We start from the raw sequence: 72,089 nt of genomic DNA, 5'->3' as shown, positions 1-72,089 counted from the left end.
GGCCTCTTCCCTGGCTACACAGCCCAGCTGAGGACCAACGCAGACTGGTTAGTTCAGAAAAAAAACTAAACGAGACTAACATTCCTTCTCCATGAGATTTTTCTCTCTTCCATTCAATCTAGAGAAGGAAATTTAATCTCAAGGCTAGGAGAGCTGTGAGGAATGACCCAATATAGTCATTTTCAAATCATTTCTAGCAAGAGAACACTTTTGTCCAATGAAATTTTATCCAAAACCATAATGCAGAAAATGGGTAAAGTAGTATTTTTTATATAAATGTATTATTTTATGTTTTTCTTCCAGTTTTATTGAGATATAATTGACATTCCGCATGGTATAAGTTTAAGGTGTACAGCATAATGACTTGACTTATATACAACAGGAAATGATCAACACAGTACGTTTAGCAAACATCCATCTCATGTAGATACAAAATTAAAGAAATAGAAAAAAAATTTTTCTCCTTGTGATGAGAACTCGAGGATTTGCTCTCTTAACTTTCGAATATAACACACGGCAGTGTGAATTATATTTATCATGTTGTTAAAGGTATCATTTTAATTTCAAGTTATCTGCCATTGAATTTGATTGAGGTTCTTTGGATGAATCCAACAAATTATACTGTGGGATTCTGCATAATGTAGGAGAGTTCGGTCCTATATTAGCTTCAGCATCTAAGTTGTGTTATTGCTGTTGCACAGTTCCAAGAAGACCTTGATTTTCACAGTTAGGCAATGTGCCAGTAATTATAATTACAGTTCGCCATCTTTACGTTGCACATGAGAGAAACTCAGTTCAACTCAGATTAAGGAAAACAAAATAGAGGGAGCATTTATCAGTTCCCATAAGAAAGAGTCAAGGACTTAAAGAGCTTCAGCCCTGGCAATCTTTTCATCTCCCCCTCTCCCCACCTCTCAACCCTGCTCTCCCTCAAGGTGGCTTTATTCTCAGAGAGCATCCCTGTATTGGAAGGAAAGGTGGCCTCAATAGCGGTTGGCTTACATTATAGTTAAAGCTATGATCATAAAGGGAAAAAATTTTCCCTAAAGTTCTGGAGAAAATTTCAGGGCAGATGCACATTCTCTTCTCAGAAGGGATGACTACAGATAATGACAATAGGGAACTCTTCTTGACCAGGTTAGGGTCACATTGTCATCTCGGGATGAGGGAGGGTGTGAGGTCAGCCCTTCCCATCCATGAAGAATTGGTTTCCAAGGGGGAGGAGGGCTTCTGTTAGCAGAACAAGGGGAAAAGGACAGTGTGCTAGACAGACAAAACCCATAGTACCACGGCTCACTTCATTTACATAAGTAGCTACACAGGTAAAAGCTTTCATAGCTCACCTTCCAACCTCAGTTTACTGGAACAGACTCAGAGCTTGAGAGATAGTAGGAATTAATTGGTCTAACAATGAATCACTAACATTAACAATTATTCACGTTCCTTAACTACTAACTGTTGTCTTAGGAGGGATGTGACGAGCAAGTCTTCAGCCAATTTTGATTTTCCTTGTTTTGAAAAACCAGAACGCTTTTCAAACATACCTTGAAACATTCGATGACAACATTTTTAATTACTAGAAATCTCAATTTCTGTTCTGTCAGATTGTTACAGAATACTTCACAACTGGGCTTCCCTGGTGGCGCAGTGGTTGAGAGTTCGCCTGCCGATGCAGGGGACGCGGGTTCGTGCCCCGGTCCGGGAAGATCCCACATGCCGCGGAGCGGCTGGGCCTGTGAGCCGTGGCCGCTGAGCCTGCGCGTCCAGAGCCTGTGCTCCACAACGGGAGAGGCCACAACAGTGAGAGGCCTGCGTACCGCAAAAAAAAATAATAAGAATAAGAATCCTTCACAACTAATTTATTTTGTTTTGAATGTTCAGTCCACAATTGTGTTACAAGAATTTATCCACTAGCAGTTTCAGGCAAGTAGATGAGTGCTGGCCTAAATTGTTTCTAAATTTTAGTGTAACACTCCAGCCCCATCAGTTAGTGAGACTTCCACCAGAATTTTAAATATGTGCAGAGCTCTGGTCCAAAGTTGCATAAACCATGCAACATATGTTAAAAAGAAAAATGGTGGTGACCCGCCCCCCCCCCCAGCTTTGCTACATGGTAGGATATGATACATTTGAGTCTTACTGTTCTTTTTAATCAATTTTATTGAGGGATAGTTAACATGCAATAAAATGAACCCATTTCAAGAGTATATTTCAATGAGTTTCCTAGATAATTAAAATTAACTTTAATAATGGTATTCTAGATTATAATCTTTAGCATTTACATGAGATCTAAACTTTCCCATCTTAAAAATAAGATCCCTGGGATTAACATGACCAGATATTTTTAAATATTATAAAGCTATAATAATCAAAACAGTTTGAGACATTGAAGCACTGTATTAGCTTGCTAGGGCTGCTATAACAAAGTACCACAAACTAGGAGAAATGTATTGTCTCAGAGTCCTGGAAGCTGGAAGTCCAAAATCAAGGTGTTGGCAGGGCCAGCTCCCTCTGAGACATGGGGAAGGATCCTCACCTCTTACTGACTTCTGGTGGTTCACAGGTACTCTTTGGCATTCCTTGGCTTATAGGTACATCAACCCGGTTCTTCTTCTTCCTATGACTGCCTTCCCTCTGTGAAGGGGGACATCTATCTCTGTGTCCAAACGTCCCCTTTTTATAAGGACAGAAATTATATTGGATTAAGGTCCACCCTAATGAACTCACGTTAACTTGATTACCTCTGTAAAGACCCACTTTCCAAATAAGGCCACATTCTGAGGTCCTGGGGGTTAGGACTTCCACATGTCTCTTTCATGGGATACAGTTCAACCCATAATAACCAGGAATAGCAGATGAAGTAGAATTTTACCAGAATTGACCCAAACACCAAAAAAGTGATAAAGGTGCCATTTCAAACCTGTTGAGAAAAGATGGATTATTCAATACATGATGCTTGAACAACCAGGCAGCCGTCCAGCTGTATCAACAACTAAGTTGTATACTTTGCACTGTGTACCTGAGCACTTCCCAGTTCCTGGTTCTAGTCCCTGGGGAAGCCTCACTGGCTTTGGGTTCTATGAAATACTCCATTATCCCTCCAAATAAATTCACGTTTTTACAAGGACTGGCTTGAGTTGGTTTCTGTAGCTTGCAACCATTTCAGAGGCTGATGGCCTCCTAACTGGGCCTTCCTTCTCACAAGGAAAAGTTTATATGTCCTTCATTAAAAAAAACAAAAAAAAAAACACCAAAAAACCTTTCCTCTCTGTCACCCTGCCTCCTTCCCAATTCATCTGGCTTCTCGCCTCCACCTGGAAGTAGGCTATTTGAAGTCAGTTGGTTCCTTCTGTGTCTTCCATCATTCCAGGCCTCCCAGGAGAAGTGATCAGTCCGAGCAGAAGCTGTCCTTTGAGGGCCACTAGGAAGTCTGCAAAGCCAGCTAAGATCACAACTATTTTAAAACCCAGACATCAAAGTATTTGGATGGGATCCAGAGTTTCCTGCCTCCCCAAGACCTCCTTCCAGAAGAGAATCAAACTGTCGAGGAGGGGGAAAAATCCACCTTAATTGGACCTCTGATTCCCAAAACTGCTATTGGACTTCTTACTACAGAAAGGAGCTCCTTGGTAGCTGGCTTATTAAAATATTTTTCTGAAAATTGGTGAGATGGAGGGCAGCCCTAAAACCAGACAAAGCACACTTCATGCCAGAGGCTTTCTCTCTGTGAGGTTTCCTCTTACAATGTCCAGTTTGGCTTTTCAAACAGCAGCAAGAGCCCCCGTCAATTGAGCACTTACGATGTGTCTGGTGTGCGTAAGACTCACATGATTATATTCTTGAATCCTCTCCATGGCCGCATAAGGTAGGTTCTATTTTTATTCCCATTTTACATATGAGGAAACTGAGGCTCAAGGAGGTGAAGTAGATTTTCCCAAGCCCACACATTTAGGAAGTAAGGAGCACAAATTTGAACCCAGGGTTTGTCTGACTTGAGTCTGCTCTCAACCACTAATCTGAGAATCCTAAGTCAAAACGTCTAAAGGTGCCAAGTGGGAGCAGAGAGGATGGTGTGGACCAGGGGTAAGACATGGGGAATGGCAGGCAGAACGGGGAGCCCGAGGGCCCCCATCTGAAGAAGGCACCAACTGGCGGCAGCAGCCAGTCCTAGCCCTGTGGGGAAGTGGCCCAGTGTGGCCAGATTTTCCATTTTCCAAGAGAAGCTTGAAATCTGGATTTTATATGAAATCTCCCAACTTTTATGGGAACTGATTCAAATATTTTTAGAAAAAAACACGGTGCAGCCTGGAAAACTGGCATCCGCAGTCCACTGTTAGGCAGGAACTCTTATTCCCCACTCCTCGTGTTTCCTGTGGGAAGAACTTTACCTGGACTACTCCCATCCTTCCCCTCTGATTGGTCAGTTTCCAGGAAGGAACTGGGCTTGCTCAGCTAATCTCCATCCTCCTCCTGAGCCAACCTGCCCTGGGGTAAAGCTTCAAAGAAAGGCTGGGTGGGAAAGTCCATCTATAGAGGGATGCGGCACTCACAAACCCACTTCCTTGTGAGCAGAAAGTCGTGTTCTCCAAACTGCTTTTGTGGTGTTTTAATTTCCTGTGGATGCCATAATGAAGTACTGCAGAATGTAGTCTCTCACAGTTCTGGAGGCCAGAAATCCAAATCTAAGGTGTCAGCAGGGCCATACATCCTCTGAAGATTTTAGGGAAGAATCTTTTCTTGCCCTTGCTAGCTTCTGGTGCCTCCTGGTAATCCTTGGCATTCCGTGGCTTACAACTGCATCACTCCCACCTCTGTCTTCATCTTCATATGACATGCTCCCTTTGTTTTTCCTTCTTGTAAGACACCAGACATGTTGGATTTAAGGCCCATTTAAGCCGGTATGAACTCATCTTAACTAATTACATCTGCAAGGACCCTATTTCCAAATCAGGTCACATTCTGAGGTGCTGAGTGGACATGAATTTTGGAGGGGGATGCTATTCAACTCAACAGATTTTTTTTAAGAGTGATATTTTAATCTCCACCTGTCTGATTCCTGTGTCTATCTCTACACTGGTTCCAACTGGGAGAGGAAGAAAAGACTGTTGTTTCTTTATCTCCTAAAAGTCCAGCTGTCGTATCTAACACGAATGTTGCCTATTTGCAATCTCTAAACCAGCGGTCCCCAACCTTTTTGGCACCAGGGACCGGTTTCATGGAAGACAATTTTTCCACGGATGGGGGGGATAGGGGGGATGGCTCAGGCAGTAACGTGAGCGATGGGGAGCGATGGGGAGCGGCTGATGAAGCTTCGGCTGCTGCTCACCTCCTGCTGTGCGGCCCGGTTCCTAACAGGCCGCGGATCGGTGCCAGTCCGTGGCCTGGGGGTTGGGGACCCCTGCTCTAAACCACACAGTAATGAGGTCATCTCTCTCCTGCATACTTTTTTCTTTTCTTCCCTGTCATTTCCTCTTATCTCTCTTTCTTTTTGCTTTTTAACCACTCTTTTGTTAGTTAAGTCTGTGACAAATATTACTATGCTGTAGTAGAAAGTCTTTGAGGTTGTACAAACCTAGACTCAAGCCCCACCTTGCCATCTACCAGCCTTTGGGCCTGATTCCTCGTGGAGTCAGGGAAGGCTTCCTGGAAGAGGTGGCTGAAGATGGGCAGCAGTGGCAGGACTTCTGGTAACCAGTCACAACAGCATGAATGTCCGGTTCCATCACCATCAGTGTCTGCACTGAGCGGCAGCAGCAGCAGTGGGATCTTCACTGGGGCAGCCCCCATGGGATGGCCTGGGTGTTGCTTCCGGCTGAAATAGCCTCAGAGCCTGACACTCTCTGCCTTCCTTCTTCTCCCGCACCCCAGATTCTTGCACTCCTAATATCCTTTCATTGATTCATTTTATGCTAAAATTAGTTAAGGCAGACTCTGCTGTTTCAACAAAAGCCCTGACTGTTATAGTAAATAGTGTCAGGGGTTGTCACTGGCAGTGGACACTCGAGGACAAGGGCATCAAGGATGGATTTCTGGCTCGACTCGCTCTGAAGTTGGGAGATTACAGCTAAAATTGTAAGATGGGACTCTAGTAGTGCATGGCATTTCATGGGTAAATCCAGCAATTATATTATCACCTGGGATCTCTGGAAACAAAATGTCCTTGAAAAGTGAAGCTTAAGCGGGGGGCCAGGGGTCACATGGCCATTATCCTGAGCAGTGCGATGGGCTTGAGGGATTCAAGGACTGTGGGTGGTAGGACGGATCATGGTCTGCACTTCTGCGTTCCTGTCTAAAAGGATTCCCCATCCTGGCAACAATAAGAAAGAAAGGATGGAGGGATGAAGGGCGGGAGGGAGGGAGGAAGGAAGGAAGGAGGAAAGAAAGAGAAAGAAAGAAAGGGGGAGAGAGAGAGAGAAATGAAGGGGGGAGGGAGGGGGAAGGAATGAAGGAAGGGAAGGAAGGAAGAAAGGGAGCGAGGGAGGAAAGGAGCGGGGAGGGAGGCAGAGGGGGAAGAAGGAAGGAAAGAAGAAGGGACTTAGATTCTAAAGTCTTCAGGTTAAGTTGAAAGACCATGGATGAGACTTCACTCTGTGCTGGGTAGGAAGCTGGACAGATTCAGTATGTACTTGCACAGCAACAGTATTGGTAAGAACCGGCAGTTTCAGGTAACAGGCATTGCAGAGCAGCTGCCTGTTTCCCATGAAGCAGCCATGCTGTCATTATACCACTCATCTTCAAAGTGAAATGGGCACCAAGCCCATCTTTCCCTGGAACGTCCTATGTGCTGGTCATTCCCTAGCACATTCTCTTAATACTCCCTCAGCTTTCTATGTGCTGTCCTCTAGTGCTCTATTTGTTTTTTTTAAAAAATCAAGTTCCAAAATGTACTCCCTCCCACCTTCGATTATCGGCCTCCATTAATATTGGACTTGATTATTTAAATTGTCAGAAGTTCAATTTTTAATTTTGCATGAGCAGCACTTCGATCAAGATTCAAATGTGGGACTTCCCTGGTGGTCCATTGGCTAAGACTTCACACGCCCAATGCAGGGGGCCCAGGTTCGATCCCTGGTCAGGGAACTAGATCCCACATGCCACAACTAAAGATCCCTCATGCGGCAACTAAAAAGATCCCGCAAGCGGCAGCGAAGATCCCACACGCCGCAACTAAGACCTGGTGCAGTCAAATAAATAAATAAAATAGTTTTTAAAAAAAGAATCAAATGTAATGTCAGTTGTTGAACGTTCAAATGTTCACAGTACATATATTGAATTTCTTTACACAATACCTATTTTTTCTTTTTAAGATGCAATGTAAAAAAATTTGTCTGGAATTTCCCTGGTGGCACAGTGGTTAAGAATCCGCCTGCCAATGCAGAGGGCACGGGTTTGATCCCTGGTCCGGGAAGATTCCACATGCCGCGGAGCAACTAAGCCTATCAGCCCGTGTGCCACAACTGCTGAGCCTGTGCTCTAGAGCCTGTGAGCCACAACTATTGAGCCCACACGCCACAACTACTGAAGCCCGCGCGCCCTAGGGCCCCCATGCCGCAACTACTGAGCCCATGTGCTGTGACTACTGAAGGCCACGTACCTAGAGCCCGTGCTCCACAACAAGAGAAGCCACTGCAGTGAGAAGCCCACGCACCACAATGAAGAGAAATCCTCACTCGCCGCAACTGGAAAAAGCCAGGGCGCAGCAACGAAGACCCAATGCAGCCAAATATATATATAAAAATAAATAAAACTTTAAAAAAAATTTGTCTATGAGAAAATCCATATGTTAGCTGTGTTCTCAACTTGATCTGTGTCCCCAGTTCTTTAATTTCTGTTGGTATCAGCAGCATGATGAATTTCGTAAAGGAGAATTGAGGGAGAGGCCAGTGCTTAGAATAATACAAGACATGAGGGGACTCAGTACATATTTTTTGAGTAGATGAATAAAGCAATGGGCAGCATAATGAGGTACATGAATAGCTTTGGGCACCATCCTGGTTCCCTCATTCACACTCCCCATTCTCAGACCTGGGAAAATATTTGGAGATCCCATTTACCAGCAGACAATCACAAACTAATATAAATACTACATCTGCCCTTTTATCCTTTCTTCCCCTCCCCTGAATTTCCCAGGGCAGTCAGCAGTGAAATAGGCTGACCTAACATCAGCCCCTGGAGAAATGAGAAGGAGTTATGTCCTGACTTAAGAAAAGTGTCTAGAAGAATACATATAAATAAAAACAGTTTACTCTTTGATATAGTGTATGTTTCATTATGCAAGTAATTGGCATGTGTTACAAGTGGGAGGAATCCAAACATAAATAAGGATCCATGTGGTCCACGGCAATGTCTTTGGCACAGATTCAGTCTTGTAATCCTCATAATATTGATGACGTTACTGAACACTTACTCCAGTCAGGCCATCTTCAAATCACTTTACATATATTAACTCACTTGATTCTCACACCTCTGAGAAGTAGAAACTATTTTTCTCTGGGTCTTTGGTTTCCTTGTTTTGTAAAATGGAAATAACATTTGTTCCTATTATGATAGGATTATTGTGGAAATTCAATGAGTTAATGCATGGCATGTAGGAAACACTTGATACCTATTGCTTTTTTGATATTTTATTGTAGTTACTTGTCTCCATTTTACAGATTAGGAAACTGAGACACAGAGAAGTTAAGTAAATTGCCCAAGATACATAGCTAGTAAGTGGCAAGGCCAGGATATAAACTCTTGGCCATTATGAAGAAACTGATGAATCCTTGTATGCATGAATATATTAAGGAAAGTAAGATAAGGATTACTTCCCACCAGCAATAAAGGGGGAAAAAATTAAGCTGCTATTAGATTTGATTCCACCAGAGGGCAGTAAATGTATGCATTACACAGGCATGACCCTAGCCCACGGAGTTTGTCTTTTTTTTAAGACGTTAAAGTCTGAAAGTTTTCGCAGATTTTATGCCGATTGTTAAGGAAGAAATCAATTCAAACTTTTTCCTATCACCTTAAAGTGTAGAAGATTGTTGTGAGGGTTAAATATAATATAGTTTAAAATGTCTTATAAACTGTCAAGATCTGGTAAACTGATGAAAGGACTTCATCCATCAATATTCACTTCATTTTTTATTCACGCCTGTGAGCCTCACTTCATTTTTTATTCACGCCTGTGAGCCTAACACTTCACTAGTGCTAGGGGTCAGGGTGTACCAGGCATGAAGGTCATTGAACAGTGAGAGACAAGGACCCTCCCCACCACTGCACTACCCCCCACTCACCCTTATTCTGTGTGTACACACACACACACACACACACACACACACACGGGATAATTCTGTATATAATTTTTATCTCTGCTTTCTGAAATATACTATGCATATTTTCCCATTGAATTACATATTCTTCAAAAGCATGATTTTTCTGACTATGTAATATTCCTGTGCAGCTGACTCATAATTTTTAAGTATTCCTTTATTGTTGAACACAGCAAAGGAAACAACTGAGTGAAGAGAAACTTATGAAATGGGTGGAAATATTGTGAACCATATATCTTTCTGATAAGGGGTTAATATCCAAAAAATATAAACTCAACTCAAGAGCAAGAAAACAAATAACCCAATTAAAAAATGGGTAAAGAACCTGAATAGACATTTCTCAAAAGGAGAAATAGAAACAGCCAAGTACATGAAAAGTGTTCAACGCGACTCATCATCAGGAAAATGTAAATCAAACCCACAATGAAGTATCACCTCACACCTGTTAGAATGGTCATCATCAAAAAGACAAACAGTAAGTCCTGGAGAGGATGTGGGGAAAAGGAAATCCTTGTACTCTGTTGATGGGAATGTAAATTGGTGCAGTCACTATGGAAAACAGTAAAGAAGTTCCTCAAAAACTTAAAAATAGAACTACTATAGGATCCAGCAATTCTCCTTCTGGGTATATAGCTGAAAGAAATGAAATCACTATCTCAAAGAGGTATCTGCACCCCCATATTTACTGCAGTATTATTCACAATAGTCAAGACATGGAAACAATCTCGGTGTCTGTTGATGGAGGAATGGATAAAGAAATGTGGTGTACATATACAATGGAATATGACTCAGCCATAAAAAGAAGGAAATCCTGCCATTTGCAACAACATAGATGAACCTGGAGGACATTATGCTAAGTAAAATAAACCAAAGAGAAATACTGTCTGATCTCACTTGTAAGTGGAATCTTACAACAACAAAAAAATGAACTCATAAAAACAGAGAGTAGGGCTTCCCTGGTGGTGCAGTGGTTGAGAATCTGCCTGCCAATGCAGGGGACACGGGTTCGAGCCCTGGTCTGGGAAGATCTCACATGCCGCGGAGCAACTAGGCCCGTGAGCCATGGCCACTGAGCCTGCGCGTCCGGAGCCTGTGCTCCACAACAAGAGAGGCCGCAACAGTGAGAGGCCCGCGCACCGCGATGAAGAGTGGCCCCCGCTTGCCGCAACTAGAGAGAGCCCTCTCACAGAAACGAAGCCCCAACACAGCCAAAAATAAATATAAATAAATAAAAATTTAAAAAACAAACAAACAGAGTAGAACAGTGGGTACCAGGGTCTGGGAGAGCGGGGGAAATGGGGAGATGTTGGTTAAAGGGTAAAAAGTTGCCATTATGGCGGATGAATAAGTCTAGACATCTCATGTACAGCATGATGACTATAGTTAATAATACTGTGTTGAATACCTGAAATACGTTACGAAAGTAGATTTCAAGTGATCTCATCACACACAAAAAAATGTATGGGAGATAATGTGTTAGTTTGACAGTAGCACTCATTTCACTATGTATATCAAATCATGTTGAACACCATAAATATATACAAATTTTATTTTAAAATACATTTTAAAAAATTAAAAAGCAAATGGTCTGTAATAGTCCTGATCTTCCTCCAAAATCCCCCTTTGCAGCAGCCCTCTAACCTCTACTATGACTCTCCCATTTGCCATCCTTTTCCAGCCACACTGAGTTCTTTACTCTTCTTCAAATATTCCAGACACACTTTTGCATGGGGCATTTTAACTTGCCAATTCTCCTTAAAATGTCCTTCTGCTGGAACCCACACGGGTAGTTACTTCTCCGTCAGTTCTTTGCCTTCAAACGTCATCTTTTCGGTGAGTAATTCCCTGATTGTCCTATTTAAGATTAAAATTGCAATACCCACCTTTCCAACTAGCTCTTTATTCCCCCTTCTCTAGTTTAGTTTTCCCCATAGAACTTATTACTCTGACAACTACATATATAATATTTATTCACTTAGTGCATCTCCCCTCTGTAAAACCTAAAACACATGATATCAGGGACCTTTGTCTGATTTGTTCACCACGGCATCTCCAATACCTAAAACAATGCCAGGCCTAGAGTAGACACTCAGAAAATAATAGTTTGATGAATGAATCAATGAATGAATTAATTCTGCTAATAATCCTAGAGGAAAATTAGAATAGATTTTGTCCCATTCATTGAAAATTTCCAAGGCACAGAAAAGCCAAATGATTTACCAAAGGCCTTAAATCTGTTCCAAAGATACTACTGCTCTAGAGAAGACACCACAGTCTGTCCCTGTCTGAGAGTCACAAATTATCTTGCTTTCACACCAACCCAAGGTCATTTCTTCATAATACGTTCCTGGGACCCAATTCTAAGAAGAATGGAAAAGAATATACAAGGCACCTGCATTCTAGGGAGTCTGCAATACTCTTCTATTAAATATTCAGAGGATAAGCAAAATAGGTAATCAAGTGCTAAATTATCTAAGTGTTACAGACTCTACTGGTGGAGAAAGAAGTTTGTCTTCATTTAAGGGATTGCTTTAGTGGAGAGAGAAGTGGGAGAGCAATATGATGGCTTCAACATTATCAAAAACCCAATTACTAAGCACCTGGTTATACCTGCTGCTAGGGTAGGCATTGCCCTGCCCTATGGAATGTTTCTGACCTTCCTAATGGAATGTTTTGTTTGGAATATACACTTCTGTTTCTTCATTTTCCTTGACCCTCTGTGTTGGTTTCTATGCATTAGATTAAACAGCCAGCCACCTCTCCAGTCTGAAAGGAGTGTCTCGTATAGGAGACGGACCTTATTGTTTGTCTAACAAATGTTTCTACAAATTGCACTGTGTCTGAAAACTCCAAGTCTTTTGTATTATGGATTAAATGGGAAAGGCCCACCTTCACAAACACAACTGCAAGTATTGATCATGCTTCCTACAGAGAGAGACTCACAAACCAGGAGTTGGAACAGACCATAAGACAAAGCCTTCTGATGGCCCCCAGGTGAATGGAGGGACCCAGCAGGTAAACCTCACAATTGCTTCTGTCCACAGTGGTTTCGCACAGGCTTCAGGAGAAGCTCCAGCGCGGCCCACGATGCTCTCCGCAGATCACCTCGCCCACCTCTCCGACCCCATTCCCACCTCCTCCCACCCACCCAGGATGCACTCCCAGCAGTTCCCAGACCACGCCGAGGGTCCTCAGGGCTCTGCGCCTTTGCACCTATGGCTCTCTGCCCAAACTTCTCTTCTTCTCCTGCCTATAGTTGGCTACCTGGTGCTCTCCCTTGTGGCTCTGCAGGGGACTGCTCTCTGGGGAGTCTTCCCTAAGCCATGAGTCTGACATGGGTGCCCCTACGCTGTGCTCCCAAAGTCATCATGGTCCCCTGGGCGTTGCTCTGTGTTTATTACAGGTTAACCAGTGTAACCCCACTATTCTAAAGAGCCCCGAATGTAGGGGGTGGGTCTTCCAGCAGTACCCTTGGTAACTAGTGTGCCCCAAGTGGGGCACAGCAAGAACTCAAGTGGTGATGATTGATAAACAACTAAAAATCAGAATGGGGTATCAGAACCCAATCTATGGAAAAGCACATCATTTTGTACTGCTGGGATTTATCATGTGCATTAAGTAAAAGTAATGTAAAGAAAATGGAAGAAAATGTAAACTATCTTCCTGCGAATGAGTTCCTTACATAACTTTTCCCTCCTGAAATTCTTCACAACTTTGGGCATAGATATGACATGACTACATAAAGCTCCCATTTGCAAAACGGAACCTGTTTTCTTCTCCTCTTCAAGCTCTTCTCAATTCAAAAGCCCAGAGAGATAACTTCCCAGTTGTACTAACTTAGCCCCTTCTGTCATTCTGTTCCTCTCCCCAAAGCCTAGTCCAGCTCACTTTTTTTTTTTTTTTTTTTTTTTTTTTTGCGGTACGCGGGCCTCTCACTGCTGTGGCCTCTCCCGTTGCAGAGCACAGGCTCTGGACGCGCAGGCCCAGCGGCCATGGCTCACGGGCCCAGCCGCTCTGCGGCATGTGGGATCTTCCCGGACCGGGACGCGAACCCATGTCCCCTGCATTGGCAGGCGGACTCTCAACCACTGCACCACCAGGGAAGCCCTCCATATCACTTTTGAGAACTCAGTTCATCAAGCCAGCCACTTTTCCATAAAATCCCAGAAGTTAGCTGTACTTGCCAAACCAGATTTCTACATTCCAGAGACTGAAACAGTTCTTCCAAAACTAAATTCTAGCAGTCTCCTTTAACCAAGTCCAGGAATAAATGTCTCCTGACCTAGAAGGTTTCTTAAGAAAACCTTTTCTAATCTAAACAAACAATTTTATTAATCAGAAATTCTCTGAAACTCCTCTCTCCAGTACACATACATTTCAATAAAAATCTTACAAAGAAGCAGAATATAGTTTGAAAAGCTATTAACTCTTAAATTTCAGGCATTTTAAAGGCTTCTCTAATCTCTCACTTTTCTTTTGAAAGCTCCTAATGTTAGTAATTATTCTTCTCTAAGACTTTCACTCAAGATCTTTGCAATACCTAATAAAAATTATAATCATTAACCTTAAGACATAGGTAAGTGGGTGGTAAGTATTATTAACTGGTAAGAATCATGAGGTTCTAAATTTAAATAATGTCTAGTTGAAGGAAAATGGTAAGACTTGTCATAATATGGAAAACACTGTTCATTTATAATTAAATTTGATGAAGTTTTAGGAATGCGTTTTAACTAACTTTTGAATTGGATTTTTATTCTGCTTGCTATTAAAAGTCAACCTAAGAAGAAAAAAAGGATGGGGTTTGTCAAGAACCAACATGAAAACACTACCAATGGGCAAAGCTTGAACAATTTGAGCAATAAAATAGTGACTATAGTGTTGGATTATAACCTAAAGAAATTAATATCTATGAGTCCATATGGATATAAATAAATGATTGAATAAAAAGTAGATTTGGGAGATAAGACAAAATATTCCTTAGAGAAGAATTCCAAGTAACACATGTGAAGGAACAAGGGGAGTAGAAAATCAGCATTGGAACACCACAGTGTATGCTACAGGCAAGGTCCAAAGGTGAATGCTAAAATTAGCGGATAAATCTTTAAGGAGAAACAGGACATGTGCAGAGTCTCAAAGTATCTCCCCCAAAATAATTAATAATTACTGTGGTGTTTGGTTTTTCCCCTTTCCCTCTTGATCTGAAGTATAATTGACCTACAACATTTTGTTAATTCCAGGAGCACAACAGAGTGACTTGATATTTCTATACATTTCGAAATGATCACGAGTCTAGTTACCATCTGTCACCATACAAAGATGCTACATTATTATTGACTATATTCCCCACAATGTACATTTCATCCCTGCGACTCCTTTTTTTGTAACTGGAAGTTTGTACTTCTTAATCTCCTTCAGCGATTTCACTCTTCCCCCCAGCCCCTCCCCTCTGGCAAACAGCTGTTTATGTCTATGACTCTGTTTCTGTTTTGTAATGTTTGTTCCTTTGTTTTGTTTTTTCGATTCCACATATAAGTGAAATCATACAGTATTTGTCTTTCTTTGTCTGACTTATTTCATTAAGTATAATACCCTCTAAGTCCATCCATGTTGTCACAAATGGCAAGATTTTCATTCCTTTTATGGCTGAATAATATTTCATTATATACATAATATATAATGCTTATATATAAAAGTGCATGCACACATACACACACACACATATATTAAAAATGCTTTTAACAAATTCCAGGGACTTCCCTGGTGGCACAGTGGTTAAGAATCTGCCTGCCAATGCAGGGAACATGGGTTCGAGCCCTGGTCCGGGACAATCCCACATGACACAGAGCAACTAAGCCCGTGCGCCACAACTACGGAGCCTGCGCCCTAGAGCCCACAAGCCACAACTATTGAGCCCGTGTGTCACAACTACTGAAGCCCGCTCGCCTAGAGCCCGTGCTCCGCGACAAGAGAAGCCACCGCAATGAGAAGCCCGTGCAACGAAGAGTAGCTCCCACTCGCCACAACTAGAGAACGCCCGCGCACAGCAACGAAGACTCAACGCAGCCAAAAATAAATAAATAAATATTTTTTTAAATGGCTAAGATAGTAAATTAAAAAAAAAAATTCCAGAAATTTCTTGATACTCTTTCCTCCAGGAGGTTGAGCTTAATTCCCCTCTCCTTTGAGTGTGGTCTAAACTTATGATTCACTTATAAGGAACAGAGGATGGAAACAGTAAACAAGAAACCTTACAGTGGAGAAACCTGACAGACGCCCCTATCCAAGTGATCATGGTAAATATCACCAATAACAAGTTATGTTGAAATCATGAGATATTATGATATGATGTGATGAGAGGGGCGCTTCACCTCTGTGGTGAAAAACAAAGAAAGACTGAGAAAAATGCCAGGGAGAGGAGACTCAGGAGACAGGATGACTAAATGCGGCAGAATGCAATGCAATCTTGGGTTGGATCCCGGAACAGAAAAAGGATAGTAATAGAAAAACTAATGGAATCCAATGAGAGGCTGCAGTTTAGTTTATAGCATTGTACCAAAGTTCAATTTCTCAGTTTTGACAAATGTGCTACGTTTTGTAAGATGTTATTTAACATTAGGGGAAGCTGGTCAGACATAGAAAGACAAGGAAGGACAAATATCATATGATATTGCTTATACGTGGAATCTAAAAAAAAATGGTACAAATGAACCTATTTACAAAACAGAAATAGAGTCACAGACGTAGAAAACAAACTTATGGATACCACGGGGGAAGGAGAGGGATAAATTGGGAAATTGGGGTTGACATATACACACGACTATATATAAAATAGATAACTAATAAGAACCTGCTGTATAGCACAGGGAACTCTACTCAATACTCTGTAATGACCTATATGGGAACAGAATCTAAAAACGAGTGGATATACATGTATACGTATAACTGATTCACCTTGCTGTACAGCAGAAACTAACACAACATTGCAAATCAACTATACTCCAATAAAAATTAATGTTTTTAAAAATGAAGGCATATAGGAACTCTCTGTACCATCCTCATACTCCTCTGTAAATCTAAAGTTATTTCAAAATTAAAAGTTTTCAAAAAGTGCATCTGTTATCTCTAATGGGATAAACTGCTGATGTTTCACCTAAATTCCATCATGGACATGTGGATATGGGACAGGAGTAGGTGTATCGTAATCATTTCTCAGTGAATCTAATCTTCAGCTTTATTTTTCGGATCAATCGGATGTCCCTCTAGAGGGGTGGGAGAGGGAGGGTGGGAGGGAGGCTCAAGAGGGAGGGGCTATGGGGATATATGTATACATATAGCTGATTCACTTTGTTGTACAGCAGAAACAAACCCAACATTGTAAAGCAATTATACTCCAGTAAAGATATAAAAAAAAAATTTGATGTTCCTATGATAGTTGTATGGACCAAATATACAAGATAATGCTTTTCTTCTTGTGAAAAATTTTGGTTTTTCATAGTAATCTATTTATACATTTTTATTTTTATACTGATATATCTATACATCACAATGTGTGACTTATTTGAAAGTGCTCTTTTGAAAAATAATGAAGAAATCCAGGTAAAGAGGGATAAAAATGTTTTAATTGTTGAAATACACTGGTAAATTGAGGGACTTACATTTCAGTACTAAGTGGATACACACGATCACTATTGAATTAAGAACTTTCCAAATATCCGACTAACATCAGTGACAAGTCCTTGAAAACAGTGTAGAACTAACATGATGAGATGCTCTGATCACACACAGGTAGAATGGGAGACTCAATGGCTAGGACGTATTTGTAGTTACCTAAGCCTTTGACTAAAGAAAATAGGAAATTAATCAAAATGTACATACGGCATGCAAACCTCAACAGTTTAAGTACTGCCACGTAGTACACTGTTCTCAATAAAGAAACTCCTCTGATATTTAAATAAAGCTGAAAACCAAATAGTAAAAAAGGAAAGAGATAACAGTAAGAATCAATGTAACAATTTTACAGCTAAAAATTAACATGAAGTAGAAATAGTGAAAGATAACAGACAAATATATTACTTTGGGTAATTCATCGATAGTGCCTTATTATTGTGAGTTATAAATAGATGAAGGATTTTGTTATATAAAAACTATCAAAAACGTATCAGTGAAAAGACATGATCTTCATGAGCTGTGGGGATGGCCAGGGTGAGAACGCAGCTGGGACACAGCAGCCAGCTGGGCAAGAACCCTTTGTAAGCTTGTCTTCCGCAGGTGGATCAAATATAGTTCCATATACGTGTGTTGTTTAACCAATTGCTTTCTAGTACCACAACATTCAATATGTACCATGGCTTTAACTATAAACTAAGAATTTGGGGCGGTGGGGGGCGACTGCTTAGAATTTCCTTGGAGATGTCTGTGCACGTTACAAAATCCCACAAAGCAAAAATTCCATCCAGATCTTGATGAGCAGGCTATGAAGGCAACAAACAAAAAAGGGAAAAGAGTTAGCAAGCGCGAAAAGGCACCACTTAGATAAAAACGTATCAGCGTTAAGCCTGCAAATTATTTACTGATTTTCTTTTCAGTAAAACGCATGTTCAACATCTGTCCAGTACTGATTTGAGACTGAATATGTGGCCAGCACAGTGCGAAGCACTGATGACACTTATATGAAGAGACCAAGTCAGGTGGAGAGAGAGACTTCTGAACTTATAACCAAAATACAGCAGGAGGATGCCCGAACCAAGCTGCACGGCAACCTCACAGAGATACCAACTGCTCAGCCGCAGTCTATCCCTTCCTTGTTTGGTCAGACCCTCTCGGGAAGAGGGGCGAGCCATCCACTTCACCTCGAGCTCCCCCAGGGGATCTGATGCAGCGAGCCCATCCACTGGCATTTGAGAAGCATCACTGTGCTGGCAGCACTCCGTATACCTAAATGGGCATAACTTTCAGCCTTGGGTCATCTAGGGAAGAAACTACACATTTGTATCGTGATATAAGTAACTTTGATTCTGAAATCATTCCTCAATTTGCTTCAAAAAGTAACCAAATCAGGGCTTCCCTGGTGGCGCAGTGGTTAAGAGTCCACCTGCCGATGCAGCGGACACGGGTTCGTGCCCCGGTCCGGGAGGATCCCACATGCCACAGAGTGGCTGGGCCCGTGAGCCATGGCCGCTGAGCCTGTGCATCCGGAGCCTGTGCTCCGCAACGGGAGAGGCCACAACAGTGAGAGGCCCGCGTACCGCAAAAAAAAAAAAAAAAAAAAAAAAGTTACCAAATCAACTTTGAAGCTGGGTCACTGAGTGAGTTCGGTGGCTTTATTTCTAGAGAAGTTTTATATGTTAGGTCAAAAAAAAAAAAAAGTGTCTCCAATCTTTTCCATAAAATGTCTCTTCTCATCAGGGTTTCTGCCCAATAATTTAAGCTCAGGTGACATGCATCCAGATGCCTCACAGATAAGTACCACAATGGGCGCTTAGCAATTGAGTAAATGGACAGCCTATCAACTTAGAAAACTTTTCAGATAATTCAAAAGAGGCAAATGGATTGTTTAGCAATAGAGGTAAAGAATGGTGGAAATTGAGAGAGAGGGATGGCAATAAAATAGTTTTTATTTTTATATTGATAGCCACGAGCAGTAGGGAAATATTCTACCTAGCTGTCTAATGTTATGTGGACTGACTAACCAGCAATAGTGCTCAACTGTTATCAGGAAATTTTAGATCCATATACAAAGCTGGACAATCATCTTGTGTAACTCTGTCATGTAAAAACTGAAATTGGGTGAAGCTGGGAGAAGGTAAGGGATTCATCTAAGGTCCTGTGTTAACAGCAGAGCTACCGAGTCTCCAGATATCTATCTACACAGCACTTCTTCCCACTCTATTCAGATGCTTTTTGAAATACACCCTGTTTTCAGGAGGGTAAACACTAATATATGTTTACTTTCAACTAGATTATCTTTTCTATTTGATGCAAATAGTAAAACTACTGCTGCATCAGGGAAAACTAGCAGGGAACTTAGAAATCTACATGAGACTTAGAACTCTGTTAAAAATAACTAGAAATAGAAAATCTCCAGCAAGTTCCTAAAGAGAAGCTCAACACCCTAACGCGGTTATGGGCACTAGGGAATAATGCTCCATAATGCTGTAGCCTTGATGAGAGGGTCTTTGAAAAAGCAGCTGCCCAATATTGTGGTATTTCTTGTCCAGAAGAAACCAGTTACAGCTTCCATGTCCCTTTCCTCCAGGAGGAAAGCTTATTTGTCTCCACCTGTGAGCTTATTCTGCAACCCATCCCATCCCAGACACCAGCATCAGTACTGGCCCTCAGCCAGAAGCTGGTTCAATATCAAATCAGTCTTGCTTCTGATCTACCAATGGCTGGATTCTGGTTACAAAAAAGGATGATGGTACAGTGATGATGATATTGATGGTGATGATGACAATGACAATTATAGCAGAAGCTACCATCTACTTCACATTTAATCCTAACACAAACCCTTCAATAAGCATCAGGGGAAGAAACTTGCCCAGCTAGAAAGTGAAAGAGCCTGAATTCAAATCCACGGTTGTTTGACACCCAAAAGAGAATGGGCTATCTCAGGAGACAGAGCATTCCTGATCACTGGATGTTCAAAAGAGGTGGGATGTCATTCAGCAAGACTGAAAGACAGTGGGGATCTAAGCATTGCATGCATTTTGGTCCAGGTAAACAGAAACTCTTCTCCTCAATGGAAATGCTGCTCAGTAGCTTCTAGAGACTAGTACCCAAACAGTAGTTAATAAATGAAAGCTATTTTTCTTCTGTCCTTGTTCTTGTTTGTTTGTCTTATAATTCTAACTCCAAGCTCTTCACCAGGTCCACAGTGCTTCATCTTTTAAACTTGGTCTATATTTTACTATTCCTTCCTGAAAAACTGCATCTTTGCACACTGACAATTGCCTATCTCTACTGGAGTTTTGGTACTGGTACATCTTCTCTCTGTATGTCAACTACCCCTGACTATTGCCAAACATTTAATATTGATCCTAATCTAATTCCCAACCTCTCTAGTCTCTCCTTGTCTGTCACTTCCAAGGTCCTAGCCCCTCAAAGATTTTGGCAATGAAGAGTGAAACCCTGGTAGTATAGGCAAACAGCTTGTTCTTATTAAATGAATTAAGTTACATTTGAAAAAATATTAATGAAAAAAAGTAACTGCAAAGAAAATTGATCTAGTCATTAAAGACCTCTTTACAATAAAATATATTGGGTTCCATAGATTTAACCACAAGATGAGACCCCTCCTCATACTCAAGTTCGAGATTTCTTAGAAATATAGAGCATTAATATCTACAGTTCATTCATCCAGGCTGAATATATAGAATTATTTAGAAAAATATACAGTACCTCTTGATTATTGTCATGATATTACTTTCTTCTAATCTTAAAAAAAGAGAAAATTAAGAAAAGTTAAATATTCAGTTATAAAGAATATATTCCAGTTTCCTACAAAACTACAAATAGTTGTGACATATATGTATTTGCTAGTCTAAATCATCGAGTAGAGAAAAAAAAATGAGGAACAAATAACCATAGTACGTTAAGAAATAATAAAGGCTTGTGTACAAATTAAATCAAATATTACATATATGTAATTTTATGTGTACATATTAACAGTTCTTTAAAACCATATTATCAGACAACTGTACAGTGATTAGTAAATCAGCATTCTTCACCACGAGCCACACTTAAAAATTTACTTAACGGACTTCCCTGGTGGCAGAGTGGTTAGGAATCCGCCTGCCAATGCAGGGGACACAGGTTCAAGCCCTGGTTCAGGAAGATCCCACATGCCACGGAGCAACCAAGCCCGTGCGCCACAACTACTGAGCCTGTGCTCTAGAACCCAAGGGCTACAACTACTGAGCCCATGTGCCACAACTACTGAAGCCCATGCACCTAGAGCCCGTGCTCCGCAACAAGAGAAGCCACCGCAATGAGAAGCCCGAGCACTGCAATGAAGAGTAGCCCCTGCTCGCCGCAACTAGAGAAGGCCCGTGCACAGCAAAGAGGACCCAACACAGCCAAAAATAAATAATATAAATAAAAATAAATTAAAAAAAATTTACTTAAGCAAGAAGCTATCTACAAGGCTGCAATCGTACCTATTATCAAAAGAACTTCATTAGCCCTGCAATTACTAACTACTAAAACTCAGAAAAAGGAGTCTCCACTTCATTTCATTATACAAAAGACAGTTAATTTTCTTCTAATCACCAGACTACTTATCAGTCACATTTATAATATATTATAGGAATGTACCTTTATGTTCTACAAAAACTCCATAAACTTACTGAAATGTTTGCTTTCATTTTCACACTGATCATCACTGAAATTAACAAGAAATTTAAAATATCCATGGAGCATAATGACAAACAGAAGCTAAATTTTGCTCTGGAATTACTCTCATCATGTGGGTGGCAATTTCAACAAGTGATTACAATGAGCAGATATGGATTTTTTGGGTTTTATTTTTAAGGCCGCACCGAGCGGCATGCGGAATCTTAGCTCCCCGACCAGGGGTCAAACCTATGCCCCCTGCAGTGGAAGCACAGGGTCTTAACCACTGGACTGCCAGGGAAGTCCCAGCTATGGCTCTTATACACAGTTCACTGCAAGTCAGAAATATGTAGGGTGAGTCAGGCAAGCTGAAATATACATTTCATACGTTTTTCACAAAGCAAAAAAAAATAAACATGTAGAGAGAGTACACATCACATGGTTTTACTTACTTTTTCGCACAGTCTTTGTTTGATTGGACACCATATTGACAGCTTCAGATGGCAGACCAACATACACCCCTCCATAGTTTCTTGATGAAAAGAAGCAGAGATAGAAAAAATCAGACCAAACTACGTGGTTACTAAACATTTGCAGAAAATGATGAGAGCATGGGGCCTTCAAACAATTATAGAATTATTAAAATAACTCATGACTTTCCAAAGTAGAATTCAGAATATTATTGCCCTTGGAGAGATCTTGTTTTTCCATGTTAAAAAAAAGAAGCTATATATAAAAAAAAGAAAGCTGTGTAGTAGAATTTTTAGATATTTTACTTGCAGTGAGAAAGAAGAGAAGTTAGGATTTTTACAATTTAGTAGAGTAATGAATATCAGTAGCGTGACATGTTACAGTTAATCAGTCAACATTTATCAAGAATTCAGAGTGGTCAATGTGGTATGAGGTGCTATGGGCACACAAAAACACTTTACCTGTAGGTAGGTATAAAGTGAGAAGGAAGAGAGAGAGATAAGGAGTAATGAGAGTGGAGTTCTGCTAATCAGAGGATGGAAGGACGGAGAAGGCGGAAGGAAGGAAGAGATATCATCCAATTTTAGAGAACAGCACATCCAAAGGCCACAAGATGGAAACTAGCACAAGCCGTGTGCACAGGACAAACCAAGCTTGTTTGGAAGAAGCAAAGATTATGGTCCCTGGGCAAGATATTTATCACACTGCATGCTCCTACCTGTATTCTCTGTGCCAAAAGTTTTCCTGGTGGAATCTGTATTACTGGCAATGTGCTACAGTGGTCGATTAAATGCATGAGTTAAATTAATTCATGTTAAATTAAATCCATGAGGTGGGACCAAAATTATTCAAATTAAAGGTAGCTTCAACACCAAACATACCTCCTCTTGTCATCTTCTGTTATTGATTCTTCTGTTCTAAAAGGTCAAAAACGTTTGCTATGAGCTGTTTGGTTACACAGTCAGAGACTTCATTTTTGGCTCTGAGAAAAGAGGGACTGACGAGTTAAAGCCAATTTTGTTTATTTCAAGTTCTTCCATCAAGTATTTCTGTAACACAGGATTCTCTCTTCACCTCAATCATTTATATACTAAGAAATTGGCAGTTTTCTACTTACCAAAAAGCGCAAATCCATCAAATGCCAATAAGTCCAATTGCTGAACAAGATCAAACACTGAGGTAACCATAATGGAAAAGAATATAAAGAAAAGAATGTCCATATGTGTATAACCGAGTCACTTTGCTGTACAGCAGAGATAGCCACAAGACTGTAAATCAACTATACTTCAATTAAAAAAACAGAAAACACTAATTCGAGGGACAAAAAACAAAAACAAAAAACCTGAGGGCAGCCAATACTGGAAAGAGCACATTAATTGGGTGTCAGGAAGCCTGGGTTCTTGTCTGGCTGTGCCACCCGCTCCCTGTGTGACAGGCTGTGGGCAAGTTGCCAGCCTGTATCTCATCTGTAAAATAACAGGGTCGACCAGATGACGCCCAAGGTCCCTTCTAGTCCTAACACACTATGAGTTTGTGTCTCTTATGCCAGTTCAGCAGCACAGTTCTAGGTATGAAAGATTTCCTTAGTGCAAAAAGAGTTAAAGTCAATTTAACTTTCTTTTATCTAAAAAAAACAGCCATTTTATACATGATCTACTACAAAGAGGGAAATGTTCAAAGGAAATTTCTAGAGGGAATCACTACTTTAAAATGCACAGTATCTTTCCTTGAATAAGAGGAATCCATATTCTACTAGAATTCCTTGGCGTATTTTTAGATCAGGAAGTTTACCTTGAAGTACTAGCTAGCATACATTAGTTATTTTTCTGAAAGAAAAAAAAAAAACAAGGTTCAAATGTAACTCGCTGAACTCAACTTGTAATTATAAGGGGCTTCAGTTAAGAAGAAAGCAGACTGAAAACATCTAAGCAGCTTCACTGAATCTTTTAATTGCTGGGATTGTCATATCATGGTTTCACACATTTAAAAGCTGTGAACGTATATATGTACATGAGATTTTGCTTCATTGCAACAGCCCGTAAATCAGAAGTCTATAGAGAAAGGAAGTGGAGATTTGGAAATTATCTGTTAAACACTGGCCATGCACACAGAAAATACTCCAGTAGAGGGCAAAAGCCACCCTGCAATCTAATTTGTCCAAATTGAGCCCATAACCCACTTTTAATTATCAACTTCATTTATCTCTTGCTAAAGTTGGATCGTTTTTTAATTCAAAGGTGTCAAAGTCATGCTGTATTAGAACTGGTGCTATGCTTATTGAAGTGGTATAACACTTTCAGGTGCTGTTTACCAGTTTTAATTAAAATGGATTTATAACCCGTTAGTACAGATACTAGGAAAAATGATGGTGACAAACTCGTTCAAGATTATCAGAACTGTTTACTCTGGTTCTGAATGGCCAACATTATAATGAAATTGTTTGTGAAGCTGAAACCGGCAGATTTGGACATATACAATGTCTCATTTTTTCTCACAGATATTCTTTTCATATCCAATGACATATCTGTGTATTTTAAACCTTTCCCCTTTTGCCTAATCCATCTTAAGGATTTATTCAGTGTTTTAAAATATATTTAACTTCCCCTAATGTAAAAAAATAGTGAATTATTTTTAATCTATTATCTCTCATAAATTATTCAATGCCCTAAAACCCAACTGTTTTAGGTTTTGAGTAATGGCCTGGCCGTCCAAACACCTGGGCTGCCCCACCTGTGCACAACTTGAAATCACTGTACTTGTTTCCCCTCACAGAACATATTTTGAAAGATTTTGTTATCAACTGGCCTTACTATCTCACTTGCTGATAATTTTCTTAGACACACAAGTGCCAAAGGGAGCCTCTGATGTGCATGGGATGGTTCCCACGGGGTGTTTGTGTAATTCGAATCCAAGGCAAATAAATCTTATATTTTGCTAATGTAGAGCCTGGGCAGCCTCCTTGTAGGCACACGCAGATTTCCGTTCAGTTTCTAAAGTAATGAACATAGCCTGTGGTCCTTCCTCGAAGCTGCCAATCCAGAGCGTCGGGCTAGGAACTGCGCTCGGGCCGGATCACCCCCCACCATGGAGCCCTTGGATGAGCCACTGTTTTTCATGAGGGACTTGATTATTTTTCTTTTCTAGTCACGACAGCTTTAGTGGAAGGGCAGTGGTTACTGTGCAGCCTGCAGCTGTGATTGCTGACGGATCACAAGACTTGTTCCTAAAGCAGGGAAGGAAGTGGGGAGGAAGCGCAGGACAGAAAGCCACACGGACTCCGCCTTGGCGAGAACAGCAGTCGCTGACAGAGTCTGGAGGGCCCTCGATCACGGACATCATGGCCCTATTTTCTGTTGGTACTAAAGACAAAGAATGAGATGACTTCACCCTGGAGTCTTCCCTTAGAAAACAGAGACTGAAGATTGAATTAGTCCATGCTGGAAACGACAAAGTGAAAAAGAGGCCGATTCACATTAGATGAGCTGGAAAAGGCCAGACCACACTGCTCGGAGTTAATTGGTCCAAATATCCCCACAAACTCAGCCTACCCGTACACTTGCTCCTTTAGACAAGAAGCAAGTGGACATACCTCAACCAGGAGAAATCTCCTAGTGTAGCAATCCACTTCTAAATAATAGTTCTGAAGCACAGTGCAGGAGTCAATGCCCAGGTGCCTACAGGCAGAGGCACTGAAAATGGGAAGTGTGAATGAAGGGATTCAGGGACGAGAACACCCCTGAATCTACCATAAATAGGGAAGAAACCTTGAGAATAAGGCTTCTACCAAGGGAACCAAAACACGGGGTTGTAGGAGGCAAGGGACCAGACACCATCGATCAAATCACCTAAAAACAAAAAGTGAAAGGTAACTTTCACCAGTTTCCCTCCCCGCTCCCCCTGCTCCGGTCCCAATTTCACCACCATGGAGGCTGATGTCAATAAGGGGAAGGAAAGCCAGCACAAATTACCAAGGGGTCGACAACTGGAAACAACTACATGGCCTAGCAACACAAAATCTGCTCTGGCCAGGGAAACTGTGCTGGACTCACCCTCCCCACGTTCTGCAACGCAGGGGCGAGGACTCTGAGAAACATCCTCCTTTGCCACCCGGCTCCCTGTTAGGTTCTACCAGATGGGATGCTCAAGAGACATGAAATGCAAAAAGAGGGGAAAGGGCTGCTCCTTCTAGCTCTGCGTGCTGCTCCAGCCTACAGCACCCCAGCAGCTGGCTCCAGTTTCCAGGACTGGCCCTGTTAACACTCCTTTTCGGGTCACTACAGCTCAAGTGGGTGGGCAGCGGCTACTATGTGGCCTCCAACTGTGGTTACTGCTGGATTACAACATTCAGCTGCGATTACACCAGCCTGGCAGTGCCCTCTCTCCAGAAGTCAGTGTCCCAGCCCCAGAGAACTGCTCCTCTTCCGGGTCCTAGATTCCAATAACCCCAACTTCCTTCCTTTGTCACTCCTGCCCTAGGAACAGTAGCCACTTCCTATTATAACTCTCCCTACGACCTCAGCCTTCCCTTCTTACATCCTCAATCCTCCATGACCTGTTCAACCAATTCCTAATAGTAATTTCTCTCTGCTAAAATATTTAATGTGGTTTCCTTTACCCTGACTGGACACGAACTGACACATTACTTGGTAGCAAGAGTAGGGTTTATCTCCCAGCCCTGCATTGAACGTGTCTCACTAAAGCATTTAAAGTACCTGTTATTTCCTGTTTATCAGGCCCAATTACCATGTCATCAGTGTATTGGACCAGTATGACGTGCTGTGGGACATCAGTAACATCAAGATATTGCCGAATAGAGGATGAACGGCAACACTGTGATGGTATACTGTTGGCCTTGCCAGGTAAAAGCAAACTGCTTCTGTTATCCTCGCAAACCAGTTCAGAGGTAAAGTATTCGTCAAAGGTTGCAAAACAGGAGCTAGGGGCTATGTTGAGTGTTTTCAATAAAGATACCACACCTTGAACAGCAGCTGAAATTGGAATCACCATTTCATCAAGTTTACAAGAATCCAAAGTCACTCTCTAAAATAAATCTGCCTTCCACATGGGCCAAAGAGGCAAGTTAAAAGGAGACATGAGAAGCGTCTTCATTTTTTCAAGTCTTTGGTGACGGCACCAATTTCTGCAACTCCACCAGGAATGCAGTATTCCTTTTTGTATATTATTCTGGTATAGAAGGGAAATTCCATAGGCTTCTACTTGACCCTTCCTACCAAGATAGCCCTTCCTTCACAGGTCAGAGAGCCAATGTGGGGATTCTTCCAGTTGCCAAATACATCTACTCTGATTATGAACTCACAAACTGAGGAAATAATCAGAGTATGGGATCTGCAGACTACTGGACTCACTGCAATTTTTAGGTTAGCCAAAATTCCATTTTTTACCTGATGACTATAAGCCCACACATGGACTGATCGCCCATAATGGCATTTTGGGTCCTCAGGTGTTAACAGCAACTCAGAGCCAGTGACTAGAAATCTCTAAAAGGTCCAGGCACTTCCTTTTGTTCTGCACACAGTTGCTCTAGTAAATGAACACAAATCCTTTGGGGAAGATGTGAAAAAATATCTACCGTACATACATGTGGCCGTGTTTAAAATTCCCTCAAGGGAATGTGGCCTTAATTACTCTGAGTCTGACTTGGGTTTGGAAACTGGGTTAAGAGGCTATGCCTTTCCATTGTGATGACTCAGCTTAGCTTTCTGGCTCACAGACCAGAAGTCTTCCTCTTATAAAATATACAGAGGGAGAAAATGAACCCTTAGGTGGCCATCTTTCTCATCTATCCCTAGGGAGATTGTGATCAACTAGCTCTCATTAAAATTCCTTCCAGGATGAAACATTCTGCCTCTTCATCCCTGCTGTCTGTTATGGCAAGTGTGCCCACCTTGTCTTAGGTGGTTCAGTTCTTGGCCTCTGCTTCTCTGGGATCCTGTCACACCCAAGGAAACAAAGAACCCATCTCAAGGGCAGCATGTCCCAACTGTCATAGCCACGTTATAGAGGACAGTCATCTTGGATACTCCCTTCACTATGTGTCTCTCAATTTGCTCAGTCTCCTAGGGAAGGGGGTCTCCTCCGCAGTGGGGAGCAGCTCACACTTGAGAAATTCACACCAGCTTTCCTATCTCTTCAAGCCTTTGGATTCCTTCCTCTCCATCACACCAGAGAAGTCCTGACATGCTCCTCCCCTGGTGAGAGCATAAGCTCCTTCAGTTTAGTTTCGTCAACCAAGTTGACTAAACTGTTAAGAGTCCTAGCCATGCACCTAAACTAAATCTGGAATCTCTGTTAAATACAACAATATCAATAAATTCAGTCTCAGCATACACTGCTTCTCCTTGGTCTCACACCCTTAGAAGCCATTTCCATACATATTCCTGAGGATTCTGGTAGAAGAAAATGCACAAGCCTGCAATTACTTTGCAGTATAAGCTCTTTCTTCCCAGGTCAGACATTGTGCTTGTCCCGTGGGAACATCCTGAGATCTGATTCTATTTGTGGGTCCCGTAGCAATAAGGGGTGGTTGCAGTAGGCCCTGAGGGGGACAAGCACCCCCTAACAAGGCAATCACCCAGGCGAGGGGACCCAATTCCATGCCTCTTACCCAGCTGGTCTACCCCATTCTCAAAGGCCCTGCCAGGAAAACAGGAAGTTTCTGGCTGGCAAAGATGGGGAGAGAAAGTCAGCTCTTCATCATTAGCTTCACCTCAATTTTAATTTAGCCCAGTCTAGTGCTCTTGAGAGAGGAAATGGGAAATAGACGAGGCTACAACAGCTGTCTCTAATCTAACCAGGGACTAAATGGCCACAGACTACCCCCTGCAATGTGTAACTGAATCTAAAACAGCTAACAAAGAAAGCCCGGCCACTTAACACAGTCTTAATGCCTTAATATCATGGCAAGAGAAGGTCACGGCCCCCCTCGATTTCTGGCGTCCCCAACTAAGTGAAGAGGAAGGCAGGGTGGAGTGTTAAGAGGCAGGTAGGCTGGCTTTTTTTATTCAGTGGTGTAAGCAACCACCCATTTGAATAATTTTGAGGGTCTGGAAAGGCTAAGATTTAAATATAGTTTAATTCTACCTGTTGGCTAAAGTTACAAATTCAAGTTCTCTATTATCCATCACATGTGCCTCAGTGTCAACGAAGGGAGAGGCACGTGAAAGAGGAGGCCGGGCCCCAGGGGAGGGGCTGGAACTAAGAGCTGGGGTTTGGGTATAAACAGGGTACGTTTCACAGTGGTGCCCAGGACACATTTTAGAAGGAAGACTTACTTCTTGGGTCCAAAGAGTAAAGGAGCGAAGAGGTACTGAAAGACCTAGATTAAGTTTAGCAAGTAGTGCCTCCATTTTTTTTTTTTTTTTTTTGCGGTACGCGGGCCTCTCACTGCTGTGGCCTCTCCCATTGCGGAGCACAGGCTCCGGACGCGCAGGCTCAGCAGCCATGGCTCACGGGCCCAGCCGCTCCGCGGCATGTGGGATCTTCCAGGACCGGGGCACAAACCCGTGTCCCCCGCATCGGCAGGCGGACTCTCAACCACTGCGCCACCAGGGAAGCCTAGTTCCTCCATTTTTAAATCCCCATGAGCCACTACTCTACAGAGTAAACTTGTGTAATAAACTTGTTTTTTTCCAGAGGGAGCATGACCGAAAGCCTCTTGGTAAATTGCTTTCTCTGGTCTCAAGACAGTGTCTTATTTCTGGGCATATACAGCATCTGAAAATTTGTGGAAAGTGATGTCACATTTAGAAAGAAAATGTAATAGTGCAATATTGTTTAATCAAAAGGTCACGTCACATCTTTTGGAAAAAAACTTTTAAACCGCAAGAACATTTCCTAAGAACCATGGAGCATATGTTAACAATTTGGGACCAGGTTTAAAAAATACACTGGGCATTTAATTACCATCGGGTCTCTCTTTGTTAACAAAGATTTAGCTTCTTTTATCAAAGGACAGGTGTTGTAGGAGAAACAATGTGTCCAAGTTAAAGCCATCCACTGAGTCTCATGATAATCTCCTAGAGTGAGATCATATGCTCCCAGTGTCTGACTCAGATTTTCGGCCACTGCATTCATAAAAATGTTTGCAGAGCCAAGTGTGATTGAGGGTGACCACCAGTCTGTCATTTCCTCCCACTTTGGGGATTGCTGAAAAGCTAAATCCTCAGTTGATAGTTTAAAAATGACACATCTTGTTATAAAACAGAAACTAACACACCATTGTAAAGCTATTATACTCCAATAAAGATGTTAAAAAAAAAAAGACACACCTTTGCAGAGCAATATAGTGTTTAGTGATCGCTATCTTACCAAAGTTGCCCCTATTTGGGGCGATGTCAGAAAAAGAAAAAAAAAAAAAAAGCAACCGTTGGTTTCAAAAGTGCTTTCTTATATCTCAGAGTTTCCACCAAATACTTCTAGCCTACTTCCTTTGACGCCAGCGTGGCACTCTCCTCACACTTCTCAGATTGAGTATCTACACTGATCCTGATTCTCTAGGTCACTGCACACCCATCTGCTTCCTACTAGCTTTGCAGACCTTCTCCTAAATGAACCAGAGACACTGAATTTCTCTCTAACCATAAAGCACTGAATTTCTCTCTAACCATAAAGCTCTGACTTCTTTTAAGTCAAGGTTCCAGAAGGTGAGACACTTCCAAACCAGCTCCATGTCTGTGGTTGCTCTTTGGGGCTGGCTGGCTTTCCTCTGCCTGTCCTTTCTTCATTAATGTATTTCGTGCATATACCTATTTAAAGCTAACTCTCCACACAAAACACATAAACCTTTCAATCCATTTATACCATCCTATCAATAACGATCACTTCAATGAAGCGAGACCTTATTCAGAGTTACTACAGTAAATATAAACCACTACTTTTTTTCTTCTTCAGTAGCACATGGTAATCAGAATATTTTCGTCACAATATTTGCTTAGTTTCTGGGTTGTATAAAATAGCTGTCCCAAGTGACCTACAAAAAGGGTTTCAAAGGTAAAATAATGGAACCACGGCATGGACACATCATGTGCATTCTCTAGAACAAACACAGATGATAAACATCAGGCAGCCGCTAGCCACTCCAATTAATAGCTCCTCACGCACGGTGGCTACAGGTGCCTTAAAATTCAGAACGTTCTCACTGCCCTAGACTTCCAGAACGACATAGTTCTGTGGCAAAGAAAGGATTTATTTTTCACTTATTCATCAACAAAAATGTTCTAAATACAGAGCTATTCTTATTAGCGATGATCTAAAAAGCAGAAAAACAGGCTGCAGCCTTTTCTTTTTCCATATTTGCAGTGTCACTACAGAGGCCAAACTTATTTTGATTTGTAAACGGTACAATTTCAACACGGAAGCCTCAGGAGATCATGCGTGTAGCTCCAATGATCTATTTTTAGTTAGCATTCATGATCATCTTTTGGAATAAGCTTATTAATTGACAATGTTTACTTCCATTTGACACTACCATCCTCTAGATAAAGTGGAATCATTTAATTTTCTCTATAATATGTTTTTACGATGACCCCTCCTTTTCACGGAGGTTCCAATCGATTCTACCAAGCATTTAATTACATATGATATTGGACAGAATTAACACTTTATCATTGACTGTTAGGGCCTATATGTAATCTCATTCATGTCTTCACAATTTCAAAACTTCTTAGGACAGTTAGCTTTAAGTCTCTCTCCTTGGATGGGTCCCTTTCTTTCTTCCAGAATGTACTACCGGAGAACATGAGTGACATTTGCTCTTTGTATGGGGTAATGGATCAAGAATTAAATTGCAATTTCCCTACCCCTCTTCTGTTCTCCTTCTAAGCAGCACACAGTGCTGGATTATTTCAACATTGGGTGTAGAAGTATCCTTTGCTACAAAGCAGGCAGGAGTGTTCTCTCCCCTTTAAGAAACCTTGCTTTTCCCAGATGTATCACTTTTCTCAAAACCTTGGGAATAAGCAGCTTGTTTTCCCTCGTCCCAGGGTCTCCAAACAGGAGACAGAGCCAGAATGCTCCCAACCTCCCCAAAGCACTCCTTTAGATGGGGCCAATTTCATTTTCACTCAAAAATTCTCCTCGCTGGCATCAGCCCTGCCATAACAGCCCCGGATGCACTAAACATCTCGGCCCTGACTCAAAGGTTTTCTTCCTAACCGTCATTACCGTGGACAATTTTAAATCCCATGAAAACCACCTAAACGACCTCTTGCTTCACATTTTGCTGACTTCCTCTATCCCAGCAACTTTTACTGCTGCTCTAAGAACTTAATCCCAGGAGTGCTCCATGGAGCTTAGTTCCTGCAATTATTTCACCTCTGATATTTTAGAGTAGACAATCCCACTCCTTAGGGAAAAAAAAAAATCCTTCTTTCTCCCCTCCCCACAATTCCCAAGAAGCCTCCAGCCCCAGCTCTCCCCATTCATCAGCCCCTTAGGGCTTCCCCTCCCCCTCTCTCTAGCATGTGCCTTGCAGTCAAGCATTTCAACCATACTTGCCGGTCACAACCAACCCCTCTCTATCCCTGAATGAACCCACTCAATTGCTTCTCTGCCTTTTATTCCACTGGGTCCCACCAAGGAAAATCTGAACATGTATTGATGAGCAACCAATCGGAATGTGAGATTTCTAACCACAGCAAGGCCCTCAATGCACTGGGTCTTCTGCCATCAGGGATTCATAACAGAGGCACTGCCAAATCTTTTCAACAACCCTTAAACCACCTAATAATTCTAGCTACCATTTACGGGCGGGGGGCGGGGGGACAGGATGGGGGAGCAGGATAGCAACACATAATACCAAGTATTATCCTAGGAGCTGAATATACTGTACTAATAACCATCATAACCATTAAGCAGTTACTTAACCTCTCTGTGTCCCATCTCCTCATTTGTAAAATGAAAGAGCACTACTGTCTTCATCAGCCTGTTGGGGGTACTGAATGAGATAATGTACTTAAAGTGCTGGAAATCACTCTATGGTATGCAATTCTCAACAAAGATGAGCTATTAAAATTGAGAATGATGAGGATAATGATGAAGACGGTTACCCTGAACAGTTATTATTATCCCAATTTTACGGATAAGAAGATTAAAGACACAATATCACACAGCTAGTAAAGGATGGAGAGCAGTTTAAACAGAGGTCTGTCTGCTTCCAAAATGCATGCTTTTTCAATGCTACTTCCACCCCGGAAGACGGGTAGAATTTTTCAATGCTACCTCACTTCAGAAGACAGCCTTGCCTGCCATGTCACAGAGGAGAAACAAGGCTATCAGATACCCTCAGGCTTGTAATTAGGAGAGGGCTCAGCTGACACGGGTGTATATGACACGAGAAATTTATAAAGAATTCCAAGGAAACTCAAGATTAGAGATACATAATTCCATGTTTTAAAAAAGACAGAGCTGGGCTTCCCCGGTGGCGCAGTGGTTGAGAGTCCGCCTGCCGATGTAGGGGAGACGGGTTCGTGCCCCGGTCCGGGAAGATCCCACATGCTGTGGAGCGGCTGGGCCCGTGAGCCATGGCCGCTGAGCCTGCGGGTCCGGAGCCTGTGCTCCGCAGCGGGAGAGGCCACAACAGTGAGAGGCCCGCGTACCAAAAAAAAAAGAGCTTCAGCATGTTTTTGTTGTTGTTTTAAAGATTTTTTTGTGTGATGTGGACCATTTTTAAAGTCTTTATTTAATTTGTTACCATATTGCTTCTGCTTTATATTTTGGGTTTTTTTGGCCTCGGGGCATGCGGGATCTCAGCTTCCCCGACCAGGGATTGAACCCGCATCCCCTGCCTTGGAAGGCAAAGTTTCAACCACTGGACTGCCAGGGAAGTCCCTTCAGCGTGTTTTATGATAACTCATTCCAAGATATTTTTCTCTATAGCTGTCACCTTCCATAACAATAAAATTACTTTACCCAGAAAAAAATCTTAATGAAATATCACTTTACAAGTTTTAAGTGAAAGAAGTATTTGAATAACCTTGTTTAAATTGAGTGGCCATGAGCTTTTATGTTCAACAGCAGACATTAAATTTGAGTCAACTTGTTATTCAACATATATTTGGAAAATTCACATATATAGAATATATGTATTATTAAAAATCAAGAGATTTTTTTTGAAATAACATGGAAGGTGACCTACATGGAGAAGCTGCTTCTCTTCTGCCTGCCCAGTTATAATTCTCTCCCATTCTGGTAACAGCATCACCACTCTCCCACTGTTTAGCCATATGGTTAGGTGAGGTTAATGACACCAATTGGCTGCAGCAGCGGGCACGTGACCCAGGCCTGGCCAATGAGAGCCCACGTTCCCCTGGCCCACTGACTGGTTCAGGGAGAGGCACCTGACCCCACGTCCTAGCCAGGGAAAGCCTAGCCCTAGGACTTTTGATCAAACTACGGAGAAAGAGAAGCTCTTTTTCTACAGGAATTATTAAGCTGATGAGATAGAAACTGGCCATCTCCATCACCACTGGGGGAAAGCTGCCTTAGCATGGAGCCAAAAACAGGAAAGTAGAGATGAGAGTTTCTTCCTGTCATTCAATCACCTGGATCCAGCTGTGACTAAGGCCTAACCCTTGGAAGTTTTCCGTTACACATGCCAATAAATTCCTTTATGTTTGTTTGTTTAGGCCAGTTTAAGCTGGGCTTCTGCCATTTCCAACCAAAAATATCCCAACACGACCTATTTGTGCCAAATAGCTAAGATAATTCGCAGAAATAAAATAAAAGCATGGCTGGGGTAAGATGGGAATAAAGACACAGACCTACTAGAGAATGGACTTGAGGATATGGGGAGGGGGAAGGGTAAGCTGTGACAAAGTGAGAGAGTGGCATGGACATATATACACTACCAAATGTAAAACAGATAGCTGGTGGGAAGCAGCCCCATAGCACAGGGAGATCAGCTCGGTGCTTTGTGACCACCTGGAGGGGTGGGAAAGGGAGGGTGGGAGGGAGGGAGGTGCAAGAAGGAAGAGATATGGGAACATATGTATATGTATAACTGATTCACTTTGTTATAAAGCAGAAACTAACACACCATGGTAAAGCAATTGTACTCCAATAAAGATGTTAAAAAAAATAAATAATAAAAGCATGGTTGATTCGCAGGTTTGTGAAAATAGCCAAATGTCATCACATTGAATTTACTTCTGTTTTGTTCTGCATGTTAGTGTACTGTGATTTATTTTTGAAAAGAGAGGGAGAGAAAAAAGAAAGTCTCGGGCTACCCTGGTGGCGCAGTGGTTGAGAGTCCGCCTGCCGATGCAGGGGACACGGGTTTGTGCCCCGGTCCGGGAAGATCCCACATGCCGCGGAGCGGCTGGGCCCGTGAGCCATGGCCGCTGAGCCTGCGCGTCCGGAGCCTGTGCTCCGTAGTGGGAGAGGCCACAACAGTGAGAGGCCCGCGTACCGCAAAAAAAAAAAAAAGTAAGTCTCACTCCCTGATATACATGTGGGTCTGTCTTATGATGATTAAATTTCTATATATCTTCACCCATGCTTTCCTCCTTATCTCAAGTTGCTAAGGGGACCCTTCTATGTTTTTAATCCTTCTTGCATGTTGTAGAATCTATGTACATTGATAACTCCCTCAGCCACACAGATAACACCTCCCCAAACTACCCTCAGCTCTTCGTACTCAACTTGCTCCTACCCTTTTGCCTATGGGCACACCTACCTCTCCTCCATGTAAAAAATAAACAGAAAAAGAAAAACAGACTTCAATATACAAAATCATCCATACACATAACTACACAAAGAAACGGAAGAAAACAGTGTAAAATATTAATGATGATTGTCTCTGGTGGGAGAATAATAGCTGATTTTTTCTTTTTAAAAAAAATGCTTTTCCATACTTTCTGAACTTCCTTAGTATTCCTTTTATAACAAATATATTTCTTGGGACTTCCCTGGTGGTCCAGTGGTTAAGACTGCACTTCCACTGCAGGGGGCACGGGTTTCAATCCCTGGTTGGAGAACTAAGATCCCACAAGCCACACGGCATGGCCAAAAAAAAAAAAAAGAAATGTATTTCTTAAAATATGCTTCCTCTTTAAGCTACTAACATCTTTCTATCCCTTACTGCCTTTTTGTTGTAAAACAAAAGACCAGGCATCCCTTCCTCACTCCTAAGTTCGCTTTCACCCTGACTCCATCAGAGAACTCACATCACCCAACTGAAACCAAGTGACCAGTGTGGCTGTCACTCTACATGCACTGGCTTCTCCTCTCCCTTTAGCCCATGTGATCTCTTTGGATCATCAGCCATCCCTTCCCTTGGCTCAAGTTTGAAACCACAGGGTCATCTTCGCCTCAGATTTTCCTTTCCTTTACTTCCCCGTTCAGTCATTCAACGGGTCTTATCAATTGTATTTCCGAGTGCGCCTTGAACACACCACCTCTGCTCCTTTCCAGTGTCCTGTCTGCTGTCTAACCCTCTCGTGGCCTCAGCGCCATTAATCCCCTGTGCCTCCACCCCTCCCCCATCTCACACATCCCACTGCCTTGGGAGTCATCACCCTAAAGCTCAAACACAGTCATGTAATTCCCCACCTTAAAATTCTGAATGGCTCTTGAATGCATATAAAAACCAAGTACAATGACTGGCCTGGCACCAAAGGCCCTCCACAAGCCGGCTCCAGCCCACCAGCCTCATCTTCCACCTCTGCTGAGCCTACACCACAGGCTCAGGGCAGACTGGTTGACTTCCCAGAAGAGCTGGGGCTCTCCTGCACCCATGTGCCTCCTTTCGTGCTCTTTCTCCTGCCCTGGGTTGCCATCCTTCTCCTTCCTACACAAACTCTTACTCACCCTTCAAGACCCAGACAAGCATTAAATTTTGACTATTTAATAATTAACTATTTTAATAATTAACACTTAAAATCACACTGTATTTTGGTCCCCAGTAGCCACTGACCTACTTTAGGGCAGAAATATCATTTTATTTGTTATTAAATCCTGGCTTCTTGCCTATAGAAAGCAGGCAAATAAACAGGTAAGTGGAGATATAATAAAAATCCCAAACCTTCCCTAGAGAACTATTTTTATTATATATTAAGGGAGTAATCATAACGTTTCTGACTTGTAAAAAACAATCGTAATTCCCCCCCCAAAGGCTTTTACGTGGTCTGTACACTATGGTGGTTGCCCTATTTGAGGTTCTGTACTCTTAGCATCCATTACGTGAGTTTGGCCACTTCTTTTGCCTTGAAATCAGTGTCTTCAGATTTAAAACAAAAAGAAAAAATTTAAATCTTCATAATATAAGTTTAAATTGTCTTAATTTCTTAGCTCCTTTCATGGCACCCCCTAATTTCATAGCACCCCCCAATGTTATGGTCAAGCTTTATAAACCTACAGCTTCTGATTTTTTCTTAAAAAGGGTTTGAATATACCTTTTGTGCGAGGAAAAATAACACTATAATATTCTTCAATTTTTTCCAATTAAATTTACCATATTTATTTTTTAAAGGGTCATTTATTGAGTAAAATTACGTCTTTTTAGTTACAGAGCCTATGAGGTACACAAAGCCACAGGAAGTTTAAATTCTAGAGAATTCAGGATTTTAGAAAGTAGTTAAATGGCATCTCATGTCCTGGAGTAGTTAATGTTGACAAAATGTCCACAAAGGTATCACTAAATCTCCTTAGAAATTTCCATGCTTCTGAAAGAAAGAGGAAGTCATGAAATCAATCTCTCCTTAAAGAGAAATGATGGAATTCATTTATTGAACACTATGTCCACAGCACGATACTATTAACTAGAGGGGAGTTCTCTCAATTCCCAAGGGAGAAAAGACAAGGAGATAAATAACACTATAAGCCCAATATGACATATCATAAGACAGGTCCAAGCTGCTGTGAAAGTTCAGAAGAGGAAGACATATCCAGTAGAGAGATCCAGGAAGTTCTTCTCGTAAAGGATAAGATATAAACCCAGGAGAACAGATAGAATTTTCACAGACAGAATTGGGGAAAATGCCATTCCAGGCAGAGGGAACAGCAAAAAAAACAAGGAGCCAAGACAGGAAACAGGAGGTCAGTTTGAGACCATGAGAGTGGGCTCAGAGCAGGACTTCAGCTCACCTCTGGGTCCTTGGCCTCATTCACTCTCTAACTGCAGGGTTTCTTTCCCCCTAAAGGCTGAAACCTAAAGGGCCTTCCTATTCCCAAAGGATTCTGGGCTCAATCCCGTGGGCAGTGGAGACTAATCAAAAGTTGGGAGTGGGGGGCCTAAAAGGGCAGGGGATTAATCTGGCAACAACATATAGAAAGGGAGGGAGAGACTGAAGAGAGACCCAGATACTGCAATAACAGGCACAGGTAAGGATGCTGAACACATTGTTGCTAAACGTTTTGGTAATAAACTCAACCACTGCAACCAGGACACTGAAGCATTCTATACTGCCTCCTTTTATATGGGACTCGAAAGTCCCATATAAAAAGCTTATTTAATTCCCAAAAAACTTTACAACCCTATTCTAATCTTCTCCAGATTCCTTTTTATAATTAAAAACAAAGTCCAACTCTGCTTTTGACGAGAGCTTTTAAGGCCCACCACTCCATTTGCCCCTGCTGTGAAAGCCTTTAAGAAAGCTGGGAACTCGTACATGTGTGCTGGCGGGGAAGATACAGCCAGGCGCTCCTCTGCCTATGCACAGGAGCCTTCACCCCAGCCCCACTCCCAATAAAAACCAAAGCTGCTCACCCCTTCCTTCACTCAGACTGAATGGACCAGTTCGGGAGCCACCCCGCTCTCCCCAGAAAGCCTCATTATGTGAGCAATACACCTTTTCCTACCCTCTTGGTGTGTGTGTGGCACCATCGCTCTTGACATCCAAACCAGCTGGGGTGGCTTGGGCAGAGGTTGATTCCACAATCCATGGAGTGACTGCAAACACTCTTTTTGTTGTTGTCGTTCTTGGGGTTCTCCATCCCCACCTTCTCCCTCCCCCAATCCCAATGTCCAGCTCCCTAATGGCACTTTTTTTTTTCCAGAACTGCTGATTTTTATTTATTTTTTTCACTGAAGTATAGTTGATTTACAATGTTGTGTTAGTTTGTGGTATACAGCAAAGTGATTCAGTTATATATTTTCTTCATATTCTTTTCCATTATGGTTTATTACAGAATATTGAATACAGTTTCCTGTGCCACAAACACTCTTAAATAGTGAACTACTGCAATGTCCTTACTATACCTAGATTTGAGGTAGGAAGATGCAAAGAAGGGGCATGATGGAAACACTGAAAGGGTCTTGTGGTATGAAGTTCAACTCAATATTGATTACCTTGAATGGTCATATACATTCACTCAAACATCTAATTATCGACTTTAAAACGATTCAGCGTGCATTGGTAAATGCTTGGCTCCAGGCCCTCCTCACGGGCTAAACTCTAAGATGTTGCATAGTCATAGGAGCTAGGTGCTTAATTCTTCCATAATCACTTGCTTGCAATTAGAAGAAATCTCTACACAAGCTGGTATAGAAACAGAGTTAAACATTTCCCTTTCTTAAAGCTCTGAGTTAAAATGCTAGGGCAACTGAAACGCTAAAATGAAAAGTCACAAATAAACCCATTCTTCAAATAGCCCTTTAGTTATAAACCAAACAATAATCTTAATTTGTGCTCAGTACAGAAAGTACTTCCATGTCTTTTCAGCCAAACCTACATATCTAAAGGTCATAACCATGAAAACAGTGTCTTCCTCAGAAAGAGTTTAGAAAATCATAATATTAAGTACTTACACATCTTTAGCTGCTCCTGCAGGGCCTAGAAAAAAAGAAAAAGATAGCTTTCCATTATCTTGATAGTATTGCTACAAAAATCTTAAGCCCAATACCCAACTAAAATAATATTTTATAAGAGATGAGTTGAGAATATGATTTTTTGAAAGATCATCTTAAAAAAGAAAAGGAGAGCAGGAAAATCATAAAATCCAAATCTTCGGTTTAGAATTTATTCTGCCCATTTTTAACAATTCCTATAAATTATAAGGTGTTGTTTCTGAAAGGGATTTTACAGACCGCCCAAACTAATCTGCTCATTTTACAGATGAGCAGATTAGGAAACTGACAGATTTGAGAAATATTTTCTTTTCTAAGCTAGTACCTACATGGAACTGTTATAAGTCACGCTATGTACTAATCATAAAGTAAAGCAAAGTCACAAGACAAAATGGAGGTGATGTCCTAAATAAATTAGCAAGACTCAAGGATGCCAGCCCAGCTCCAAAAGGAGTAACATACATTTCTAACTCTGCTTCTATTTGCTACTGAACCCTCTTGTTTCTGCTTCCCACTCACGTGCCAAAAACAACCCATCTCTTTTGGACCCCAGTCCTATCACTTAACACAGATTCTCTGCCCACAGCACAGTTCCATCTGCACTTCCTCCCCCTAATACCCTTACCTGAACAATACAGAACTTGGTTCCAACTTTACAAGCCACATGGCATTAAGTATACTTTAATCTCTTAAAAACTCACTTCCCTCTTGTGACAAATGAGGAAAATAAGAATACCTTTCTCAAAGGTTATTGTGAAGTTCTTTAAAAGATGTATATCCTTATCAAAATACTAATGACATTTTTCAAAGAAATAGAACAAATAATCCTAAAATTTTTATGGAACCACAAGAGACCCTGAATTGCCAAAGCAATCTTGAGAAAGAACAAATCTGGAGGCATCATGCTCCCTGATTTCTAACTATATGACAAAGCTATAGTAATCAAAACAGTATGGTACTGGCAAAAAACAGGCACACAGATCAATGGAACAGACTAGAGAAACCAAAAATAAACCCATGCATACATGGTCAATTAATTTATGACAAATGAGGCAAGAATATACAATAGGGAAAGGACAGTCTCTTCAATAAATGGTGTCGGGAAAACTGGACAGTCATATGCAAAAGAATGAAACTAAACTATTATCTTACATCATATGCAAAAATTAACACAAAATGGATTAAAGGCTTAAATGTAAGACCTGATACCATAAAAACTCCTGGAGGAAAACACAGGTGGTAAGCTACTTGACACCAGTCTTGGAAATTAATGCTTGGATCTGATTCCAAAAGCAAAGGCAACAGAAGCAAAAGTAAACAAGTGGGACTACATCAAATTTTAAAACTTCTACACAGCAAAGGAAACCATCAACAAAATGAAAAGACAACCTACTGAATGGGAAAAAATATTTCTAAATCACATATCTGATTGGGGTTAATATTCTAAATATATAAAGAACTCATGAAACTCAACAGCAAAAAAGAGAGAGAGAGAGAAACCAACCTGATTTTAAAATGAACAAACATCTGAATAGAAATTTTTCCAAAGAAGATATACAGATGGTCAACAGGCACATGAAATGATGCTCAATATCACTAATCATCAGAGAAATGCAAATCAAAACTACAAGATATCACCTCACACCTGTTAGAATGGATACTATCAAAAAGACAACAAATAACAAGTATTGGTAAGTGATCTGGAAAAAAGGGGGCACCAGTGCACACTGTTGGTGGGAATGTAAATTGGTGCAGCCACTACGGAAAACAGTATGGAAGTTCCTCAAAAAATTAAAAACAGAACTACCATACAATCCAGCAATTCTACTTCTGGGTATTTATCCAAAGAAAACAAAAACACTAATTCAAAAAGATATATACACCCCTATGTTCATTGCAGCATTACCCACAATAGCCAAGATTGAAAACAAGTGTCCATTGCTGGATAAATGGATTAAGGAGATGTGAGATATATATAGATATACCTATATATATAAGAGGCTAGAATAATAGAATTCTACCCAGCAATAAAAAAAAGAAGGAAATCTTGCCATTTGCAAAAACATGGACGGACCTTGAGAGAATTATGCTAAGCAAAATAAGTCAGAGAAAGACACATACCATGTGGTTTCACTTATATGTGGAATCTAAAAAACAAAACAAATGAAAACAAAACAAAAGTCAAAGATATAGAGAAAGGAATGGTGGTTGCCAGAGGGGAGGTGGGTTAGGGAATGGGCAAAACAAGTGACAGGGGTCAAGAGATATAAACTTCCAGTTCTAAAATAAATAAGTCATGGGGATGTCACGTACAGCACAGTGACTACAGTCAACAATACCGTAGAGCATACTTTAAAGTTGCCAAGATAGCAAATCCTAAAAGTTAACTATGCATGGTGACAGATGGTAACTAGACTTATTGTGGTGATGATCTCACTGTGTATACAAATACGGAATCATTTCATTGTACACCTGAAACCAATACAATGTTATATGTCAATGACACCTCAGTAAAAAAAATTTAATAAATTTTAAAAATTATAAAAAGATGTAAACAGCACAAAGTCTGGCACATAAAAATAGCTCACTAAGTTGTTATTATTAGCAGTCACATTTTCCTTAATATCTCAATTTCCATATCTATGAAATGGGAATTAAATTAACTTCTGCACAAGTCACAGAGGTGTGAAAATAAAGGAAAATGTGCTACAAAATAAACAAGTAAGTCTGCAAAGAAGTTATTGCCAAAATTGTAAAAACTGTACCCCAGTGATATTAATCTAGGATCTATAATTCTGCAAATTCAAAGCAGAGCATAAAGGTAATCAAGACTATGTCTCAAATAAATTCTTTTAAGGCTTTGACCAAACCTGAACTTTGTAACAAACTTGAGTCATTACTCAGGGAAGAGTAACATTTCTGTTCCCACAATTCTCATTAAAATTATATAAATAAAAACTGCTTTGGAATCTGAGATCATAAAACCAAAAAAGAAAAACGTAAAATTTTTTAAACCTTAACATAAGAACAGTGGAGTGTTTTGATAGGTAAAAATAAAGGATTAGTGCCACCAAAAACCCATAAAAATTAACGTTTTATTTCAGAGTCAAAACAAGCATAAGAATCTGGAAGAAAGTCTAAAAAGAAAATAAATATCCTCATTTTCTTATTTTCATTTTCATGGAAAAGGACAGGGAATGATTGGGGGGTTGCTGCACTCAGGGGAAGGGAGAGCTGGAGGTGTTGGGAACTGATTCTGTGATGTCTTACAGAGAGAAGAAAGCGATCATGACGGGTCATGAGTGCTGGGCCTTTAGAGATGAAGGGCCATCAGGCACAAGCCACAGGGAGGGCACAGCAGACAGAAGCTGCCCCACTGTGTCTCAGGGAATGGCAGCAGGGTGGTAGGGAAAGAACAGCGTGGAACTGGAAGGCAGAAGACCCAAGTAAAATTCCTGCTCCAGTATTTGTTTGAGTCACTAGTTCACCCAGCTTCAGTTTCTAATACTGGGCCGACAAAGGCAGCTGAGAAGACAAAGTACAATAAATGGCTGTGAAATTCACTTCAAAACAGCCACACGTTGCCTCCTCAGTACCTATTTTAATCAGCCACCAGCAACCCTGCATCCACTTCACCTTGACTGCACCAGGCTCCAGGCACCCTTATGGCCTCTTCCCTGCTGGGTTCACCATCTAACATCCCAGCAGGCTCAAGGCAGATGCCAGGTACTACCTTCCAGAAGGAAGTCAGCAGGCCATTTCTTCTGTTCTCAAATGTCCCTCATTTAAAGGGCAACGTCTATTTAATAACTGCAAAGTGAAGGAGGCCAAGAAGTTAAAAACACTAAATCCAGTATATACATATGACTGTAATGTACACTCCATCTTTATAAAAGGGAAGAAGATGTGCATCTTCTTAGGAGCAAGGTAGCAGGGGGTTAATGATAAGGTTATAACCAGGGCAGGTAGAACACGACTCCCAACACACAGCTTCACAGAGAAAAAGGAAAAAAAAAGACGACTGTAATTGTTGAAACCCTCAGCAAAACTATCAGAATATCTAGGCATATAAAATGTGAAATATCTCTTTGTTCTGCAAAAGTATAAAATCATAAAATTATTAGAAATAGAAGAAAAATTCTGATTACCCTCAGTGCAACATTTTAATCACACTTCACCTATGTATTGATTATAATTAACCAGATGGAGAGTTCTTCTCTAGATAATTCATGCAAAAGATCCTTTGACTACAACTATTCAGATAGTGCCAAAATCCCATTTGCTTTAAGTTATGTTTATGGTTCATGTGATTCATCATTTATTGAACAAATATTTATAGTGGTGTAGCTACTTCTTTCAAGCCGTCTGGGACAGAACATTTGTTCCTGTTAGTACCACTTCATTTCCTGCCAAAATGACTCTTTACTATTTGAACACAGCCGTGGTACCTTAATATAAGGGAGGCAAGGTAAAAATGTTTCTTGTGTGATAAAAGCACCACAAAATATATAGACCATTAGAATTTTTGTCAGTCAAAAGATTTAATGACTATTTTCCTAAATTGTAGTACTGATAATTATAATTTTAAATATCTTCCTAAAAAGTAGAAGGCGGGAAGGTCTGCTCTCAGAAAAGTATCATATAGAGTTCCAGTGACAAATATTGTAAATGGTTAGGGTATGTAAAGAAGAATATTTCCTTCTGAATGTAACTGTTTCTTTAACACTTAAAGATTATTGCTTGTTCACAATATCACTTCACCGTTATTATGTACACCGTTGGGTTTTTTTTTTTGGCCGCTCTGCATGGCACGTTGGATTCGCCGACCAGGGATCGAACCTGTGCTCCCCGCAGTGGGAGCGTGGAGTCTTAACCGCTGGACCGCCAGGGAAGTCTATACCTTTTATCAACACTTTCATCAAAAGATTTTAAAATTGTATTCATGATTCTCCAAGTCAAAAGCCTCAGTCACTTAAAAATGCATAGCAAATTCAATTTATTTGAAACATTTAAAAAACTTAATCTGATATTGAGGAGTCATAGAAAGATATTTGATCTTTGTTCCCCATTCCTGGCACAGAGCTTCTAGAAACCTTGGAATTTCCTGAGAGAGAGGGGTGATAGGAACCTCTTTCATTCCAATGAGGAGACTCTTGGCAGCCCCTACACAGCTTCAGGACGGGAGCTGGTCACCAGAAAAGGCAAGGCTTGATTAGAAGCTTGGAACTTTCAGCCCCATTCCCTGTCCTCCTGGGAAAAGAGAGGGGCTGGAGATTAAGTTAATCAGCAATGGCCAATGATTTGAACAGTCATGCCTATGTAGTGAAACCTCCATAAAAACCCCTGTAAGGGGCTTCCCTGGTGGCGCAGTGGTTGAGAGTCCGCCTGCCGATGCAGGGGACGCGGGTCCGTGCCCCGGTCCGGGAAGATCCCACGTGCCGCGGAGCGGCTGGGCCCGTGAGCCATGGCCGCTGAGCCTGCGCGTCCGGAGCCTGTGCTCCGCAACGGGAGAGGCCACAACAGTGAGAGGCCCACGTACCGCAAAAACAAACAAACAAAAAAACCCTATAAGGACAGGGTTCTGAGTTGAACACATCCATGTGCCAGGAGGGGGAAGCCCCCAACTCCATGGAGACAGAGACCCCCTGCCCCTGAGACCCTTAACATGTCCCCTGTACCTCTTCATCTGGCTGTTCATTTGTGTCCTTTATAAGAAACTGGTATGTTTAAACCAGTAAGAAAAGTGCCTTCCTGAACTCTGTGAGGCATTCTAGCAAATTGTCAAATCTGAGGAGGGGGGCTGTGAGAACCCCCAAATTTGCTGCCAAGTCAGATGGCAATGCAAGTAAGCTGGGGACCTGATCCTTGCTACTGGCATCTGAGGTGAGACCATCTCGGGGGACTGAGCCCTCAAACCTGTGGTGACAGACGCTAACTCTGGGTAGGAGCATCAGAATTGAACTGGATGGTAGGACAGCCCAGTTGGTGTACGAGAACTGGAGAAGTGGATAGCATCTGGAGGGAATAAGCCTCTCAGATATTCTTCATGTTTTACAAAAATCAGGTACCCCCATAAAAATCGGGTACCCCCTGAACAACCTTGAAATGCTTTATGAATCACACCAAGATTAAGTTGCACTGTATTTGCTTCAGCAAATAATTATTTATGCTCCAGGTACAGTTTGTAAACTATATCTTCTTATTTTATCCCATTCCCAGAACAAGTGCAGAAAAAGCCTTGTGTATTAGTTCCACAGCACTGCTGTAACGAATCACCCCTAGTTGGGTGGCTTAAATCAACAGAAATACATGCTCTCAGAATTCTGGAGGCCGGAAGTACAAAATCAAGGTGTCAGGAGTTCCCAACTACCTACAGAGGCTCCGGGGAAGAATCCGTTCTAGGCCTCTTAGCATCTGGTGGCAGTAGGCCCTCCTTGGCATTATTTGGCTTGTGGCCACATAGTGCGTTTTCTGTTCTACACCTGTCCTCACACCACCTTCTCTCTGTATCTCTGTCTTCTCCTCGTCTGTCTCTTATAAGGAAACTTATCACTGGATTTAGGGCCTACCCAGACAACCTAGGATGATGTCCTCATCTCAAAATTCTTCATTTAATTATACCTGCAAAGACCCTTTTTCGAAACAAGATAGCATTCACACATTCCAGGGATTAGGATGCGAACATATCTTTTTAGAGGTCACCATTCAACCCACTACACCTTCTCATCCCTGGCCTCCTCCACCTCTCCAAAAACAGAAATTCCCTTTTGAAAAGAAATACATAGCAAAATTAATCTTGGGGGAGAATTACGTTTAATATGACATATCATACATTCTGCAAACACAGACAAAATTTTACTCCTTGTGCATGAGAAAGCCAGCTGCAAGATACTACATCAGTTCAGTGATATTAAGTAGATATTTATAACACCTTGGTTCCTATAGACAGATGTTCCTTTGTAATCTAATCAGTCTTATAAGTTAAAAAGATTGAGCTGTACTGCCCAGTATGTTTTCAATATTGTTCAGAGTCATACGTTTATTGTTATGAGTTTCCTTACATGTGCCAAATTCTAATACAAAGAAAATATTTCTCTCTTTTAAAAGGTCACATACATCTGTCTATTAGAGAATATAGTCTATTAATGCCTTTTTCATCACTGTTCTCTATGCACTTTATAGCTTTCATGTAACATACTGGAAATATTCACAAGTAAATGAATTGCTAAATTACATATTAAATCATGTCTCTTTGTTCAGACTGAGTAGTGATAATTTAAACACACACACCAAAAAATAAAACTATGTATATGAAGAATTTCTAAAAGGTACTAAAGATTTACAAATCACTCTTCTTTCAGCATAAATCATCAGAAATATAAATGATTATGGCTCTCATGGGAAATAATAAAAATATGCAGAAACATTTTACTTTTTATTTGTTTTATAAAAGAAAAACGTCCCTCTGAGAACTGTATAAACATAACTACAGAAAAATAAACAGAGTTCCCTCTAATTTTGACAGCTTGCTACGTCTCCTCTGACCCATAATAGTTCTAAAACTATGTCATAGTCTCAATTTGGCCCAAAGAAGGAGAACAACAGCTCTTTAGTTCATCTAAAGCAGTGTTTATTTTTTAATAAGCCAATAAGAGATACAGATTCATTAGTCATTTCTTCAGTAATGCAGAAAAAAATTCAGGTCAACGTGTCCTAGAAATATAATTTTTTTAAAGTATAGTTGCTTTACAATATTATATTTCAGGTGTAGAACATAGGATTCAATATTTTTATAGATTATGCACCAAACTTATTAAAATATTATTGACTATATTCCTTGTGCTGTACCTTACATCCCTGTGACTTACTTATTTTATAATTGGTAGTTTGTACCTCTTAATCCCCTTCATCTATTTCACCCGTAACTCCACCCCCAACCCCTGGCAGCCACTAGTTTGTTTTCTGTATCTGTGAATCTGTCTCTGTTTTGTTATAGTTATTCATTTGTTTCATTTTTTAGATTCAACATGTAAGTGATAACATAGAGTATTTGTCATTTTCTGTCTGACTTATTTTACTCAGCATAATACCCTCTAGGTCCATCCATGTTACTGCAAATACAATTATGTTAATGAACGTGGAAGCTCTTACAGAAAATCTCTTTGCTTACAGGTTGTCCTTGCTGGGTAGCTATGCTTTCAGCAGGTAAAAATTAATAAATAAAGGTAGTCATATAAGTACAGCCATAAAGTAACACATTGACAGTTAGCTGCTATAATTTAAGCCATGTCTAGATTGAGCTGTAAGTGGCTCAGGGCAGAACTTGGGTAATTCACTTGGGTCACCTTCGTGAACCATTCACATGGTTGCAACATCGATTCTGGGGAGTTGGAACAAGTGAACCTCCTGATTCTGCTGCATCAGTGGTAACTGTCTGAGCACAGGCGTTTCCACACCCCTCATCATTCACATCACGTCAAACGCGGTACACCCAAGAGTATATGGGTCGCCTGCATCCTCTTACCTTCCTTTAGAGGAAGTAACATCTCCCAGTCGCCCAGGCTTTAACAGTTTGGGTTCATTTTTCCTTCTCCCTTCCCCTTCCTCCCTCACATGGAGCCCATCCTCAGCCTAGCTGGCTTCCAGGGGTCCCTGACATCAATGCCTCCATCACTCACCGACGGCCCTCTCACTTCACTCACTCCTGACAACAGCGTTAAATTATGTCACTCTACATGCTCGCTCTTTCCTTCTATACCAGTCATGAATGTCTTTCCCTATATTAATAATAAATAGCATACTGAGTACTTACATGAGGCACTGCTCTAAGCACTTTACATATATTAACTCATTTAATCTTGAGTAGGTTCTATAACTACTCTCCCATTTTACAACTGAGGAAACTAAGGTACAGACAGTTTAAGCAAGTGGCCCAAGGTCATGCAGCTGATAAATGATGAAAGCAGGATTCAAACTAGGATTTTTGGCTCCGGTGCCTCCTCTCAATTCTGAGGCCTTCCTGCCTCTCTGTCCCTTCACCCCCATCCTAACTGTTCTTACTTCCAACACCCTGCAACCAACATGAACTACTAACCCAGTCAGGCCTGACTTCTCACTGCCCTGAAATGCACCGAACCCATTTCTGTCCCTATGTTTTCATACGGCTCTAAAAATGCCCTCCCTTCTGTTTTCTGCTTATTCAAATCCTACCTATTCTTCAAAGTCAAATCGAGTCCCACCTCCTCCAAGCAGGCTTCCCTGATTGCTTAAGGTTTTATTTCATTCCCTCCAGTGTTACATCAGTCACAGGGCACATGATGAAAATTTAGGACTCAATTTTACAACTTCTTTGTTTCCCCAATATAGTTATTTATTCAACAAAAGAAAAAATTTTAAGACCCTAAAAATTCCATTGAAAGTTTGGATATTGGTCTAGAGGCTGAGGGTCCAGCTGTGAACAAGATGTGCGAGGCTCTCATGAGGCCTACCTTTGGGGAAGGGGAACAAAAAAGACAGTAAATAAATTAACAAAATATCAGCTCTCCAGCAAAGAGTGTTTCAAACAGATAGAAAACAAGAGTGAGTTCAGCATAAAGAACAGAAAGAAGGATGGTGGGGCTGGGACCTAAGTGAGCTGGGGGGAAGTAGCACAAGATATTAATGACTTCTTTGATGATATCAGCAAAATTTTATATTATTCCCCCCCCCCACATGGCCTGGACTAATACTGAGCATGGTGGAAGAATTTTAATACTACCAAACCATTTACAGATGTAGATTAAGGCCGGACCATACAGCTACAGCAAAAGAAGAGAATGCAATTACCTATCTAATTGAGGATAAGGAGATAACTAACCTAAGTAATTGGACTCAAAAGAATTAGAGTAACTCCCTGGGTACACTGATAAAATAGGATAAAGAACTGGTAAATTCCTCCTCCACGCCTTCTCAGACTATTAGTATATAAATAACAGACGAACCATTATAGAAACATTCTAGTAGTAAGCTATGGTCAGATAGCTGCCAGTTACACATCTCTGGTAGAAAACCCACAGCTCACCAATTCAATCAACTACCATGAGCAGAACACTTCTGAAATGACTCTGCCCTGCAAAAAGCTTCTACAGCCTGCAAAATAGCCTGCATCGAGATAGGCTCTTGTAGATATCTGGAACCGTCCAAACTTTGAAGGGATTTTCTGGTTCACATAAAATAGGATTTTCTGGTTTACATTACAGACTTGCTCAACAATCTACATGTATGACTGTATACAGGAAACGACTGACCTGCTGGGGATCATCAGTTCACATGCAAGGGTGTTCATGTCTCGGCCTAATTAGAGAATACATGCAAGGGAAAACAAACGGATAGAGAATCTGATTGCTGAGTGAGAGAGTGGTGGGGACGGAGAGCAGAGAAAAACACACAGAAAGCAAAAGCTCCCTGCCCTATAGCAAACGCAACTCCTTAAAAATGGACTCTTTATGTCAGAAAGAGAAAGATAAATACCATATGATATCACTTATATGTGGAATCTAAAATATGACACAAATGAACCTACCTATGAAACAGAAACAGACTCACAGACATAGAGAACAGACTTGTGGTTGCCAAGGCGGAGGGAGGGTGAGAGAGGGATAGAGTGGGCATTTGGGGTTAGCAGATGCAAACTATTATATATAGGATGGATAAATAACAAGGTCCTACTGTATAGCACAAAGAACTATATTTAATATCCTGAGATAAACCATAATGGAAAAGAATATAAAAAAGTATATATATGTATAACTGAATCACTTTGCTGTACAGCAGAAATTAACAAAATGTTATAAATCTACTATACTTCAATTTTTAAAAATGGACTCTTTAACCCAGATGTTTCTCTACAGTTTAGGGTCTAGACTCTACACTATGCAGGAAAAATGTACTGAGTCTTCAATGAATGGAAAATACAAGAAGTCCTTGTACAATTCTAAGTTGGGAAAAATCAAATTCCTACATTGAGAGGGTGATCTTATGAAAACATTAGAATGGAGAGAGCGCTTGTGTAAGCAGAACGGTTCTCATGATCCCATCTACACTGAAGCACTGATAGCTTGACTCCTCCCCAAAGATTTCTCCGATTAAACTAGCATCTTATTCAACATCTCCTGGGCATTTGGACGTTCGATGTATATTCTACTACACCTTGCTTTGCAACTGTTCTCAAATGGTTAACCCTCCTACCTAGACAATCAGCTTCTTAAGAGGGGGAAAGTTTGATTTCATTCTACAATCATCCCTTGCTGGCTGCCCCTACCCTTGCCCTAAAATTTCCTAAAAGGGTACAAAGCTTTGCACATAGAGTTAGAAATCTACTATAAAGGAAACCTAACCTGAATTATCTAGGGACTGAATGATCTGATTCCTTCTGGCCATTTGACCATTGTACTGCACTTTAGTTTTTCCACATGTTGGACATACAGAATCAAATTTACTCAAGTACACCGCTAAATATCAATTTGTCATAGAAACCAATTTCACCAGACAAAAGCCAAGAAAAGCAGTTGTCCAAATAGCTCAGGGAAAACAGAAACAATTATCTGGTTTTACCTGAATTGCTTAGGTAGTAAAACAGGGCTTACAATGGAGATTTCAGGTTGGGGGCATCATTATAAAGTGCAAATGCATCCTCTGAAAGTAGATTTGCCATGTTCTTATAGAAAAATATTCAAGGAAAACCATCTCACCTTCAACATTGTAGTTTCTACTACTATATAATAATTACAGTACAGAGTACAAAAAAGTAAAATGAAATGCCCACAGTAACACAGCCAGCACAGTGCCAGTGTCAAGCTTGAGCCTCACTCTCCAGACTCAAGTTCAGCACCTGCCCACCATCTTTCTCTGAACTGTTTTCTTAACCTTCCATCTCTCCTCCTTTCTGAAACAGAAGTCCTACCACCAGCTGATAGAAAATTTCAAAATAACAATGAACAAATCCCGAAGCTAGCCAGCTGGACTCCCTAGCAGAGAAATGTTCGGGGGGTGACTTCTCAGAGACAAGGGCAGAGCCATCAAAGAAGTGATGCAACAACTCCCAACTCAAATGTTTTCTCCTCCTTCATGTTTTACAGTCTGCCCTCGGCATCTTGCTCTTCTCTGAACATACAGTAATTTTTAGCAAAGAGCGAGCTTGAGGAGAGAACAGCATGCTCTTACAGGAGCTGTCCTTCGTGAACAAAAGTGAGGCTACTCATCAAGAAGAAATGCACTTGGAATGTTTTTTTTCAATATAACTGTATTTCCCTTTACATAATAAGGGATGTGCTCCTGGGGTGGGGGGGGGGAAGGTCAACCAAATATTTGTAAAGAGCATTATATTTTCTCTGTTTGTTACATTACCACTGCAGAGCTCCCTTATCATCATTCTGGTTTAGCAGTGGAACTCCTCCCTCTATCCCCAAACCTGACAAGCAGTTCATTAATAAACAAAAATGTAAATGAAGTAAACTAGCTCCACTTTAAAGGAAATCTGTTACAAATCCTTCCTATGATTTCCTTTTTTGTGTATTGTGGTTAATGGTTCTTAACCTTTTTAAAAGTAGGGTGAACATGCAGTGGAAGGCGTAGGGCCACAGTGCATGTTAGATCGAGAGATATACACTTGACACTTGAAAAGCGCAGGGGTTAGGGGCCTCAACCCTCCACAGAGTTGAAAATCCGAGTATAACTTATGGTCAGCCCTCTATATCCGCAGTTCCACATCCTCGGATTCAAATGACCAAAGAGCGTGTAGTACTTTAGTATTTACTATTGAAAACTATCCGTGTATAAGTGGACCTGTACAGTTCAACCTCATGTTGCTCAAGAGTCAATTGTAATTCCTGGTGCAGGAAATGGCCTTGACACTGTTCCAGGTTTCCACGCAGAGCTCTCTGGCCACTCTCAAGTTAGAATCCTGTCCTTGCCTTAAGGCACTAACTAAGCTAACTAACCTATGTCACTGTTACAGGAATTGAAAAATGTGTTCCCCAGTGGCTCTCTGCCTATCACAAGATTGAGAATTTAATTCGCGATGGTAAATGTTACCTGCAAGAGATAAACTTTTCAATGAATTATTACCTGGGTTCATCCAAAGCTCTAGGACTAGAATCCCACATATTGTAGCACCGTTTCTTAAAATATTCCATTTGTGTGGTCACTGACAGCCAAAGAGGAATAACAAACTTGGCCAATTAAATGAGCAGATTTCCATATCTGATCCCATACGTGAACATCAAAACAAACTTTAAATAAATGAAAAAGGCTTAAATTTTAAACTACATCTTCCAGGAGGTCTGGGTTAAGGGAAGTGACAGACCCAAGGTCACAAAGTCATTGACAGGGCATCCATGCCCGCCTAGGAAAATACTGCAGCATCAGAGTGCTGTTCCCATTTGCTGGCTAGGATGGAATGTGGCATCTGATTGATCTCAACTGGATGAGATATGAGTTCTTTATCCAAAAGACACCAAAATAGGTCAGCAGATATTACTCAAAACAGATCCAGACTCGTAAATCAGTAGACACTAGCTGGATCAAAGAGAACGGTTGAGTTTTGGAATAAGTCACTCGATACAAAGCCTGGCTGACTGCGTAAATCTGTAAAAGACTTCCCCTGCCAATCAACAAAATGAAGAGGTGTAAACAAAACTTTCAATATTTTTTTAATGAAAAATATACGAACAGATCACTGCTAATATTAAAGCTCTGTCACACATATTCTAAAGCATCCTCAATACTGCAGGTTCTCAGAGAAATCGTACAAGCAGCCCAGCGGGTCTTAAGCATCAAGACAGACTCGGATGAATTTTTAGAGCCCTGTTTGCAGTTCTTCCCAACGCACTAGCACCCCCCTCCCCCCAAAAAAGTCCTGAATTGTTCTGCTGCACTTTTCCAGGTGCAGCCTCTGGGTTCCGAGGGGCTGGGGGCGAGGCCTGCGGGAGCGACTGCGGGACGAGGGGGTGCGGACGCCGGCCACGAGTAGGAACCCTCTCTCCCAGGAGGGTTCCGGGTCTACGCGCTGCAGGGGAGCCCCGCCGCCAGGACTCCCCGCGCTCCCTCCGCAGGATCGCTCTGCAGGCTCGCCTCGTCCCGGCGCGACCGCCCCCCGCACAGGGGGGACATGCCCTGCTTTCGGTCTTTCCAAAACCGGACAGTCTGCACCTGTCCCGAAAATGGGGGACGGGGAGAGGGGGCTGCTCGCCCGCCCTGCCCGAGGTCCCTGCATCCTTCCTTCTCGCCGCCTCTCTCCTGGCCTCTCCCGCAGAGGCGGCCCGCCCTGCAGAGCTCCCCACAGCCCCCGAGTCGCCGTCACCGCGCCCCCAGCCGCCCGCCGCGCTCACCTTGGCCCGCGCCCGCGCTGGTGGCGGTGGAGTTCCCGCAGCCCATCGCGCCGCCGTCCAGGGAAGCCGCGCTCGGAAGCTGGCAGCCGCAGATCCTGGGGGCGGAGACGGAGGCGGAGGGCGTCGCGCCCCTAGCGGGAGGCCGGCAGGAAACACACTGGGCGGAGGGGCGCGCGGGGACAGCCCCCTCCAGCTACCGACGGGCGCAAACCTGGGCACCGCAGGCTTGGGCGGGCCGGGACGGAAACCACCGGGCAACCCTCGTCCCCGCCGCGCCCGGCTCTGGGACCCAGCAGGACCCACCCGTCACCTGGGCAACCGCGGCGCCGGCCAATCCGCAGCCTCCTGCGGGCTCCCCGGCTGGGCATTGGTCGTCGTTAAGAGGGGGCGGGAGTTTAAAGTAGGTTGGGGCGAGGGCGGGGCCGAGGGGCGTTGCCGGTGCAGGCTGGAGGGTGAGGCTGGACAGCAGAGGATGCCCACCTGCTTGCCTTCCACATCCTCTTTGCCTTTTCTTCCTTTTCGCCACTTCCCCTCCCTGCTCCAGGATGTGGGGAGGAGAGGAAGTGTCAGGAAACAGCTGTTTTGAGCACGGTGGGCGCCCAAAATATGTTACAGACTGAAGCCAACACTGAAATCCATTTCTGCTCTAACAGAAAACCAATGCAACTCTGTTCCCCCATCCACAGTTGCAACATAAGTCTTCCCCATGTTGGTCATATTAACCTACTCGACTTTAAAATGGATATCTGCCACAATTGTGATGATCTGGATCCAGAACCTTGAGGCAGGAGATAGGTGGGCCCCAGGCTGAGCAGCTGGAATCTGTGCCCTGTGGACAGATACTCCAAGATAAAGATAATGGCAGGAGCAAAGATGAGCTGAGTCCTGCTTGGATAGAAGATAAAGAGACCACATATTTCTCATTCTTTTTTTTTTTTTTTGAATTTTATTTTATATATTTTTTTATACAGCAGGTTCTTATTAGTTATCCATTTTATACATATTAGTGTATATATGTCAATCCCAATCTCCCAATTCATCACACCACCACCACCCCACCTCCCCGCTTTCCCGCCTTGGTGTCCATACGTTTATTCTCTACATTTGTGTCTCAATTTCTGCCCTGCAAACCGGTTCATCTGTACCATTTTTCTAGGTTCCATATATATGCGTTAATATACGATATTTGTTTTTCTCTTTCTCACTTACCTCACTCTGTATGACAGTCTCTAGATCCATCCATGTCTCAGCAAATGACCCAATTTCGTTCCTTTTTATGGCTGAGTCATATTCCATTGAATATATATACCACCACTTCTTTATCCATTCGTCTGTCGATGGGCATTTAGGTTGCTTCCATGACCTGGCTATTGTAAATAGTGCTGCAATGAACATTGGGGTGCATGTGTCTTTTTGAATTATGGTTTTCTCTGGGTATATGCCCAGTAGTGGGATTCCTGGATCATATGGTAATTCTATTTTTAGTTTTTTAAGAAACCTCCATACTGTTCTCCGTAGTGGCTGTATCAGTTTACATTCCCACCAACAGTGCAAGAGGGTTCCTTTTTCTCCACACCCTCTCCAGCATTTGTTGCTTGTAGATTTTCTGATGAAGCCCATTCTAACTGGTGTGAGGTGATACCTCATTGTAGTTTTGATTTGCATTTCTCTAATAATTAGTGATGCTGAGCAGCTTTTCATGTGCTTCTTGGCCATCTGTGTGTCTTCTTTGGAGAAACGTCTATTTAGGTCTTCTTCCCATTGTTGGATTGGGTTGTTTTTTCTTTTAATATTGAGCTGCATGAGCTGTTTATATATTTTGGAGATTAATCCTTTGTCCGTTGATTCGTTTGCAAATGTTTTCTCCCATTCTGAGGGTTGTCTTTTCGTCTTGTTTATGGTTTCCTTTGCTGTGCAAAAGATTTTGTTTCCTTAGGTCCCATTTGTTTATTTTTGTTTTTATTTCCATTACTCTAGGAGGTGGATCAAAAAAGATCTTGCTGTGATTTACGTCAAAGAGTGTTTTTCCTATGTTTTCCTCTAAGAGTTTTATAGTGTCCAGTCTTACATTTAGGTCTCTAATCCATTTTGAATTTATTTTTGTGTATGGTGTTAGGAAGTGTTCTACTTTCATTCTTTTACATGTAGCTGTCCAGTTTTCCCAGCACCACTTATTGAAGAGACTGTCTTTTCTCCATTGTATATCCTTGCCTACTCTGTCATAGATTAGTTGACGATAGGTGCATGGGTTTATCTCTGGGCTTTCTATCTTGTTCCATTGATCTATCTTTCTGTTTTTGTGCCAGTACCATATTGTCTTGATTACTGTAGCTTTGTAGTATAGTCTGAAGTCAGGGAGTCTGATTACTCCAGCTCCATTTTTTTCCCTCAAGACTGCTTTGGCTATTCGAGGTCTTTTGTGTCTCCATACAAATTTTAAGATTTTTTTGTTCTAGTTCTGTAAAAAATGCCATTGGTAACTTGATAGGTATTGCATTGAATCTGTAGATTGCTTTGGGTAGTATAGTCATTTCCACAATATTGATTCTTCCAATCCAAGAACACGGTATATCTCTCCATATGTTTGTATCATCTTTAATTTCTTTCATCAGTGTCTTATAGTTTTCAGCATACAGGTCTTTTGTTTCCCTAGGTAGGTTTATTCCTAGGTATTTTATTCTTTTTGTTGCAGTGGTAATGGGAGTGTTTCTTAATTTCTCTTTCAGATTTTTCATCATTAGTGTACAGGAATGCAAGAGATTTCTGTGCATTAATTTTGTATCCTGCTACTTTACCAAATTCATTGATTAGTTCTAGCGGTTTTCTGGTAGAGTCTTTAGGAATCTCTATTTATAGTATCATGTCATCTGCAAACAGTGACAGTTTTACTTCTTATTTTCCAAGTTGTATTCTTTTATATCTTTTTCTTCTCTGATTGCTGTGACTAGGACTTCCAAAACTATGTTGATAATAGTGGTGAGAGTGGACATCCTTGTCTTGTTCCTGATCTTACAGGAAATGCTTTCAGTTTTTCACCATTGAGAATGATGTTTGCTGTGGGTTTCTCGTATATGGCCTTTATTATGTTGAGTTAGGTTCCCTCTGTGCCCACTTTCTGGAGAGTTTTTATCATAAATGGGTGTTGAATTTTGTCAAAAGCTTTTTCTGCATCTATTAAGATGATCATATGGTTTTTATTCTTCAATTTGTTAATATGGTATATCACATTGATTGATTTGCATATATTTGCATCCTGGGATAAATCCCACTTGATCATGGTATATGATCCTTTTAATGTGTATCTGCATTCTGTTTGCTAGTATTGTGTTGAGGATTTTTGCATCTATATTCATCAGTGATATTGGTCTGTAATTTTCTTTTTTTGTAGTATCTTTGTCTGGTTTTGGTATCAGGGTGATGGTGACCTCATAGAATGAGCTTGGGAGTATTCCTTGCTCTGCAATTTTTTCGGACAGTTTGAGAAGGATGGGTGTTAGCTCTTCTCTAAATGTTTGATGGAATTCACCTGTGAAGCCATCTGGTCCTGGACTTCTGTTTGTTGGGAGATTTTTAATCACAGTTTCAATTTCATTTCTTGTGATTGGTCTGTTCATATTTTCTATCTCTTCCTGGTTCAGTCTTGGAAGGTTGTACCTCCCCTAAGAATTTGTCCATTTCTTCCAGGTTGTCCATTTTATTGGCATAGAGTTGCTTGTAGTAGTCTCTTAGGATGCTTTGTATTTCTGCAGTGTCTGTTGTAACTTCTCCTTTTTCATTTCTAATTTTATTGATTTGAGTACTCTCCCTCTTTTTCTTGATGGGTCTGGCTAATGGCTTATCAATTTTGTTTATCTTCTCAAAGAACCAGCTTTTAGTTTTATTGATCTTTGCTATTGTTTTCTTTGTTTCTATTTCATTTATTTCTGCTCTGGTCTTTATGATTTCTGTCCTTCTGCTAACTTTGGGTTTTGTTTTTTCTCTTTCTCTAGTTCCTTTAGGTGTAATGTTCAGTTGTTTATTTGAGATTTTTCTTGTTTCTTGAGATAGGCTTGTACTGCTATAAAATTCCCTCTTAGAACTGCTTTTGCTGCATCCCATAGGTGTTGGATCATCATGTTTTTGTTGTCATTTGTCTCTAGGTATTTTTTGATTTCCTCTTTGATTTCTTCAGTGATCTCTTGGTTATTCAGTAATGTATTGTTTAGCCTCCATGTGTTTGTGTTTTTTACATTTTTTTCCCTGTAATTGATTTCTAATCTCATAGCGTTGTGGTCAGAAAAGATGCTTGATAAGATTTCAATATTCTTAAATTTACTGAGGCTTGATTTGTGACCCAAGATGTGATCTATCCTGGAGAACGTTCCATGTGCACTTGAGAAGAAAGGGCAATCTGCTGTTTTTGGATGGAATGTCCTATAAATATCAATTAAATCTATCTGGTCTATTGTGTCATTTAAAGCTTGTGTTTCCTTATTAGTTTTCTGGATTAGTTTTTGGATGATCTGTCCATTGGTGTAAGTAAGGTGTTAAAGTCCCCCACTATTATTGTGTTACTGATGATTTCCTCTTTTATAGCTGTTAGCAGTTGCCTTATGTATTGAGGTGCTTCTATGTCGGGTGCGTATATGTTCATAATTGTTATATCTTCTTGTTGGATTGATCCCTTGATCATTATGTAGTGTCCTTCCTTGTCTCTTTTAATATTTTTTATTTTAAAGTCTATTTTATCTGATATGAGTATTGCTACTCCAGCTTTCTTTTGATATCCATTTGCATGGAATATCTTTTTCCATCCCCTCACTTTCAGTCTGTTTGTGTCCCTAGGTCTGAAGTGGGTCTCTTGCAGACAGCATATATATGGGTCTTGCTTTTGTATCCATTCAGCGAGCCTGTGTCTTTTGGTTGGAGCATTTAATTCATTCATGGTTAAGGTAATTAATGATATGTATGCTCCTATTACCATTTTCTTAATTGTTTTGGGTTTGTTTTTGTAGGTTCTTTTCTTCTCTTGTGTTTCCCACTTAGAGAAGTTCCTTTAGTATTTGTTGTAGAGCTGGTTTGGTGGTGCTGAATTCTCTTAGCTTTTGCTTGTCTCTGAAGCTTTTGATTTCTCCATTGAATCTGAATGAGATTCTTGCTGGGTAATCTTGGTTGTAGTTTCTTCCCTTTCATCACTTTAAATATGTCATGCCACTCCCTTCTAGTTTGCACAGTTTCTTCTGAGAAATCAGCTGTCAGCCTTCTGGGAGTTCCCTTGTATGTTATTTGTTGTTTTTCCCTGCTGCTTTCAATAATTTTTCTTTGTCTTTAATTTTTGCCAATTTGATTACTATGTGTCTAGGCATGTTTCTCCTTGCGTTTATCCTGTATGGGACTCTCTGTGCTTCCTGGACTTGAGTGGCTATTTCCTTTCCCATATTAGGGAAGTTTTCAGCTATAATCTCTTCAAATATTTTCTCGGGTCCTTTCTCTCTCTCTTCTCCTTCTGGGACCCATGTAATGCGAATGCTGTTGCGTTTAATGTTGTCCCAGAGGTCTCTTAGGCTGTCTTCATTTCTTTTCATTCTTTTTTCTTTATTCTGTTCTATAGCAGTGAATTCCACCATTCTCTCTTCCAGGTCACTTATCCGTTCTTCTGCCTCAGTTATTCTGCTATTGATTCCTTCTAGTGTAGTTTTCAATTCAGTTATTGTATTGCTCATTTCTGTTTGTTTGTTCCTTAATTCTTCTAGGTCTTTTTTAAACATTTCTTGCATCGTCTCAATTTCTGTCTCCATTCTTTTTCTGAGGTCCTGGATCATCTTCACTATCATTATTCTGAATTCTTTTTCTGGAAGGTTTCCTATCTCCACTTCATTTAGTTGTTTTTCTGGGGTTTTATCTTGTTCCTTCATCTGGTACATAGCCCTCTGCCTTTTCATCTTGTCTATCTTTCTGTGAATGTGGTTTTTGTTCCACAGGCTGCAGGATTGTAATTCTTCTTGCTTCTGCTGTCTGCCGTCTATTTCTCATTCTTGAGGTCGAGGAGACCTCCTAAACTACACACAGCAAAAAGTTTCCTCAGAGGTCAGAGAAGGGAGGGGGCACTAGACCATAGTATGCTCTGTCAACTACACTTTCTCTGAGCCCACCCATGTGTGTCTATGCACATGTACTTTTTTCCTCCTAATAAATGCTTTACTTGTTTCACTACTTTCCATCTCTTTGTTGAAATTCCTTTCTCCAAAGCAGACGATCCAGGGCCTTGTCACTAGCCACTGGCCCTCATGGTCTAGTGGCTAGGATTTGGGGCTCTCACTGCCATGGCCTGGCTTCAGTCTCTGGTCAGGGAACTGAGATCCTGTTTCAAGCCACTGCAGGCCAAGTCCACCCGAGATCAACCTGAACTCTGATTTAATGACAGAACTGTGAATTTATGTGGCATCTTTCAACCTAATAGTTGGGCAAGTATTACTGGAGTCAGACTGTCTGAGTTAAAATCCCTGCTCTGCTGCTTAATAGCTGTGTTACTTCAGCAAAATTACTTAACTCACAACTTATCAGTTGTTTTACCTGTAAAACGGCACTAATAATTCTGATACATGCAAAGCACCTAACACAGTGCTTGACCCTAAATAAATGCTGGCTTTTCTTTTTTTAAACCTATTAGAAATGAGCACTATTTCCCTGAAAGTAAGGACTATCTGGTTTATCAAATTGTCCTCCTGGCTCATAGGACAGACTCAATAGATGTTGTGTGAGATGAATTCAAGCCAGGAATTAAATCTCCATTTTAAATCCATTTAATATTTATAGAGACTATAGCCTGGGCCAAGACCTTTGTTAAAATTAAGTTCCAGGGATACTAACATGTGGGAGAGGGTCTAACCAGGCAGACAGATTATAAACAAATTAATTACAATATAGCAGGGATGCTAACAGAGGAATACAGGGAACCCAGGGGATGCTGGGATACTGGTACAAAGACTTTCCTAAAGGCATACAGCTGTGTTTAGATGAAACCTTGAACTAGAACAAAGGCCCTGGTGGATGGTTGAACATGATCTTTGGGACAATGGTGAGGAGTGGGTAGTCCTATCATTCAGGATACAAAAGACACACCATGCTCTGTTTGAAAATTAGGTATAGCTGGGCTCATGCTGAGATGGTAATTAACTCTTGGGCAAATAGGGCATTTTTGAGTTGTCTGCCATCTTAGAAGCGCTGCTTCTCTACCTTGGCCTCCACCATCTTGGTTCAGCGGCTACCCCCTTACAAATACAGAATTGGTGAGGGAGAAAGAGGGGAATTATCAAACAGCCAAAAGAAACACTCTTGCTTATTTCTTCACTGTATGACACTGGAGCCCTAGAACACTCATAAGAAAGAGAAAAACAGACCCTGACATCCAGAAAATGGTCTGACATTCACAGCTAGGTCTTCATGTTCTCCTATTAAAGATAATTGCACAGAACACCAATATCAGAGATGGTGGCTCAATAACTCTGAGGAAGTAGACCAAAAGTAAGACCACTCAGTTATCTTGTCTGAATATGACAAAAACAAAGTCACTGGCAAACCAGAAAACACCACCCAATCCTGACTAATACAAATGATTGCTACTTTTTTTTTTTTTACCAGTTATAATTTTAGCACTACTCCAGTCTTCCTGCCTTGTAAGTGAGATTCATTAAGGTTATCCTGTCATAGAACTGTCCATGCTTCCCGACAACATCCAATCCAGAAATAAAAGTGCTGCTGCCTTAAATCCCAACCAAAATCACCTAACTTGAACCCAGATCTTTTAAGTCCTTTTCTAACACTCTGTTACTGAGATGCTTCATGGTTCCCCACGGTGTGCATTCTCTGTCACTATGATGAGCAATAAACCCAACTTGTTCAACTACCAGGATGTTCCTGGAATTCTTTGACTGGAGGACATTGGCCCTTGTAAATCATATGTATTCTGCCTTATAAGGTTATAGAGTGTGCTATCTGCCTATTCTTTGGACAAACACTATTGTGTGTCTCATTTGTGCCAGCCACTCTTCTAAATGCTTGACATACAGCGGTGAACAAGGCATAGAGGAAAAATCTAATGCAAGGAGACAGATCAAAATCAAAAAAAAATAATTTCAGATACTATAAGTGCAATGGGAAAAAAAATAAAGCAGCATACTGGACTAGGTTCCTAAGAGGGAGGTCTGTGTTAGGTTGGATGGTCAAGGAAGGCCCCTCTGAGGAAGGGCTATTTTAGCTGAGGTCTGATTGATGAGAAGAAATTAGACATGTGAAGACCAAAGAAAGAGCATTCCAGGTAGAAGGAATGTGACGTGCAAGAGTCCTGAGGCAGGAACAAGCTGGGTATGTTTCATAAATGAAAAAAAGGCCAGGATGGCTAAGCTAGAGCAGAAATGGAGGGGGTTCACTGAAGAAGTAGGCCAAATTGCACTGGGTAGGATGGGCTTTGGAAGAAGTTAAGATTTTATTCGAAGGGTAATGCAAAATCATTTGATGATAAGTTCCTAATAAAATGTCAGGCATACAGTAAGTGCCCCATGTTAGTCAGTCCTCTCCCTAACATGGAGTGAAAGAATAAGTCTAGTGTCTCCTTTTTCCTTTTTAAGAACTTATTTTATTTCATGGACAATGGCTAACTGCATTTGGATGTTTTCGAAAAACAATGAATCAAAAGAAAATCATAAATGCATGCCTCATTTCCTGACTGGGCAATTTTAGCTTCTCTCTCTGTGCCAGTTTTAAATCACACCATTTAGCTGTTGTTTTCATTCTTCAAACAAGAACTGATGTGGTGTGAAAGAGAGAGAAAAGGCATGTGACTGAAAAGGATCCGACAAGAAAGAGTAAACAAGGTGCAGGAGAACATGGAGCTCAGTCAGTCTCAGTTTTCACGGTTCGTCTTCTGTAAAGGACTCTCCACAAAAAGTTGGACAACCTGAGTTTTATTTTTGTTTTTCTATTTTTCCCTGTTGACAGGTTGCAAGACAGCTGCCTCAGCTCTGAGTAGCTCAACCACACATGACAATACTCAGCAACAAAGAGGGAGCTTTCCCCCCTTCATATTCCTTTCTAAAGCCAGGAGGCACCCAGAGAACTTCCTCTCCCATTTCATTGGCCAGGATCAGATCACATGCCCCTTCCTGATCCAGCCACTGGGAAGGTAAATAGGACACTTATAATTGGCTCTGGTAAGTTACAGTTGGCCCCGGTCATGACAGGAAGTGCAGGATAGACACCTGAACAAAATTGGGGCTCCGCTGGGAAAAAAAAAAAAAAAGGAGGAATAATTAATAGCTGCTTAAATCAGTAGTTGTGATAGATATTACAAATGTGCCCCAATATCTAGTTGTCTTCTGGATTAGGTGTCCCACCCCCCTTGAAGATGGGCACAGACATGTTATTAGATTTAGCCAATGAAATATGAGTAAAAGTAAAATGTGACTTAGAGGCTCCATGAGTTCTGGTCTCCTGGGAGTTAGGAGTTAGCAGAGCAAGAGATTTATTACAGGAAACACCTGAAACATACAGGGAGGAGGGATCAGAAGGAGGCAGGGAAAGCCTTTCAGGCTGCATTGCAGGTCTGTCACCCACAGGGAGGCTAAGAAGAGAGGTCTATAAGGAGGACTGGGTAGGAAGAAGCTCAGACTGTGGTGCAGCTTTGAGAAAGTCTTAGCCAAGGCAGCAGAACTTCAAGTGCAGATTGCCTGTAAGCATGGTTCCATGCTGGGCAGAGATGGCCAGGCCCTAGTATCCCAGCCAGGCTGCAAGCTGCCCAGAGAGATCTTGACCTCAGCTTGACTACAGCAGCAGATCCCAAAGATGCCAATAGCTGGGGACTGTCAGCCAGCTTCACCCCTCACAGCTGGTTCTCTCTTGAAGGGAAATCTGAGCAGCACATCTCCAAGCCTGCCGCACGTGCCGCGCATGAATCTTGATTGCAAGTGCTAGATTCTCCAGCTGTGAGGACCCTAGAGGCACATGTGGAGGAGTTTCATCCTCCAACAGCCTGGAACCCTAAGTCGCTGCATCAGGCAGGTTCCCACCCAAACCCCCACGGGACCTGCAGCATGAGCAAGAAAGACACTTCTGCTGTGTTTAAGCTGCTGCTGAGATGTTAAGGTTATCATAATATACCAATAGGTATATCATAACATACCATATCATATCAAAACAGAGCATAGCATTTCATAATGTATCATAACACAGATATAGCAATGAAACCTGTGTTTGGTACAATATACATTTTCAAATGTATGAGCATAAAATTGACCACAGTATTTTTCTTGGATTTTGATCTCTTTTATATCCATGGGTGTGCTCTCTTTTGCTGTCCCACAGTGTTTATTTGCACTTTCTTTTCTTTCTCGATTAGTCTTGCTATAGATTTGTCCATTTTATTGGAGCTTCAGAGTCCACTTTTAATTTTTTTACCATCTCTTTTTTTGTTTTGTTTTCATTTATTTCCAGGCTTTATCTTTATTATTTTCTTCTTTCTAATCTCTGAGTTTACTTTGTTATTTTTACAACTTCTTGAGTTAATCACCAAACTCATTTAAATAGTTCTTCTAAATATTGCTTATGCTGCATCCCAAAAGTTTTGATATTTCATATTTTCACCACTGTTCAGTTGTATTTTGTAACTTCCATTACCTATTAATCCATGAATCACTGAGAACATTTTTGTTTCCAAATGAATTTCTTTTTAAAATGCATTAATATTTTTACTACTGATTTTAATTTGTCTTGGAAAGAATTATCACTATGAAAATGATGATTTGAAATATACTGGGACTTCCCTTTTCATTCTCCATGTTTAATATTTGGACATTTTCAAAACATTTTCATATGGCATGTGCTGCTTATTCAGCCCATAAGTGACATTTTTTAACAGACAACATTGAATATATGTATCTCGCATCTCTCTGATTAAACCGTTAGCTCCTTGAGGATAGAGATTTGTCTTCCATTTTTTATTTCCTTTAGTGCACTATGAGAGCAGGTAAAATGTCTTTGTGTGAGTGTAAATGGACAGGGGTGAGGGAGAGAGAAAGAGAATCATTCACTGTAAAAACATTTTTGGCCCAAATGCCGTTATTCATCTAGGACTGGTTTTTCCAGAGAACTTACATCATTGTTCTGAAAACAATAAAGAATTTTTGAGCACTGACTGTGGGTCAGGCACAATGATAACTACATTGCATGAATTAGCTCATTTAATCCTCAAGGGGATTAAATTAAAATCCTAAGGAGTCGATTCTGTTGGGTGGTTCACAGACTTAATAGGAAGATTGGGAACAGACCTGGGAAACAGTCAGAAGGCAAGGGAGACTGAGCAATGGGGACACTGCAGCCACGGTGCACTGTGCCCGTCCACGAGTGCCACTATACCTGCCACCAGTGGCACTATATTTGCCTCTGTCTCTATCCACCACTGCTGCTATCACAAACCCCACCCCACCCTCACTTAACTACGTGCCACTCTGCGGCAAGATTCAAAGCCCCAGGAGGAAAAATCCAAAGTGAATGCTATGTAATGTCAGAGAGAAAAAGAAGTTGTCTCCCTTCCATCGAGAGAGGGAAAGGGGAGCTCTGCCTCCCATCGTGACTTAGTAGGTGATTTCCCCCAAACCTGAGAGAGGGCTCATTTTCTGAGTAGTTTTAAAAGGCACTTATCTACTATAACATGTACAGTGTTTGACTTAAGAACACTGATTCCGATGCTCTCATCTGAGGGTGAGGAAACTCAGCAAAGAGGTCTATTCACCATGGCTCCGTTAGATAGCAGAGCAGGAACTTGGCACCCCCCCATGCTCCATCTCCAGACTATACTGTCCTGCCTCTTTTATCCTTAAAGATACACTGGACCACTGACAACCCTCTGACTGTTCTCTTCCCTTGCAGATATTATTCTTCCTTTGGTAGACAAGAGATTGAGGGGTGTGAACTTTTGAATCTCAAATAACCATCAGATTTGGCAGGCGGCTTTGGCTCTGAAAACCTAGAACATCAGTTAGAACTCAGAGTTCCTGGCTGTAGAGGCAATGTTGGCAGGTACTTAGCAGGAGTCCCCATCATGGGTAGAAGAGGACAGTCATGTCTCTCCCTGGTGACCGGCCACAGGCACATCTCCCTGGAGCTGAAGTTTGGCCTCAGTGGCTGCCACACCATAGGCCTCCCAGCTTCCAGGGCATTCTGACCTCTCTGGTTCCCCGATTCCCTCCCTTTCTCCCTCAGATCAGCCAAGAGCCAACCCGAGCTTCCAAAATGAACTTTACCAGGAAACCAAGAGACAGCAGCACCCACACCGTAATTTTTTCAACATAGAGAAGGGTAAATTTACACATCTCATCCTAACTAGATAACCAAGTATTGAGAAACACATTTTCCCAGGCCAGGGTCCATTTCCCTCTCACTCCTCCTCTGGTGTCCACGCTCCTTAGCTGGAGTAGTTGAAATAGAAATTCCCATCTCTTCCACAGTCGTAATGCATCACATAGCATGCCCAGATGAAGACTGCTTCCACATGCCCCTACTGCCCATCAGCCCTCTCACCCTTTGGGTGAAATTTGACAAAAGCAAACCAGGAAAGCATTGCCTCATGGAACTGAAAAGTACATAAGCAAAGACTACTTCAGCTGTGCTTTGACAAGATACAAAAAGTCATCAGGACTCAGTTTCACACCATCTCTCAGCTCGGTCCCATTCTCAGGTCCTACTCAGTGGCCCCTGGTTGGATCAGACTCTCCACATCATGGTGGCCAAGACAGCTGCATGAGATCCTCATGTGTGCTCAAGTTCAAGGCCAAAGAGAAAATTCATGCATCTTTTCTGGCAATTCCTGCTCAATTCCCAATTGTCACTCTGACTGAGCCATTTTGCATCACATGCTCATCCGTGAAAGAGTCATTGAGGACAAGAGGGTGTGGCAATTTGATTGGCCAGGCTCACTTCACCCAAATCACTCTGCCCAGGCTGCAGGGAGTAGGACTGAGGGCCGGGAAGAGAAGACCTCAGTCAGGCACCAAGGTGGGCTCCCCTTCCCTTTTCATTCCTTGCACTAAAGAGAGCCTTTTCAAGGGACTTCTCTGGTGGTCCAGTGGTTACAACTCCACCCTTCCAATGCAGGGGGCATGGGTTCCTTCCCTGGTCAGGGAACTAAAATCTCTGCATGCCCCGTGGCGTGGCCTAAAAAAGAAAAAAACAAAACAAAACCAGAGTGCCTTTTCAGAATGTCAATCCGATCAAATCACCCCTTTCCCATCTTAGAATCTTCAACAGCTGCCCATCACTCTTATGATAAAAAACAAAAGTCCTAGACTTGGCCCCCAAGGCCAGTCTTGGTCTGATCTCCATCCTCCTCTCCTCCTTCTATGCTCCTCTTATCCCCTTTTTGGGTTTCTCTTTGTGTCCCTCCCACCACTACGGGTTTGCACTAGCTGTTCCCTTTGCCTGGAATGCTCTTTTTCTCTCCTCTTTGCCTAATTAATTCCTGGTTAGCCTTCAAACTTTACTCAAATGTTACTTCTTCAGAGAAGCCTGGTCTCACCTCCCTGAAAGGGTTAAGTCTCCCTATTACAGAGCCTCTTTGTCCTCAAAGCGCTTGTCACAGTTGCAGGTTTAGGTTTCTGTGTGGCTCTTAGCTTAACCTCTGTGTCTCCTATGAGGCTATCTGTTCATTAACACAGAGATCGGGCTTGGTTTGGCTTCATCGTTGTTTCTCCAGCACTACGCTCAGTGCTTAGACCAGTAGGGATGCAGGAATATATGTGAGCATCTATCCATGCCACTGTAGGGCTGACCTAGAGAAGCCGACAGCCAAAAAACCAAAATAAAACAAAACAACAACGAAAACCCACAGATAGATGCCCCCAAATCATCAGCTGAGGTAAGTACAATGAAGAGATTCAGCCTCGCAACAGGCTGAGATCAAACACACAAGTGGAGGAGCTCCTTACATGGTGATGGTGACTTTTTTTTTTTTTTTTTTTTTTTTTTTGCTTTTTGCGGGCCTCTCACTGTTGTGGCCTCTCCCGTTGCGGAGCACAGACTCCGGACGCGGAGGCCCAGCGGCCATGGCTCACCGGCCCAGCCGCTCCGCGGCATGTGGGATCTTCCCGGACCGGGGCACGAACCCGTGTCCCCTGCATCGGCAGGCGGACTCTCAACCACTGCGCCACCAGAGAAGCCCTGTTTATGAATTACTTTTTACATGCTATTTTTGAAGATTTGAAACATGGTTGAATAATCTTCAATGGCTTAAGAAAACATGCAGTAACATTGACAAACAATGTTAAACTTGTAAATAACCTTTTACTTGAATTACATTTAAGATCACGTATTTTAAATTATACAACACGACCAAACCTTAGAGAAGACTGGGAATGACAGTTTAGATGCATATATATGAAGTTTTCCTTACAACAGGCTGTCATTTCTATAAGTTCAATATTTAAAAATGGGATTTTAACAGTTACATATTTGTTTCTCTAAACAGGAAAATTAAAGGAAGCTTGATATTGAAATCCTCAAATCCACATTTCTCCTGAAAAGCCCCTTTCTTCCAAAGGAAGTCCCTTCCTTCTGGATTATTTTTTCACAGACGACTTTAAATGAAACCAAACAAGCTGCATTGTCACCCCTTAGGTTTGCCTTACCAATGTATTTGAAAGCCAAAGCAATACAGTCTAACATGCTAAGGAAACTTTTTCCTTTAGATACAACATGATCATTTCCAAGTGAATTGGCCATCCATGGAGATCAGTCAAACCTTTATGCTAGAATATCAAAAATTTGGCTAACAGGGCCAGACTGTCAATATCATGTCTAAATTTAGTTGCTAATTGGCCTATCAAAGAGCCTCGTTGCCATGACTAACTAAACAATATACATGAATGGTTAAGATTAAATTGCTTGGAAAAGAGGGAAGGAACTGGAAGGTGAAAGGGGGATATTTAATCATTAGCTAAAACGCACGAAATTTGGACCCCTGTGTCTGGACACAAAGGGATTTCCGAAGAAAGTGATTTCCACATTCAGGCCCCTTTATTAAAGAAAATCTTTCAGGATTCAGGGAGATAATAAGGACATCATTTCCTGATTTTAAATGCTTCAACAGATGACCAAAAAGATTTATTAAATTACAGATGTTTGCTAGCTTGAAGATCTTAAAATGTGATCTTGGATACAGAGGCTCAGGCCAGAAACTTCCTCGACTAAAGCGATTCTAAATCCCAGTCTCTTACAGACACTCAGTCCACTCACCTTGAGTTTCTCCTTCTTCCCCCACAACTGGCTGCTTCTAACCTCTCTGTGAATCAGACTTCTCCCTACCATGCTTTGTTTAATTCTGCAGAAATTCAGTTTTCTGAATGCCTTAATGATAACCCTGGTGAACATTCATATTATGTTTAAGATAAAACAGGGCAGGAAATTGAAGCCTTAGAACTTTGAAGTCAGACGGACATAGGGTCAGTTCCCTGTCCTGACATTCATAACTGAATAACCTAAAACCCCCTAACATCTTTAGACCTACCGTATGGAGATCATATAACAACAGAAAGCGCACAGACTCTTAGAGCCAGACTGCCTGGGTCCAAACCCTAATTCACCACTGACTAGTAAGTTATCTAGGCACTCTCTGTCTCAGCTTCCTTATTTGTAAAAAAAGGGAAAATAATAGCAGCTACGTCAGTAGGTTGCCATGAGGATTAAATGAGTTAATATACATAAATCACTTCAGTATCTGGCACAGGGCAAGAGCCACATAAGAGATTTCAGTATTAGTAGTCATAGTAGTAGTACTAGTAGTAGTACTAGTAGTAGTACTAGTAGTAGTAGTGGTAGTAGTAGCAGTAGAAGAAGAAAAAAAATGTTATTATCACTATTGCTAACAGTTTTGTGTGAGAATTAAGTGAGATCATAAAGTATCTCACAGAGTAAGCATTCAATCAATAGTACAATACGTATTGTGTATTTCCAGCTTCAGAAAATCTAAAGGCAGTGGGTGCTTATTCTCATTCATTTAACGATAAACATTTTTAGTGAGCAATTATGAAATGCCGCAGACTGTGGCAGGTGATGACCACGCAGAGATGCAAGGATAGGAGGCCAGTCCTCACAGCTCTCAGGCTAGCAGGGAAAGAAATGTGCCATTGGTTGTCTTGGGTGCTATGGTACACATTTGCATGGGATTCCATGGCGCCCCAGATGGAGGAGATCAGAGAAGGCTCTAAAGGGGGTGACACCTGAGCTGAACCTTTAAATATGAATGGTCCAGCCTGATAGAGAAGACAAGGGCTCATTCCAGGAGAGAAAGCAGCCACCTCCCACACTGCTGCCAAGGCATCTTTCTGTCCCAACACACTTGATCATATCATTCTCCTCCTTTACATCCCATCTTGGCTCCTCACTGCCAAGAAGACAAAGGCTAACCTCTCTAGTTGGCATTCAAAAGCTTTGTACCATCTGACACTTCCTCCTTTGTAGCTCCATTTCCAGCCACTCCTCTTCCTGAGCACTGTGTTCTGAGCACTCCAGGCACCTTTGCTCACAGAGGTGCCCCTGCCTGGCATGTCTCCCTCCCCCATCCTCCATCTAACACTTTCATATTCAATCCTCAAGACCCATCAGATGTTACCTTCTCAGCAAAGGTAACATCTCCTATCTTCCCAGGAAGAAATCACTCCTCCTCCCTCTATAACGTAGGTGCATTCCTTACCACATTGTATCATTAGGTCTTGTTTATCCACCACCCTCCCCCACCAACACTAAAATACAAATTCCACAAAGGTCAAGGTTCTATTCAACTTTCCATTTTCAGAGCTTAGCCAAACACATGGCAACCTCTCAATAATCTTGAGCTATTATTTCTCTGGTGGATGCTGGGAAAATATTCACTAAGTCATGGAGTCAGTCAAGGAGAACTTGTTGAAGAAGGAGTCACTCAACCAGATCAGAGGTCATCCACAGCAATTTCGTGCAGGAAAATCAAGCAGCATTTCCTGACTTTCTCGCTCCTTAGTCTTTGGAGCACTTGCTTTTGAAATGTACATCCAATAAGAGAAAAGTCATTGGAAGAAACACACCTTTGGAGTCTCCCATCCCATGAGACCCAGTCCTGGAATTAGAGTTTCTCTTGCCATCCAGTGAGCTTTCATAGAGCGCTATTAGAGACCGTGACCTAAATTCCCCTCGGCAATAAATTGGAAGTAATTCCCACCTATTGGCACAGAATGAAATTCTTATCCTCCATAGCTGTCCAGGGACGTACATGAGACCAATTCAGGCTCTGCCATTAGAAGTGGGGACTTGACCCCCAGATCCCCTCACTGAATGGTGCTGAGAAGTGCTTCACCAACATCACTGGGAATGAACTACATCTAATAGGAGAAAGCCTATGGCAGCAAAAGTAGAATAAGGGCATTTAAAATTAGCAACTTTGTTTTCTCTCTCATTTGCCTTGTTACCAGGGTTGGGCTGCTGGAATAGTCATATTATGCAGTCATGCACATCAAAAATTGAGATGGGCATTATCTACCCCATACCACATGTGAAAGCTCCCACATGTACTTCTCCTGCAAGTAGGTCACCCTCCTGTGCCTTAGACCCCACCCCTGTGCTACCGAAAAAGACATCTCACTTCTATCACTTTTCCTCTTTCCCACAGAGATCATCAGCTTTCACTTCTTCTCTGGCTTTCAGAGTGAGAATATCTCTCCCAGTTGTAGAAATAAATTCTACTGTTCAATTCTATCCCCCTACTGTTCCTTCCAACTGTTCTCACTTCCCCAGTTTATGGCATACCTC

General features: G+C 41.5%; 1 protein-coding gene across 1 annotated transcript; it reads right to left on the bottom strand.

Moving 5' to 3' along the window:
• Positions 1–16,917: 16,917 nt before the first annotated feature.
• Positions 16,918–54,563, bottom strand: C11H12orf75 (chromosome 11 C12orf75 homolog). Its single transcript, XM_060023900.1, has 6 exons — positions 54,285–54,563; positions 39,880–39,904; positions 22,997–23,032; positions 22,097–22,176; positions 20,712–20,747; positions 16,918–17,785 (listed from the first exon to the last, which is right to left on the bottom strand). Exons 1-5 carry the CDS (start codon positions 54,328–54,330, stop codon positions 20,743–20,745), a joined length of 192 nt encoding a protein of 63 aa, XP_059879883.1. The 5' UTR covers positions 54,331–54,563; the 3' UTR covers positions 16,918–17,785; positions 20,712–20,742.
• Positions 54,564–72,089: the final 17,526 nt, after the last annotated feature.

Source organism: Delphinus delphis, chromosome 11 (assembly GCF_949987515.2).
Source record: "Delphinus delphis chromosome 11, mDelDel1.2, whole genome shotgun sequence".
Classification (NCBI taxonomy): domain Eukaryota; kingdom Metazoa; phylum Chordata; class Mammalia; order Artiodactyla; family Delphinidae; genus Delphinus; species Delphinus delphis.
This window is presented reverse-complemented; position numbering and strand designations above follow the sequence as displayed.

Excerpts from the sequence above, each read along its gene's own strand:
- C11H12orf75 (XM_060023900.1), bottom strand. The coding sequence starts at position 54,330 with ATGGGCTGCGGGAACTCCACCGCCACCAGCGCGGGCGCGGGCCAAG. Across the intron at positions 39,905-54,284 it reads CAGCGCGGGCGCGGGCCAAG|GCCCTGCAGGAGCAGCTAAA; the intron begins GTGAGCGCGGCG and ends CTTTTTTTCTAG. Across the intron at positions 23,033-39,879 it reads GCAGGAGCAGCTAAAGATGT|AACAGAAGAATCAATAACAG; the intron begins GTAAGTACTTAA and ends TTGACCTTTTAG.